The 72,089-nt window shown below is 45.3% G+C and overlaps 1 protein-coding gene across 2 annotated transcripts; it reads right to left on the bottom strand.

Annotated features, from left to right (window-relative positions):
- Positions 1-24,441: 24,441 nt before the first annotated feature.
- Positions 24,442-26,856, bottom strand: LOC123093449 (alcohol dehydrogenase-like 2). Of its 2 annotated transcripts, none has more exons than XM_044515422.1 (10): positions 26,678-26,856; positions 26,426-26,562; positions 26,286-26,341; positions 25,864-26,189; positions 25,692-25,774; positions 25,501-25,576; positions 25,356-25,420; positions 25,185-25,280; positions 24,940-25,101; positions 24,442-24,844 (listed from the first exon to the last, which is right to left on the bottom strand). In XM_044515422.1, exons 1-10 carry the CDS (start codon positions 26,715-26,717, stop codon positions 24,719-24,721), a joined length of 1,167 nt encoding a protein of 388 aa, XP_044371357.1. In that variant the 5' UTR covers positions 26,718-26,856; the 3' UTR covers positions 24,442-24,718. The 2 variants fall into 2 exon arrangements, with proteins under 2 accessions (XP_044371357.1, XP_044371356.1); XM_044515421.1 differs by having other exon boundaries at positions 25,356-25,418; positions 25,498-25,576.
- Between the last annotated feature and the right edge of the window lie 45,233 nt (positions 26,857-72,089).

A 72,089-nucleotide genomic window follows, 5' to 3' on the forward strand; every position in this document is an offset into this window, starting at 1 on the left:
GTTATGTTGTGATGCCATGTTGTACAGCACATACTTGCATGTTATGCGTACGTGTAATGTGTATTGCTATGTGTAGGATCTGACTATCTAGTTGTTTATCCTTAGTAGCCTCTCTTACCGGGAAATGTCTCCTAGTGCTTCCACTAAGCCCTGGTAGCTTGCTACTGCTCTGGAACACTTAGGCTGATCGGCATGTGTCCTTGTTCGTTCCTGTGTCTGTCCCTTCGGGGAAATGTCACGCGGTGTCTACCGGAGTCCTGTTAGCCTGCTACAGCCCGGTTTACCGGAGTCCTGCTAGCCCAGTTGCTACAGCCTGGATTCACTCGTTGATGACCGACATGTTCGTTGCTGGGTCATGTATGCATGTCCCTATAAGTTAGTGCCACTTTGGGTTCACGAATAGCCATGCCAGCCCGGGTTCTTTGTCATATGGATGCTAGCGACACTATCGTATACGTGTGCCAAAAGGCGCAAACGGTCCCAGGCATGGTAAGGCGACACCCGTGGGAATACCATGCGTGAGGCCGCAAAGTGATATGAGGTGTTACATGCTAGATCGGCGTGGCATAGAATCGGGGTCCTGACATGATAAGATTTTCAATGAGTACATACCTTGACAAGATTTTGAAGTAGTTCAAAATGGAACAGTCAAAGAAAGAGTTCTTGCCTGTGATGCAAAGGTGTGAAGTTGAGTAAGACTCAAAACCCAACCATGGAAGAAAATAGAAAGAGAATGAAAAGTCTTTCCCTATGCCTCAGTCATAGGTTCTATAAAGTATGCCATGTTGTGTACCAGATCTATTGTATACCTTGCTTTGAGTTTCACAAAGGAATACAATTTTGATCTAAGAGTAGATCACTGGACATCGGTCAAGAATATCCTTAGTGAGGACTAAGAAGATGTTTCTCGATTATGGAGGTGATAAAAGAGTTCGTCGTAAAGAGTTACATCGATGCAAGCTTTTACACCGATCCAGATGACTCTAAGTCTCAATCTGGATACATATTGAAAGTGGGAGCAATTAGCTAGAGTAGCTCCGTGGAGAGCATTGTAGACATAGAATATTTGCAAAATACATATGGCTCTGAATGTGACAGACCCGTTGACTAAACTTCTCTCATGAGCAAAACATGATCATACCTTAGTACTCTTTGGGTGCTAATCACATAGCGATGTGAACTAGATTATTGATTCTAGTAAACCCTCTGGGTGTTGGTCACATGACGATGTGAACTATGGGTATTAATCACATACATATGTGAATATTGGTGTTAAATCACATGGTGATGTGAACTAGATTATTGACTCTAGTGCAAGTGGGAGACTGAAGGAAATATGCCCTAGAGGCAATAATAAAGTTATTATTTATTTCCTTATTTCATGATAAAATCTTTATTATTCATGCTAGAATTTTATTAACCGGAAACATAATACATGTGTGAATACATAGACAAACATAGTGTCACTAGTATGCCTCTACTTGACTAGCTCGTTTATCAAAGATGGTTATGTTTCCTAGCCATGGACAAAAGAGTTGTCATTTGATTAAACGGGATCACATCATTAGGAGAATGATGTGATTGACTTGACCCATTCCATTAGCTTAGCACTTGATCATTTAGTATGTTGCTATTGCTTTCTTCATGACTTATACATGTTCCTATAACTATGAGATTATGCAACTCCCGTTTACCGGAGGAACACTTTGTGTGCTACCAAACGTCACAACGTAACTGGGTGATTATAAAGGAGCTCTACAGGTGTATCCGAAGGTACATGTTGGGTTGGCGTATTTCGAAATTAGGATTTGTCACTCCGATTGTCGGAGAGGTATCTCTGGGCCCTCTCGGTAATGCACATCACTATAAGCCTTGCAAGCAATGTAGCTAATGAGTTAGTTGCAGAATGATGCATTACGTAACGAGTAAAGAGACTTGCCGGTAACGAGATTGAACTAGGTATTGAGATACCGACGATCGAATCTCGGGCAAGTAACATACCGATGACAAAGGGAACAACGTATGTTGTCATGTGGTTTGACCGATAAAGATCTTCGTAGAATATGTGGGAGCCAATATGAGCATCCAGGTTCCGCTATTGGTTATTGACCAGAAACGTGTTTCAGTCATGTCTACATTGTTCTCGAACCCGTAGGGTCCGCATGCTTAAGGTTTCGATGACAGTTATATTATGAGTTTATGAGTTTCGATGTACCGAAGGAGTTCGGAGTCCCGGATGAGATCGGGGACATGATGAGGAGTCTCGAACTGGTCGAGACGTAAATATCGATATATTGGACGACTATTTTCGGACTTCGGAAAGGTTCCGAGTCATTCGGGTATTTTTCGGAGTACCGGAGAGTTACGGGAATTCGCCAGGGAGTATATGGGCCTTATTGGGCCATACGGGAATAGAGGAGAGAGGACGAAAGGAAGGAGGCGCGCAGCCCCCCTCTGGTCCGAATTGGAAAAGGGGTGCAGCCCCCTTTTCCTTCCTTAGCTCCCCCTCTTTCCCCCCTTCTCCTACTCCAACAAGGAAGGAGGGAGTCCTACTCCCGGTGGGAGTAGGACTCCCCTTGGCGCGCCCCTCCTAGGCCGGCCGCCCCCTCCCCCCTTGCTCCTTTATATACGGGGGCATGGGGGCACCTCTAGGGACAACAACAATTGATCATTGATCTCTTAATCGTGTGCGGTGCCCCCCTCCACCATAGTCCTCCTCGATAATATTTTAGCGGTGCTTAGGCGAAGCCCTGCGACGGTAGAACATCAAGATCATCACCACGCCGTCGTGCTAACGGAAATGTCCCTCGACACTCGGCTAGATCGGAGTTCGAGGAACGTCATCGAGCTGAACGTGTGCTAGAACTCGGAGGTGTCGTAGTTTCGGTGCTTGATCGGTCGGGCCGTGAAGACGTACGACTACATCAACCGCGTTGTCATAACGCTTCCGCTTTCGGTCTACGAGGGTACGTGGACAACACTCTCCCCTCTCATTGCTATGCATCACCATGATCTTGCGTGTGCATAGGAAATTTTTGAAATTACTACGTTCCCCAACAGTGATCCCGTTATCAAATGACAACACATGTCTATGGTTAGGAGTCACACGTGTATTTAAGTTTTCAATCAATACAATTCTAGCATGAATAATAAATCTTTATCATGAACAAGGATATATAAAATAACAATTTTATTATTGCCTCTAGGGCATATTTTTCTTCATTTACATGTAGAATACTTTCACGACCAAATAGAAACCCTACGGGCAACTCTGACGCGGATCACCAAACAGATTACACCAAATGTCTGCACACATGTCTGGACGTGTCCGCGGATGGCAGGCAGGGCACCAACCATCCAATCGGAGTCATGAGATAAAAGTGGACCAATTTTCATTGATTTTTTGGAATTAATTTTACTTAGCAAAAGGACCTAAAAATAACTAAATCCAACTCTATCTCTCCCATCGGAGGTGAGGTCGACAAGCTCCACATGGGACGGTTCAGCCTCGTCGTCCTTGGTGTCTGACATGAATGAGGCAAACTGACAATGGATACCTATTTGGCATCATCGTCGTGCTACTCCGACGCGCCGTCATCCTCCACCGCCAGCCCTTCAAGGAATCAGTTGGCTCCGCCTCGTTGGCACAGAGACGCTGACTCTTGCGACAGATCACAGGGATGCCATGCGAGACTCAGCCACTGTAACGCCCCAGATTCGATGCGCCAGGTGTCTTCCATTTTCACGTCGTTGTTGCCATGTCATTTTCTTGCGTGTTGCATTTTGCCATGTCATCATTTGCATTTCATCTGCATGTTTTTCAAAACTTGCATCCGTTCGGGTTCCCCCGGTTCTCTCTGTTGTCCATTCTGAGTCCAACCACACTCGCACGTGCCCGTCGCCCCTCTCAGACCTTGTTTCGTGAGCGGGATAAAAAACATTCTCGGAATGGACCGAGATTTGCCAAGTGGCCTTCGTATATCACCGATAGACCGCCCGTCAAATTTTGTTCCATTTGGAGGTCGTTTGATGCCCCAACGGTTAACCGCATAGCCCGAAACCCCTCTCTCTTTGCAGCCCAGCCCCTCTTCACCACACCCACGAGCCCATCCAAACCCCCTCCATGCTCTCGGTCATTCGATCACGATCGTGTGTGCGAAAACCGCTCTCCATTTGGAGTCTCCAAACTCTTCCTACCTATAAATATGTGATCCTCCCCAAAATCCGGGTCCCAACCCTAGTTAAACCTCCCCCGCCGCCACCGGACGCGTCCGCGACGGCCGAACGCGTCCGCGACGGCCGGACACGTCCGCCACCGCCGCCCGACGAATCCCAGCGCACCACGTGGCGATCCCCGCCGCCAGCCACCGCCGGCCCGCGAGCCCACGACGGGCCCGCGAGCCCGACTCCGCCGCCCCACGCCCCCTGCGCCTCACCGTGCCGCCCGAGCGTCGTGCCCACCGCCGCTGACGCGCCTCGCCACCTCCTTCCGCCAGCCATCGTCAGAAGCCCCGCTCCACCGCCCGCCATCCCGCTCCTCGTCCGCCGCCGCGCCGGACTCCGGCGATCTCACCGGCCCGGCCACCGCAGCTCCCTGCCGCCGGCCTCCGCCTCCGCACCGCACCCAGCCGTCGCGCCCGTCCTCCGCCTACTCCCGCCGGTCGCCGGCCCCGCGGCCCCGTCCCGCCGGCGGCTCCCCCCGGACCGCTCCGGCCGCCGCGCCGCCCCATCTCCGGCGAGAGTCCGGCCCCGCCTCGAACCGTGCGCCAAATCCAGATCTGAAAACGAGGTTGACTTTTCCCCCCTCGTTTTTCTGCTAAGTCCTGATTTGCTCACATTATGTTGCCCTGTTCATTATATCATATCTCCTTGCATACTAATCCGTTTTGCGCGCATGATATATCAAAATGATCATCATGAGATGGCCTTCATTTGGTTCCATTGTGCCATGCTTGTTTGAGTCCATGCTGATGCCTTTATCATCGTTGCAAGAGTGCTATATGATGTTAACTGTTGTCTGTCAACAGAACTTGCTGATTTGTCTTTTTCGTTGCATTTTGTGTGTGCATCCTATGAGCTTTATGTCTACATGAGTTTTGAGCTAGATCATGCCATATTTACTATGGTGCAATCCATGTATTTTTGTGAGTCTTGTGTTGAGTGCATCAAGCTCGTGAAGTAGGGTACTTGGTGTTGCTGTTTTGCTAGGTTGAATCTGCTATATCATGATGCTATGTAAACCTGCTGCTACAAGTCATTCTATGCGTAACCTGGAGATGTTCACTAAGAATGTTTTGTTATACATGTCATGCGCTATCCATCCATGCGCCTGTTTGCATTTATAGCCTGCCTGTTAACATTAAGTTTAGTGTTGCCATGAGCTTTGCTAGTGATCCATGCACCCTATGAACTTGTTCTTGCCATTCTTAGCTCCATAAACATGTCTTCTTACTGTTGGTTGCCTTGTCATGCCATGTATTGCTCTGTGGTGAGTGGTATAAGCTCACCAACATGCCGACTAATTGTTGTTCCTGCCATGTCTGAATCTGTCATATCATTTGCCATGTTTGCATGGATGCTACCATCTTTTATGTTGATCTTTGGAATTAGTTCAGTAAGGGAGTTTCATTCTTTATCTTTAGTACTAGCATGGCATGCCTTTGTTTGCCATGTTAAGTTCTTGTAGCATGTTATTTGATAGCTCTATACATTGCAACCTGATGTTATTTCTATTAAGCCTGAAACTGTTTATTATTTGCAATCTTGCCATGTCTTTTTGAGCATGTTCTATTGTTTTCTGGAGATAGCTCAATGTTCACGTTTTGTTATGCTTTACATGTACATCATGTCCATGCCTTTTGTTCTTATGTTAAGATGGTATAGCATATTGTTTTGATGCTTGCAAGATGCCTAGTTGCTGTTTTGGACAGTTTGTCCTTTAAACTTGTATAGAGTGTATGTGTTGAACCGTTGCTCCGTTTTGAGTGTGCTCTATATGAAACTTGCTTGATTGTGCATGAAGTTTCATATTATCATGTTGCATCCATGTTTTGGAAGTGTTTTCTTGATGTTTGTATGCATTTTACATCAGTGCCATGTTTAACTTGTTTTGCTCATATCTTCTAGGTCGTAGCTCCGAATCAAACGAACTTTATATGTAACTTGACTGAAATTTTGTGTAGATCATCTTGGTGCATCTTAAATTGCTGGTCAACAACTTAAACATAAGGTTTATTCAGATCTGGACCAATTTCGAAATTTGCATATGAGGACTTATCGGATTTGTTACATGTTGTTTTCGGCCTCATTTAAACTTGCTTTGATGTGTTATTCTTGTATGCATCATCTCTTGCCATGAGTAGCTTCATATAGCTTTGTCATGCATCATACCTGGTTGAGCATCCTGCCATGTCTATCTGTTGTGTGTTTACCTTGTTGTTTGCTTCTTTCTGGTTGTGCTCCTTCTCATTACTTCCTGTTTCGTTGCGATCGTGAGGATTCGCTCGTCTACGCTTGGTTCATCTTCGTGGCTTCTTCTTCTTCATGGATTTGTTCTTATTCCTAGAGGGATTTCAGGCAAGATGACCGTCACCTTGGATCTCACTACTATCATTGCTATGCTAGTTGCTTCGTTCTATCGCTTTGCTGCGCTACCTATCACTTGTTCTTCAAGCCTCTCAAACTGCCATGTCAGCCTCTAACCCTTTTCACCCTTCCTAGCAAACCGTTGCTTGGCTATGTTACCACTTTTGCTCAGCCCTCTTATATCGTTGTTAGTTGCAGGTGAAGTTGAAGATTGCTCCATGGTGGACAGGATTATGTTGGGATATCACAATATCTCTTATTTAATTAATGCATCTATATACTTGGTAAAGGGTGGAAGACTCGGCCTTATGCCTGGTGTTTTGTTCCACTCTTGCCGCCCTAGTTTCCGTCATACCGGTGTTATGTTCCTTGATTTTGCGTTCCTTACGCGGTTGGGTGATTTATGGGACCCCCTTGACAGTTCGCTTTGAATAAAACTCCTCCAGCAAGGCCCAACCTTGGTTTTACCATTTGCCTCACCACCACCTATACCCTTCCCTTGGGTCGGCTAACCCGAGGGTCATCTTTATTTTAGCCCCCCGGGCCAGTGCTTCTCTAAGTGCTGGTCCAAACCGAGCTGCCTGCGGGGCCACCTCGGGGAAACTTGAGGGCTGGTTTTACTCGTAGCTAGTCTTATCCGGTGTTGCCCTGAGAACGAGATATGTGCAGGTCCTATCGGGATTGTCGGCACATCGGGCGGCTTTGCTGGTCTTGTTTTACCATTGTCGAAATGTCTTGTAAACCGGGATTCCCAGACTGGTCGAGTCTTCCTAGGAGAAGGAATATCCTTCATTGACCATGACAGCTTGTGATGGGCTAAGTTGGGACACCCCTGCAGGGTATAAAGTTTCGAGAGCCGTGCCCGCGGTTATGTGGCAGATGGGAATTTGTTAATGTCTGGTTGTAGATAACTTGACACCAGATTCGTATTAAAATGCATCAACCGCGTGTGTAGCCGTGATGGTCTCTTTTCGGTGGAGTCTGGGAAGTGAACATGGTTTTGGGTTATGTTCGACGTAAGTAGGAGTTCAGGATCACTTCTTGATCATTGCTAGCTTCACGACCGTTCCATTTGCTTCTCTTCTCGCTCTTATTTGCGTATGTTAGCCATCATATATGCTTAGTCGCTGCTGCAACCTCACCACTTTACCCCTTCCTTACCCATTAAGCTTTGCTAGTCTTGATACCCATGGTAATGGGATTGCTGAGTCCTCGTGGCTCACAGATTACTACAACAATAGTTGCAGGTACATGTTAGGCGATGATCATGACGCGAGAGCGATGTTACTTGTTTTGGAGTTCTTCTTCTGCTTCTTCTTCGATCAGGGGATAGGTTCCAGGTCGGCAGCCTGGGCTAGCAGGGTGGATGTCGTTTGAGCTTCTGTTTGTGTTTCATCCATAGTCGGATGTTGCTCTCATGTAAGATCAGGTTGTATTCGTGTGGCATTGTATGCCTTTTGTATGTATCCCCATCTATTATGTAATGTTGATATAATGATATCCACCTTGCAAAAGTGTATCAAGATGCGGTTCTATCCTTGGTGGGACCTTAGAGTCTCTTTAGGATAGTATCGCATATTGGGCGTGACAAGTTGGTATCAAAGCCTCGACCGACCATAGGTGCCCCCTTGTTTGATCATGTAGCTTGGCCGGTGTCGTGTCTAGAAAAAAAACTTTTCGGAGTCTAGTTATATCGGAGAGTAGGAATTCTTTTACTCCTCAGCCCCCTTCGTCGCTCTGGTGAGGAATCTTGACGTTGGTGTTTTGTATTACTCCTCTTCCCCTTCAAAATTTTCTTTAGGTTCACACAGTTGGTTTTTCGATCGTTGTTCCTCAGCTCTTTGCATCCGGTGCATTTCTCGTCAAGGTGATTCGACCCTCTCCATTTTTGCAAGTTCAATCCTCAGTTGTTTTCTTTTTTTCCCACCCGGCCACCCTTTTTTCTTCTCGGAGCCGGAGTCCGTAATCGAGTATCCATCCTACTCGTGCGAAGCCTTTGCATTCTTTCAACCGGTGTTTTCCCTTCAAGCTATTCATCGGTTCTACCTTCCAAGTTGCCTTTGTTTTCCCGCCCTCCCACCCTTTTTCTTCTCGGAGCATGAGCCTCTTTCGACCATCAATTTCTTTCGTGTGGAGCCTCTTCAGTCTTCCCTCAATCATTTCAACCGGTGAATTCTCGTCTCGGTGGACATTCTTCATCTATTTTCTTCTCCGGTGGATTCAATTCTAATATTCAGTAGTGATTATATTTTTTCCTCGGCTCAAGTGTTTTCCCTGCTCGTTCGCCTCTCGCCAGTTTATCCTTCCGGAGTGCTCAAGACATCTCAGGAGATTCATCTGTGTTTCAATTAATTCGAGGTTGTCACCTCATTCAAATATTTCAATCATTTCGGTGCATCATCTACCTCTTCAACAACCCTTTCCAGTGGTGTTTTTTTAGTGGGCCCTAACCCACAGGTCTTTTCCCAGGATCTTACCTGACTCTTCTAATTCTCCCTGGGTTATTCTCAAATTCTTTTCAAGTGTGACGTAAGAATGGATTCCATCAGTCACATGCCTTCTCCAAGATCGATTTCAAATCATTTTCATTGTGGCCTCTACCTCTTTGCTTTTCGTTCCCCCGGAGTGCCTTAACAATTTTGGTGGTGTTTTTCCGTTGTCATTTGAAGATCGAAGAAGAATTTTCCTCTAAATCTTGTTTGTTCTCTCAAAGTTTCGTGGTTCTAGCTTCATGTTATCCCGCGAATTATTCCATTTGTCAGATATTCCTTTTCTTACCCTTCCGGAGTATGTCAGAAGTTGTTTCCCGTTTCTTTTCACCGGAGACCATCGTCCCAGAAGAATTCTTCGTCCTCACATTTCAGCTACCGTTATCCAATTATCTCAGTGATTCATTCTCTTTCATCGGTCATTTTCGAATTCTTACGGTGGTTCGTTCAAGATTCTTTTCCTTGATTATCATTTTAATTCATTCATTCTTTTCAATCCTACCGATGATTCATGAAGACCTTCTCAAATTTGCGATATGTCACTTCTCAATCCTTTTCAAGAAGAATAAGTAGTATGAAAAATCCATTGCTTGTCATCAATTTAATTTGATGAAGGATAAGCATACAATAAATCTTATTCTTCTTTCATCCAAGTGAGTAATCCCTTCCTTCGGAGTTTGTTCTTGTTGAATAAATTCTAGTTCCAAGTGTTTTCATCTTTTCTTTTCCGGAGTTCAAATTTCCTCGGCCATTTCGTCGGAACCTCCATCTAAATCAATGCAAGGCTTTAATCTTATTCTTTTCATCCTTCATTCTATCTCATCATCCTTTTTGTCACCGGAGTTCTTCATGGTGGTTCTTCATGATTTAATTCATTCTTCAAGAGTTCAGAAAGATTCTTGTTGGTGGAGTTCAAGTATCTTTTCCTCTTACGTCTTAAAGTGCAATTAATTCTTCGTATTCTTTTGAAGTGGAGTTTTGCATTTTCTTCGTTCCGCTCAGCTATTCAGACTTTTGGTTGTGGTATATTTTCACCTCAAGTTTTGAATTGTTTTTGATAAGTCCGCAACAAGCTTATTCTTTCGTTGTTGATTTTCTCAACAACTCCGTTCAATCCTTCCTTCTAAGTTCTTGTCATTCCATTCTTTCAATTCTTCCGGAGGCATTGTGTTGTTTATCTCATCAAGGGTCATCCCATCTTGTGAAGCTCAGGTCTCTTTTCCTTCCATTTTCAGCCGGAGTGTTGCCTAAATCCTTTCAGTATTATTCGTTTCTTATCTTGTTCTAACCGGAGTGGTTTCATAGTCTATCTGATTCCATGAGCTTTCGATTCTCGTCATTCTCGTTATTCCTCTCTTCTTCTCGAGTGCTCTCGATTCTTTGCTTCTTCTCTTGAGTTCTTGTTTCACCTCATCCCTTTTCCCTTCCGTCTCGGTCCTAAGATCTCGGGACGAGATCTCTTGTTAGTGGAGGAGAGTTGTAACGCCCCGGATTCGATGCGCCATGTGTCTTCCATTTTCTCGTCATTGTTGCCATGTCATTTTCTTGCGTGTTGCATTTTGCCATGTCATCATCTGCATTTCATCTACATGTTTTTCAAAACTTGCATCCGTTCGGGTTCCCCCAGTTCTCTCTGTTGTCCGTTCTGAGTCCAACCACACTCGCACGCGCCCGTCGCCCCTCTCAGACCTTGTTTCGTGAGCGGGATAAAAAACGTTCTCGAAATGGAAGGAGATTTGCTGAGTGGCCTTGGTATATCACCGGTAGACCGCCCGTCAAATTTCGTTCCATTTGGAGGTCGTTTGATGCCCCAACGGTTAACCGTGTAGCCCGAAACCCCTCTCTCTTTGCAGCCAAGCCCCTCTTCACCACAGCCCATGAGCCCATCCAAACCCCCTCCATGCTCTCGGTCGTTCAATCATGATCGTGTGTGCGAAAACCGCTCTCCATTTGGAGTCTCCAAACTCCTCCTACCTATAAATATGTGATCCTCCCCGAAATCCGAGTCCAAACCCTAGTTAAACCTCCCCCGCTGCCACCGGACGCGTCCGCGACGGCCGGACACGTCCGCCGCCGCCGCTCGATGAATCCCAGCGCGCCACGTGGCGATCCCCGCCGCCAGCCACCGCCGGCCCGCGATCCCACGGCGGGCCCACGAGCCCGCTCCGCCGCCCCGCGCCCCCTGCGCCTCACCGCACCGCCCGAGCGTCGCGCCCACCGCCGCGGATGCGCCTCGCCACCTCCTTCCGCCGGCTGTCGCCGGAAGCCCCGCTCCACCGCCCACCGTCCCGCTCCTCGTCCGCCGCCGCGCCGAACTCCAGCGACCTCGCCGGCCCGGCCACCGCAGCTCCCTGCCGCCGGCCTCCGCCTCCGCCTCCACACCGCGCCCAGTCGCCGCGCCCGTCCTCCGCCTCCTCCCGCCGGTCGCTGGCCCCGCGGCCCCATCCCGTCAGCGCCTCCCCCCGTCCCGCTCTGGCCGCCGCACCGCCCCATCTCCGGGAGAGTCCGGCCCCGCCTCAAACCGCGCGCTAGATCCAGATCTAAAAACGACGTTGACTCCCCCCCCCCTCGTTTTTTGCTAAGTCCCGATTTGCTCACATTATGTTGCCCTGTTCAGTACATCATATCTCTTTGCATACTGCTCCGTTTGGTGCGCATGATATATCAAAATGTTCATCATGAGATGCCCTTCCTTTTGCTCCATTGTGCCATGCTTGTTTGAGTCCATACTAATGCCTTTATCATCGTTGCAAGAGTGCTATATGATGTTAACTGCTGTCTGTTAACAGAAATTGCTGATTTGTCTTTTTCGTTGCATTTTGTGTGTGCATCCTATGAGTTTAATGTCTACATGAGTTTTGAGCTACATCATGTCATCTTTACTGTGGTGCAATCCATGTATTTTTTTGAGTCTTGTGGTGAGTGCATCAAGCTCGTGAAGTAGGGTACTTGTTGTTGCTGTTTTGCTAGGCTGAATCTGCTATATCATGATGCTATGTAAACCTGCTACTACAAGTCATTCTATGCATAATCTGGAGATGTTCACTAAGGATGTTTTGTTACACATGTCACGCTCTATCTATCCATGCCCCTGTTTGCATTTATATCCTGCTGTAGCTTATTGTAATCTTGCTCTCAAGTTGCTAAATAATGTTGTTGTCAGCCTGTTCACATTAAGTTCAGTTTTGCCATGAGCTTTGCTAGTGATACATGCACCCTATGAACTTGTTCTTGCCATGCTTAGCTCTATAAACATGTCTTCTTACTGTTGGTTGCCTTGTCATGCCATGTATTGCTCTGTGGTGAGTGGTACAATCTCACCAACATGCCTACTTATTGTTGTTCCTGCCATGTCTGAATCTGTCATATCATTTGCCATGTTTGCATGGATGCTACCATCTTTTCTGTTGATCTTTGGAATTAGTTCAGTAAGAGTGTTTTGTTCTTTGTCTTTAGTAATAGCATTCCATGCCTTTCTTTTCCATGTTAAGTTCCTGTAGCATGTAATTTTATAGCTCTAAACATTGCAACCTGATGTTATTTCTGTTAAGCCTGAAACTGTTATTATTTGCAATCTTGCCATGTCTTTTTGAGCATGTTCTAGTGTTTTCTGGAGATAGCTCAGTGTTCATGTTTTGTTATGCTTTACCTGTACATCATGTCCATGCCTTTTGTTCTTATGTTGAGATGCCGTAGCATATTGTTTTGATGGTCGCAAGATTCCTAGTTGCTGTTTTGGACAGTTTGTCCTTTAAACTTGTATAGAGTGTATGTGTTGAACCGTTGCTCCGTTTTGAGTGTGCTCTATATGAAACTTGCTTGATTGTGCATGAAGTTTCATATTATCATGTTGCATCCATGTTTTGAAAGTGTTTGCTTGATGTTTGTATGCATTTTGCATCAATGTCATGTTTAACTTGTTTTGCTCATATCTTCTAGGCCGTAGCTCCGAATTAAACGAACTTTATATGTAATTTGACTAGAATTTCATGTAGATCATCTTGGTGCATCTTAACTTGCTGGTCAACAACTTGAACATAAGGTTTATTCAGATCTGGACCAATTTCGAAATTTGCATATGAGGACTTACCGGATTTGTTATATGTTGTTTCCGGCCTCATTTAAACTTGCTTTGATGTGTTATTCTTGTATGCATCATCTCTTGCCCTGAGTAGCTTCATATAAATTTGTCATGCATCATACTTGGTTGAGCATCATGCTATTTCTATGTGTTGTGTGTTTACCTTGTTGTTTGCTTCTTTCCGGTTGTGCTCCTTCTCGTTAGTTCCTATTTCGTTGCGATCGTGAGGATTCGTTCGTCTACACTTGGTTCGTCTTCGTGGCTTCTTCTTCTTCATGGATTCGTTCTTCTTCCTAGCGGGATTTCAGGCAAGATGACCGTCACCTTGGGTCTCACTACTATCATTGCTATTCTAGTTGCTTCGTTCTATCGCTTTGCTGCGCTACCTATCACTTGTTCTTCAAGCCTCCCAAACTGCCATGTCAGCCTCTAACCTTTTTCACCCTTCCTAGCAAACCGTTGCTTGGCTATGTTACCGCTTTTGCTTATCCCTCTTATATATTTGTTAGTTGCAGGTGAAGTTGAAGATTGCTCCATGGTGGACAGGATTATGTTGGGATATCACAATATCTTTTATTTAATTAATGCATCTATATACTTGGTAAAGGGTGGAAGACTCGGCCTTATGCTTGGTGTTTTGTTCCACTCTTGCCGCCCTAGTTTCCGTCATACCGGTGTTATGTTCCTTGATTTTGCGTTCCTTACGCGGTTGGGTGATTTATGGGACCCCCTTGACAGTTCGCTTTGAATAAAACTCCTCCAGCAAGGCCCAACCTTGGTTTTACCATTTGCCTCACCACCACCTATACCCTTCCCTTTGGTCGGCCAACCCGAGGATCATCTTTATTTTAGCCCCCCTAGGCCAGTGCTTCTCTAAGTGCTGGTCCGAACCGAGCTGCCTGCGGGGCCACCTCGGGGAAACTTGAGGGATGGTTTTACTCGTAGCTAGTCTCATCCGGTGTTGCCCTGAGAACGAGATATGTGCAGCTCCTATCGGGATTGTCGGCACATCGGGCGGCTTTGCTGGTCTTGTTTTACCATTGTCGAAATGTCTTTTAAACCGGGATTCCGAGACTGATCGGGTCTTCCTAGGAGAAGGAATATCCTTCGTTGACCGTGAGAGCTTGTGATGGGCTAAGTTGGGACACCCCTACAGGGTATAAACTTTCGAGAGCCGTGCCCGCGGTTATGTGGTAGATGGGAATTTGTTAACGTCTGGTTGTAGATAACTTGACACCAGATTCGAATTCAAACGCATCAACCGCGTGTGTAGCCGTGATGGTCTCTTTTCGGCTGAGTCCGGGAAGTGAACACGGTTTTGGGTTATGTTCGACGTAAGTAGGAGTTCAAGATCACTTCTTGATCATTGCTAGCTTCACGATCGTTCCATTTGCTTCTCTTCTCGCTCTTATTTGCGTATGTTAGCCACCATATATGCTTAGTCGTTGCTGCAACCTCACCACTTTACCCCTTCCTTACCCATTAAGATTTGCTAGTCTTGATACCCATGGTAATGGGATTGCTGAGTCCTCGTGGCTCACAAGTTACTACAACAACTGCAGGTACAGGTTATGCAATGATCATGACGCGAGAGCGATGTTACTTGTTTTGGAGTTCTTCTTCTTCTTCTTCTTCGATCAGGGGATAGGTTCCAGGTCGGCAGCCTGGTCTAGTAGGGTGGATGTCGTTTGAGCTTCTGTTTGTGTTTCAACCGTAGTCGGATGTTGCTCTCATGTAAGATGAGGTTGTATTTGTGTGGCATTGTATGCCTTTTGTATGTATCCCCATATATTATGTAATGTTGATGTAATGATATCCACCTTGCAAAAGCGTATCAATATGCGGTTCTATCCTTGGTGGGACCTTCGAGTCTCTTTAGGATAGTATCGCATATTGGGCGTGACAGCCACGACCCAATTGACCTGTGTAAGGGTGATGTAACTTAGTAGTAAGTATTTCCCTTGATTTATAGAACTAAGGTTTATAGAACCCGTAGGAGTCTCCCAGAAAAACAAAGTGAATGGTGTGTGCACATAAAACACAAACAAGCTTGTCCCTAACCTGACAAGAGGGTTGGCAATCACCTTTTCTTGCTAATTAGAAGGTTAAACTTCAAGTGATAGATATAGTTGGTAGCAAAGTAAAACGGTAAAAGCAAAAATAGCAATGGTAACAAATATTTCGGTATAGGAAGATAGACCCAGGGGACCATAGGTTCACTAGTGGCATCGCTCTCAAGCAAACAAGTGTGGTGTGGACGTGTGGTGAACAATTATAGTTCGGCAGCGATTAAATTGCAATATTTATATTTATGACTATAATCATTCATGGTACAATCTCATATAGGAGTTACATCCATGATAAGTAAACCGTTAATCCAACTTCATCTATTACTAATACTTCACTCAAGATCGCTATCCAGCATGAATCTCAGACTATTAAGTTTACAATAAATAGAGCATTGCAATATGCATGATGACATAATGTAGACAACAAAACATCAATCAATATGATGAGTCACCGTCGTTTCATCCTTAGAGCATCTCCAGCTGTTCGGCCCCCCAGCGCACCCGGCGAAGGCCTTTTGGCGTTTGCGCCCGCGGTTTTTTCGGCTTGGGGGTGGTCAAGTTTCCAGCCGCACCCCCTAGGTTTCGCCCCCCAAACGCATCAAAATTCAAAGTTCACTTTCCCGCTACCAAAAAACAACATAGTTCGGCGATCATCATGCCACAGGTCAGCAATCATCATGCCACAGGGTCGACGATCGAACGTAGCCAAAGTCCGGCGATCAAAAGGTAGGAACAGTAGACATGGAGCTTCATCAAAACGGTAGGCTTCTCTACCATAGGGTTGGCCGAGGTCAACACCGACGTCGGCGTGGGCACCGCTTCAGTGCTTGGGCTCGGCGTGGGCACATTTTCAATGCTCGGGCTCGAGGTCGGCGTTGGCGTAGGGGCGATGTTTGCCGCCGGTTCAAGATTAGGCCGTGCTCTGCCAGGTACCATGACTTCACCTGCTCGTCCATCGTCGACACGTCTGCCCCCATCAAGAATGCCAGCTCAGTGTTCCTCTTCTTCACGGCGGCGTTGGTCCTGAGAAGGTCGAGCTTGATGTCCTGCTTCATCATCAACGTCGACCACCTCGCATCGGATTTCTCCTCCCTCTTGGTGGCGTTGCTCTTGGCGTCGGCGATGCACTACTCGATCAACGATTGCAGTAGTTCAGCAGCGGGTGCCGCATCCCTCGCCGTCTTGGCTCTATTGTTGCCATCAGAGCGCCCTTCTACCGCCGCTAGGGCAGGTGTGTCCGGGTTGTAGGCATCCTTTGCCTTGGTGAGAGTGAGCCGACACTCCGTCCATTTCTCGCACGACTCGATCTTGGTGAACACATGAAGGAACTGAAGGAAATATGCCCTAGAGGCAATAATAAAGTTGTTACTTTATATTTCCTTATTCATGATAAAGGTTTATTATTCATGCTAGAGTTGTATTGATCAGAAACCTTAATACATGTGTGAATACATAAACAAACAACGTGTCCCTAGTGAGCCTCTACTAGACTAGCTCGTTGATCAAAGATGGTTAAGGTTTCCTAACCATGGACATGAGTTTTCATTTGATAAACGGGATCACATCATTAGGAGAATGATGTGATGGACAAGACCCATCCGTTAGCTTAACATAATGATTGTTCAGTTTTATTGCTATTGCTTTCTTCATGTCAAATACATATTCATTCGACTATGAGATTATGCAACTCCCGGATACCGGAGGAATGCCTTATGTGCTATCAAACGTCAAAACGTAACTGGGTGATTATAAAGATGCTCTACAGGTATCTCTGAAGGTGTTTGTTGAGTTGGCATAGATCGAGATTAGGATTTTTCACTCCGAGTATCGGAGAGGTATCTCTGGGCCCTCTCGATAATACACATCATAAGCTTGCAAGCAAATGACTAAGGAGTTAGTCATGATGTGATGTATTACGGAATGAGTAAAGAGACTTGCCGGTAACGAGATTTAACTAGGTATGAAGATACCGACGATCGAATCTCGGGCAAGTAACATACCGATGGACAAAGGGAATTACGTATGTTGTAATAAAAGTTCGACCGATAAAGATCTTCATAGAATATGTAGGAGCCAATATGAGCATCTAGGTTCCACTATTTGTCATTTACTGGAGAGGTGTCTCGGTCATGTCTACATAGTTCTCAAACCCGTAGGGTCCGCACGCTTAACGTTCGATGTCGATTTGGTATTATATGAGTTATATGGTTTCGTGACCGAATGTTGTTCGGAGTCCCGGATGAGATCACGGACATGACGAGGAGCTCCGGAATGGTCCGGAGGTAAATATTGATATATAGGACGATGCTATTTGTTCTTCGGAATGGTTTCAGAATGCACCGGAAAGTTATCGGAATACCGAAAGGGGTTTCGGAGGCACCGGGAGAGTATTGGGCCTTATTGGGCCAAGTCGAGGGGAACACACCACCCACATGGGCTAGTGCACCCCCTTATGGCAGCCCCATCCAATTAGATGGAAAGGGGAGGCGCCACCTCCTCTTACCATATCCCGGAGAGGGTAGGAAGGAAAGAAGGGGGCGCCTCCTCCCTTTCCTTCTCCCTTGTGCCTATTTTTGGCAGGGGGGCACCAAAGGGAGGAGCCCTAGGGATGGCGCCGCACCACTTTGGGCGCCCTAGGGGCTGCCTCCTCCCCTCCCACACCTATATATATGTGGGGAGGGGTGCCACACAAGACACAACTTATTCCATGCCGTGTGTCGGTACCCCTCCGCCTCTAATTTACTCCTCCGCTCTAGATCGTCGCAGTGCTTAGGCGAAGCCCTGCAGGATTGTTGCACCACCACCGTCACCATGCCGTTATGCTAACAGAACTTATCTACTACCTCATCTCACTTGCTGGATCAAGATGGCGAGGACGAAATCGAGCTGAACATGTGCAGAAAGCGAAGGTGCCGTGCGTTCGGTAGTTGATCGGGCGGATCACGAAGGTGTACGACTACATCAACCGCTTTGAATAAACGCTTCCTATTACGGTATACGAGGCTACGTAGACACACTCTCCCCCTCATTGCTATGCATCTCCATGGATAGATCATTGCATGTGCGTAGAATATTTTTTGTTTTCCATGCAATGATTCCCAACATGAACTTGAACTCTTGGTCGTTGTTGTCCTGGTGAAACGTGTTGAACATCCGAACCATCGGCACAACCGAAGGACAAGTGTCGCTGAAGTACACGGCAAAGAACTGGGCCGGCGACAGATGACCATACCTGACCCTCGATGTTGGCGCCGCTTTCCGGGCGAGCAACGACCTCCTCTTGAATCCCATGCCACTTATTGCACACCGCCTGGATGGTCGCCCAATGGTTCTCCATGGCCTTCTCGCCGCGATCCATGTGGATGTTGGCGAAGTCGGGGTCAAGCAATTGGCGCTCGTCGAACGCCATCTTGATCCTTCTCCGGTACGTGTTGGCGTTCTGATTCGGTGGACGAAATCGGTGGCTAGGCGAGGGGGCGCATACTTCTTCGGCGGCATGGCAGGCGGATCTGGGGAGAATGGCGGGAGAGGCGGGGGAGAAGGGGGAAGGCATTGGGGAAATGGAGGGAAAGGGGGAAACAACGGAAAATCGGCCGGTGTCGCCGACAACACGGGCCCACACGCCTTTTCGCTTCAACCGGTGCCCCCAGGCGCCCCCGGTGCGTTGGGTTCGGCTTGGGTTCGCAGGTTGTAATTTCGGCCCAAACCAGCAATAAACGAGGATCTGGGGGCGCGGTTGGGCCGTCTTTTCGCCGCCAGCGCTAAAAAATGCGCCCTATGGGGCCTGTTGGGGGGGTGAGTGAGGATTCTCTTAGGGAAATACTCACACATGGTCATGGAGGCAGTAATGTCGATGAAAAAGCCTCCGACAATGGATTCCCCTTCGCCAGAGTACCGGAACAGACCTTCAGATTGGATCTCCATGGAACAGAAGTTTGTGACGGTGGAAAAATCCAGGTAAACAAATCTTAAAGGTTTTCTATATTTTTAGAGGGTTTCTGTATTTATAGGATTTTTTGGCTGTGGAATGGACGAAGGGTGATGCAAGTGGGCCCCGCATGGGAAGGGGGCGCTTCAGGGCCTAGCCCTTTGTGCATCCTCTCGTTGCCCTCTGATGCTTCCTGGAACCTTCGTGCCCAAAAAATCATATTAAAGTTGTAGGGTATTTTGGCCTCCGTAGATATTGATTTTTTTGTAAAAATAAAAAATATGCAGAAAACAACTACTAGCACTGCGTAGTAGATTAATACCTTAGTCCAAAAATAATAATATAAAATGCTATAAATAATTTATACAAAAATGATAATATAATAGCAGGAAATAATAAAAAATACATTTGAGACGTATGATTCCACCTCAATCATGGTCGCAATGGGAGCTTCGGACGCACGCTCCTCCAGCTGGTCCTCTTAAAGGAGCTGGAGATGGTATTGCTGCTCCACCAGCAAGTGCCTGAACATGGACACCAGCATCTCCTCCACTGGTGTAAGCGCTCCTCCTCCTGTTCCTTCTCCACCGGCTTTGCAGCTACATCGGCATGTGCTGCGGCGGCGATGGTGCGAGGCTTCTTGAACAGTATGGCCAATTCCATGGAGGGCTGGAGATGGGCGACGCATGGATGAAAATCTCACTCGACTTCTGTCGGGCCGACGGTGATGGCACCCATGGATGTCATTCCCCTCCTTGGAGGCATTGTCGAGCGTGTCCGTCATTCCTCTCACTCTCATGTAGTTGGTGGATGTCTCCAGGCGAAAGCCTCAATTCAGTGTTTGGATCGGCACAATTGGCTCCTCATTGCTCTCTTTTGGTGTTTGCTGTTGTCCTTTTTGATCCCTCGTGACACTACTGTACGCCCATCGTCGGTGTGTCCAAGATGGTGTCTTCCTGGAATGGACCGAGTCCTGTCGTTCATCTTCCACTTTCTCTCAGACATTCACGGTAGATAGTGCATTGACAAGCGAAGTTCTGTAGAAGTTGATGGTCTTCGGAGGTGTCTGGCGTCCGTCGTGACGCGGTGTTGTGTATCAGCTTAGGATAGACTCTTTTGCGTTGTAGCTTGATTTGATGTGGTGTTTGTTTGAGTGTGGTGCTTGTGCCACGCTCGTTTCTTCTTGTCATTTTTTCAACACTTCCTTTTTTCATCCTACCATTCCATTACATAATTCATTTCTCTTTGAAGATTAAGAAAGATCCGAAATAGCTTGAAATAAACAATAATTGTTTAGTAATAATTGTTCCGAGAGAACCTTGTACTAAGAGTTGGCCATTGATAAATAGGGTAAACACCTTAATGAATTATATGACTTGTTTTACTTATTAAAATAAAAAATCTAATTTTTTGAGGGGTTATAAAAAAACTTAAATTTGGCCTTTCAGTATTCTAAATTCAAAAGTCTAGTAAAGTTAAAAAATGTTTTATGTATCCTAGCAAGTGGTACCTTTCTCGTAACTAAATTTTTGTCTTCTATCTCTACTCCTAATGGAGCAGTTGGTGAATAGTCTCCATGGTTTTTTTTTGCTGGTTTTTTCCGTCCTCCCTCCCACCTCCCAATTTCGATGGTTTTTTTGTTAGTTTTTTACTCGCCCCCCTCCCACCTCCCAATTTCGTCCGGTTTTTTTTCGTCCCACCTCCCACCACCCCCTCGTACTGGTTCTTCTTCTATCCACTCTTTCCTTGCAAACCAGTAATTTCCTAACATACAAAAGATCACGAATCTATCTTTCCTTACCCGAATCAATCGCTCCCTACATCAGTGCATTTCTTTATTATGAAAACTAACACGTAAATCTTAACGCAGGGTAAACAAATCCCGTTATGGACCTAATTAATTTATTGTGGAATCCGTACGTGGTCGCATTGGTTCTTTTTCTCTCCACTCTTTCCTTGCAAACCAGTAATTTCCTAACATACAAAAGATCACGAATCTATCCTTCCTTACCCGAATCAATCGATCCCTACATCAGTGCATTTCTTTATTAAGAACACGTAAATCTTAATGCATTGTAAACAAATCCTGTTATGGACCTAATTAATTTATTATGGAATCTATACGTGGTCGCATCTCTCCCCTCGTGAAAAAATCGCATCCATCTCCGTTAAAAAGGAAAAGAGAACATGAACGATCAATCCCACACCCTGCATCTCAGTAGCAAAAAATCGCCCCCGCCTCTACTACTGCGCCTCGCCGTGTGCCCGTCTCGACCCATGCCTCGCCTGCATGGCTGGACGCCGCCGTCTCCACCGCCACGTACAAGAAAACGGTGGGCAGAACCATCCATTCAAATCGCACACCCCCACCCTCCTCTGCAATCCCTAGCCCCGCATCACCCTATCGCTTTCTCGCCTCTCTTTCCCCTCGATGTAGATGGTGCCGAGCGGCGGCCTCGAGCACTGGCAGTGCCGCCCTCTCTATCTTCGCCGCGTCGAGAGATGGGTCCAGGCTATCGGCGGTTCGCCGCCCACGATTGGGCCGCCTCCGGTTGTCGCGCACCACCGGCTCCGCCTAGCGTGCCCGAACCTCTCCGCTTTCGACCTTCTGGTGACCACATCCCTCCGCGCCTCCATCCATCATCCACAAGGCCACTCCCTGCACCCACTCTCCTAAATTCTCCATACCGGGGGACAATCACCGAAGATCCAAGTTGGCCCGATATCAATTTTTTTACGTGCTTTCTTTATCAGTTGGTGATGGGAATGGGTTTCAATTTCTCTATCTGACTGTGGATTCGCAGGCAAGAAGCGCTTCTACATGCATCCTCCTGTCGGTCCCTAAAGTACCAAGGTAAATGGTTGATACTGCGTTTGTCTAGGATGATATATGTTGGCTCTATTCCAGTTCATCCGAGCAGTTTGGTGACTAATTTATTGATAATTTAATTATATTAATTAAATGAGTCGGGTGTATCGTCGTGCATTTATCTTGCCAGTAATGTTCTGTGATGCTCTGATGCACTTTGAGAATTGTTTATCTTGTCTTCAGTGCAGAACATTTGTTTATTAATGCATTAGAAGAATCCTTGTTACTACCTTAAACCTATTTTATTACTGAAGTAAGTACCCAACCTCTAAATTGCTACATTACCTTGTAGATTGTATACACTCATTCTCTTATGATTTTGTGGTGGTATATACAGTGTTCTGAAAACTTTATTTGCTATATGAAACGCCTGCTTCTGGCAAGATATTAACTTGCATTTCGTGAGATTGATAGTGGATGCATCCGAAAATCAATTGACAACCCGATGCATGGTATTTTTACGATTGAGAGATATTAACTTCAAATTTATGAGATTGATAGTTGGAGTTATGTTCTGATGAGTTCTGAACATGTGATTTTTGGGAATGCTTAACCAGTTCATCTTTGGCCATCGGTTTTATTTGTATTTGAGACAGGAACATAGTTTCTAAGTTACTTCATCAGTGTGCTTCAGTTTTTTGTTTGTGCATGCCTAGGAGCTGGTATGCAAGTGCATGTGCGCCAGGTGACAAGTTTAACATGGCTTTTGTCTTTGTTCCTGTTGGTCTAGATACATATGTTTTCTTGTCCGTAGATAACTAGATATTGATCGTGTGTACAAGGATGCAATAAGCTCTGCAATGCTACGGTATTTAACAGTAATATATCGGCTAAATAGGCTATGCTGATTGGCACTAAAGTTGAGCTAGCACCGCTTGATTATGTTACATATAATCGCCAAGATCTTGTCAACGGCGTCATCTCTTTCATGTGCTTTAATGCATCACATAAGTCGTGTCTCGACAGCAAAATTGTAGGAGTAACCGGTCCTGATTGCACAACCTTTTGAATAAGAGTAGGACCAGGTAGATTAAGAAGTTCGCTGACGGGAAGAGTTGGATTGTGTGATACCACCATTCAATTGCGCCATTCTTTTGTTTTTAGGAGGAAACGACAGGAGAGGCTTCTACTGCATTTAATTAACAAAAGATATTAATGTTACATATTTACAAGAGGGGTGCCACTTGTTTGTTGTTTTGCCTCAGTTGCTCTTAACGCGTTCCTACCTTCTGTCATGCGATGCCAAAGGCGTTCCAGGAGGCGTTGCGCATGATGGAACGTTGGCGAGTCACAGGTGCACCACGTCATCATGGCCTCCAACAGTACCACATGGTACGTTGAGGTTCACGCATCATTAACAAGTTGAAGATGAAGTTGTGTGAGTCATAAATTGGAGTGGCTCGTGATTCTGTATGTTAGCCCTTCCTTGTAGGTGCTTCTCAAGCTGGAGGACAACATATTAGTCAAGACATTAGGGATCCTCATTGATGTTTTATCTCTCGTCTGCACTTATTTTGTTTGCTCCAATTCTATATATTCTCACGAGTAGATGAGGTGTAAGCATGTGCAATGTAGTTCCTTTTTCTACATATGGTGATTGATTTCTTCTTTGGTAACCCAACTAACGGATGGTAATCAATCTTCAAATACCAAAACCAAACATACAAGGCAACAATCAATTCACGTATCACAATCAGATTCTTCTTTAGTACCCAGCTTAAATCACGGATGGTAATCAATCTCCAAACAAAGGAAATAATCGCCGTCGTTTACCTCTCGCCAATGTTACATAAAAATAACGCTGAGAATTTAGATGTATTGTTTGTCATGGAGCTGTGGCTGGCCGATTTACATGAAATTAATTCCCTCAGTTGTGGTGGCAAATATAATACACATAATCCATATTGTTATGCACTAGCGCGTGTGCATGTGAAATAGATAGATTATGGTCCCGTACCCAATAAGATGGATATGTGTGTGTGTTAGAGAGAGAGAGAGAGAGAGAGAGAGAGAGGGAGCGAGAGTGAGGAAAAGGGAGGGAGAGAGTCTGTGTGTGTGAGAATTTGATGGTAAAAAAGGTCGCCAATGTCACTTGATATGTATGAGAATATTAAATGTAATATTAACATAATTGATATTGAACTCTTAAAGTTAATGTGGTCCCGTACCCAATAAGATAGATATGTTTGTGTGTTAGAGAGAGAGGGGGAGAGGGGGGGAGAGAGTGAGGAAGAGGGAGGCGAGAGTGTGTGTGTGAGAATCTGATGGTAAAAAATGTCGTCAATGTCATTTGATATGTATGAGAATATTAAATGTAATATTAACATAATTAATATTGAACTCTTAAAGTTAATGTGGCCCCATTGCAACGCACGGGCGTTCTTCTAGTAAAGATATAGATATGGTACTCCTTTGCGCACTCTCGAAAAAAAAATTGCCCCTTAAATCTTCCACTTTCTCTCAGACATTCACGGTGGACATGGCAACCATGCGCAAACAAGCACACAATTATTCACGAGGGCCAGGGTTAAAACGAACCGGATGGCAAAGCGTCCGGTCACGATAGCCACGTAGCTTCCATGTTCTAGCAACACGGGTGAATAAACACAAGCAACAATTTTATTAGGGAAACAAGCAACAGTTTTATTCGGTCGCTGCATCGGCCATCTCCTGACCAACATTTTCCCCCATGTTTCTTCACGCCTCCAGCTTGTCCATCCAGATGATGCACCTGAGGCTCTTCCCCTGCAGGAGCAGGTCGAAGGCCGTGTTTATCTCCTGCAGGCCCACTTCGTGCGTGATCAGCTTCTCCAGCTCCAGCTCCTGCATCCATCCACACAAAACACATTTTTCAGCTCCTGAACTCGTGTAAACAATGGGCGTCTGCTCAGAACCCACGAGATATCATATCATATGACCTTGTTCAAGCATTTCTCGGCGAGGATGGGGATGTCGGTCTTGGGCTTGATGCCCCCGAAGAGCGACCCCATGACGCACTTGCCGAAGAGGAACTCGATGGACGGCAGGCTGATCGGCTTCCCGTCCTTCTCCAACCCCAGGATCACCGTCTTGCCGTTCCCCTGCCACACACAACACAACACGTTACATGAATGGCCGTGTTTTGATCGCTCGAAAGCGACGCCGGTGGTAGGATCTGGAGGACCTGCTTGGCGCTTCTGAACGCCTCGGTCATGACGGACGCGGCGCCGATGCACTCGAAGCAGTAGTCGGCGCCGCCGCCGGTCATCTCGATGATCACCTGAAGTTAGTTAAGAAGCAGAATGAGAACGACTGAACAAGCATCCGTTGAGCTCAGATGCCAAATCCTTCTTACCTGGCTGAGTGGGCTCTCGCCGAGTTTTGACGGGTTCACGAAATCTGTCACGCCGAATTTTTTGCCTGCAGCAGGAGTAGATAGCATTTGAAAATCAACCAAATGTTTTCTCCGTGTCTCGTTACTCTGAGAAAAGAAGACTTGCCGAGTTCTTCTTTGTCAGGGTTCAGATCAACACCGATGATCTTCTTGGCTCCGCACATCTTCGCACCTTGCGCCACCTGACCGCCCAAAAGTTGTTTATTACAGCAGGTTTCAGCACCAACCAACTGAAATCTAACCGCTTGCTATTTATCAGACGGAGCAGCAGCAGCCTGCGTCACAGCGCCAGCTTACCGACAATCCCACCGCTCCCAGCCCGAAGATGACCACCGACGATCCTGGCTGCACCTTGGCCAACTTCCACGCAGCTCCGACCCCTGCATCAGCAATGCAATGTAAGAGTTCATTTTCTTTACTCCATCATTCTATCAGTGCTAGCTAGATAATCTTTGTGAGGCAGGCTCACCGGTGCCGGCGCCGCAGCCGAGGAGGCAGGCGAGTTTGGGCGGCACCGCGGGGTCGACCTTGACGACCTGGTTGACGTCGACGACGGTGTACTGGCTGAAGCTGGACACGGCGAGGAAGTCGTGCAGCGGCTCCCCCTGGCTGTCCCTGAAGCGGGTGGTGCCGTCGCGGCGCATCCCGGGGCCGACGACGAACGGCAGCGCGGAGCACATGTTGCTCCCCGCCGACGCGCAGCCGCCGCAGGAGTCGCACTGCCCCAGGAACGTCGGCACCACCGTGTCCCCCACCGCGAACCCCTCCACGTGCTCCCCGAGGCTCTCCACCACCCTGCAACGCAGCACCGTCCAATCTTATAACACATTCGCCGTCGTCGTCCCCGGCCGCCTTCACGAGCTCGTCGGCAGCAGGATCTGAGGAGCTTACCCGTACGCCTCGTGGCCTAAGATCCTTGGGAACACGGGCGGGAGCGGGAAGTCTTCCTACCAAATCGGAAGTACGTATCTGAGTTAGCAAATACGTACTGCTTCTGAATCTTTGGACGTGGGCGTGTACTGCGAGCGTACCTTGCCGCGCCAGAAGGTGATGTCGGTGTGGCAGAGGGAGGTGCAGATGACCTTCATGCGGATCTCGTACGCCTTGGGCGGATCCACGACGATGTCCTCGATGACGAGCGGCGCGCCCTTGGCTCTGCTCACCGCCGCTGTTTGCGTTTGGCGTCATCATGGGATAGGTAAACGCATCTTCCTTGCTTCAAGTGAAAAAAAAAAGATGCTAGCTCGAGCAGTGCATGCATGAAGAGTCTCAGAATTAATTACCTTTGCAACGGATGGGGGCGGCGAGGCTCTGATCCGCCATTGAGACCGGAGTCCGGAGAAGATGGCTGGCCACAGGAGCACTACGGAGCAAGGTCTGAGAGTGACGATATTCCCCTACCTAGCTGGTAGCAGCACTATTTATAGGCACGCCGGCCGAGAGTGCGGTGGATCAAAATGGATAGCCGTCGAATTCAGTTATTATTATTCTCTTTTCTGAGGGCTAGTTATTATTACTCTCTGCTGTCAATTGTCAACTCTTTTATTCTTCTCGGCCCAAGGCGGCAAATTGACGAAGACAGCCCATGATCATCCAACAGAAAATGGGAAAAAAGGCCGTCTGAATTCTGCACCACATCGAGACTGCATTAATTCCATTTTTTTTTCAACCTTACCATTAAGCACGAAGGAGGCTGCTGTGTTAATTGCTTGATTGCGAGAACGAACTACATCTCCGCTGTACGAGTGCAGTGCTTGGTGACAAGTCTTATATGGCATCAATGAAAGAAAGAACGGCGACCATGGAAGAAGATAAGATCCATCCATATCTCGGCGGTTTATTTGCTTGATTCCAAAACGGATAATGTCTCCGAGTCGTCCGCGCGCAGGTTAATTGCGAGCACGACCTACACTGCTGAGATGTTTCGCATTAACGGAGGAAGAAGATAAAAGTCAAATGCCGAGGAGCACCGGGCGCTCGTCCTCCCCTCGATGCTATTTTCTTTCCTTTGTTGAAAATTTTCGACCTATTTATCAACTACGATGGCTGTACAGAAAACAATAGAAGTAGCATAAATCACATTCAGGTCCATAGACCATCTAGTGACGACTACAAATGTCGTCTCGCAAACTAAACTCAGGCATACATACAGACACATGCCAAGTATTAGTGCAAATATGTATGTACTCAGATACTCATCTGAATATTGTATACATTGTTATTTACTGGTGTAGATTTGAGCCAATAAAATTCATCATTCGCCGAAAAATTTACTGGCATAGGTGTGCGTTTGTGTGTGGAGACAGTGGAGAGTGGAGTGGAAGAAGCAGTGTTGAACCCACAGCCAGCATATGCAGACAGTGGCAGCTCGTCCGTGTGTGTGTGTTTGTGTGTGCCTTTCATGGTTGATTGCATGTTGTAAAGCGAGCTTAGATCTGAATCGAGCACGTAGGTGTAGGTAGTGCGTGGCTGGAAGCACGCGTCGTGTCATGTTACACGTGGCTATGATGTTCTTCCGGCAGAGCTCTGCTGCCGCTGCCTTCATCTACGGGCCGACAAAACAAAATGGCCGTCGGCTTGGCGCGGAGCGTGGTGGCATGAATGCGGTACAACTGTGGTCTATAGTCTCCGATGCCGCCGCACCGCTGGCGGCTACGCCTGCTCAAGTCCAACCGCCGACTCGCTGGTGCGGTGCTATTCACGGCTGACGGCTGCTATGCCATTGTCGCTTGTGCCAAGCTCAGTATGGAAGGCCGTATGTTCATAAACTAGGTCCACACTGGATTTTTTTTCTTTACAAAAAATAAAACTAACAAACACACGATTCGTTTTTCTTATGGAGCAGCGCTGCTTTATTCAATATCAATGTTTAGAGGGATACACAAATGACTTGGTGGATCAAATAAGCTAGACATGTATACCGTACCATTCCGGACAAAGTGGCCGTTCGAGCCATTCTCCACAATGATGAGTAACATACACTAGTAACATGCACATATCCCTAGACTATATTACTACTTTCATAGTGAGTAGTGATATAAATATGGTACTGCCCCGTCCTGGTTTATAGGTCTTTTTTGTAGTTTGTGCCAAATTTTGATTAAATATTTAACTTACAAAATGTTAATGCATGTCAACAAAAATTATACCGTTGGATTCGTATTTGAACATAGTTTTCGATGATATAATTTTTTGTCACACGCATGAACATTTTGTATTGGGACATGTGATGTTACAGTAAGTCAGTAACTAGCTAAGTTACTATAACTATCTCTCTTCTCATTAACTCATTGTCACATAAGCAAATTTGCTGAGTTGGACTCAATGTTACTGCTGAGCGGCATGCTCCTGCTGCTTCGATGGGCGGTCGGCGCGGATTTGCGGGCAGGTAAGGATGCCGGGGCGGCGGCCCCAGAGCGATGGCTGCATCGGCATGGGCTGCTGCGGCGGCTGGGGACGGTGGATTCCGGGGGATGCCCGCGGATCTGACCCCGGCAAACGCGGCGTCTCTCTGTCGCATGAGGTGCTACAACAGGTCGTCGCGCGGGGGGGGGGGGGGGGGGGGGGGGGGCTTTGGTGGCTGACGACGGGAGGTGCTCTTAGCAGGCTTGGCTCCGGTGGTTTGGGTATCCATCGTGCCCAGATCTGCAGGCTCACTGATAGGAGATGAGGGACTTGGCCGAAAGCCTTTGAAGACATCGGCGCCTGCGGGTGTCGTGACCTTCTTGAAGGCGTCGTCGTAGAGTTCTTCCTCTCCTTCCATGTGTTTGGGCTCTCCGGTGAGAAACTTCAGTATTCTTGAGTGGGCGGCAGCGGCGTTTTACGTCGTAACCTTCTCGGAGGCGTCACTTTGGAGGGTCAGCCTTGGGATGTTGTGCGGGCTCTTTCGTTTTCATGGGCGGTGTATGCCTGGGCGGCGGCTCCGAGATCTTTAGTTGAGAGCCAAGGCGGCGGCCTCGAGCAGCAGTGGCCCTAGGAGGTAGGGCTGTTTGTCAGCATGGCTTGGGTGAGGACCTTGAGCTGCGTGGGCGGCAAGGTTGTCGGCTCGGTCGACGCGTCCCAGCGGGTGCAGTTGGACGGCATGTCGGGGCGGCGGCCCCAGATGTGGTGTGGCGTTCGTGGTCTGCGTGCGGTTGTCCTGATCAGTACGGGCTGCAGACTGCTGTATCGTGCGGCGTTGCTGCTCGAGGTTAAGCGGTGGCATGTCGGGGCGGCGGCCCCGGATGTGATGCAGCGTTCGTGGTCTGCGTGCGGTTGTCCTGAGCTGCGGGCTGCTATATCGTGTGGCGTTGCTGCTCAAGGGTGAGCGGAGGCATGTCGGGGCGGCGGCCCCGGAAGGTGGTGTTGGTTAAGCGCGCAGGGCGCAACGGAGCAGTGGATGTCGAGGCGGCGGCCTCAGGAGATTTGCAACTTCGAGGGCATGGACCTCGTGTCGTGTGAGCGACGTGGTTGTCATCGAAGTTGGTCGTGGGTGGACTTTGCCCTGAGTGTTAGTCTTTGGGATGGGCTTGGTCCTTGTTTCGGTTTTCGTCTAATTTTTTATAATTAATTGAGCAATTTTCTCCTACTTAATTAATAGATGAGGCAATCTTTGCCTCCGTTTAAAAGAAAAGAGCATACAATATGAGCCAAGGAAGAGTGAGCCCCGCTAGTCGTTGGCTCGTTGTGGACAGCCAGATGCAATACGGATTTTGTGCAAATGCATGTCTTCGTCTAGGGCCACTGCTTCCCTACATACGTGAGCTTCGAGGGTCGCTTGATCTGTTACACACACCTTCGAAAACAGCTGCAAATGCCATTTGGAAACGTCCTGCATCATCACAGCAAACCACTTCGACAGCAATCCTGTTTGATTGTTTTGGAACCAATTCGCTAAAAAAGAGAGAGATTGTTTTGCATCCGCACCATATGAGTTTAACTTTCATTCTCCACCGGGGGCGGCGGAGTCCAGTCGGCCTTTGTCCGCACACAAACCTCAGGCCCACTCGGCGCACTGGCCATATGATGGAAATTCCTATTGAACGCTCGTTGCGTCAAAATGTCGGGAGAACGCATAGGGCAGCGATCTGCTGGGCCGGCCCACCTTCCACTGTACGCAGTTTCGGTTTTGGCAACCTTCTAGACGATCCCAGCCGGTTTTTTACGGTTTTGGGAACCTTCTAGAAGGTTCCTGAACCGGATTTCTTTCTTTTCTGTTCTTCCTTTCGTTTTTATTTCTGTTTCTTTTTTCCTTTTCTCTCCTTGTTTCCTGTTTTTGTTTATTTTCTTTACTTATTTCTTTTTTTGTTTCTTTTTTCTCTGATTTTCTTTTCTTTTGTTTTTCTTTTTTCTTTCTCAGATTTCTTTTTCTTTTTCAAAAGTGTTCACATTTTACAAATTTTGTTCATTTTTAAGGAAAATGTTCCTGTTTTCAAATTTTTGTTCGTAACTTGCAAAATTTGTTCGCTTTGTTTCAAAAAATGTTCAGAATTTCATGAAATGTTCCTTTTTATCAATATTTGTTCAAAAATTCAAAATGTTCATGGTTTAAAATAATGTTCAGCATTTCATAATTTGTTCGCAACTTCAAAATAGTTTCATGTTATTCAAAAACATTTTCTGCAGTTTCAAATTTTTTGTCCGCATAGGCAAAAAAATGTTCTTGTCTATGAAAATGTTCAGAAATGCAAAATATGTACGCACTTTTTCAAAACATAGACCATTTTTCTAAATTTTTGAACAAATTTCAGGTTCGAGAACATTTTTTGGAATGTTTCAAAAATTGTTTGAAATTTTCAGAAAATGGTCGATTCGAAATTTTCTTTGGTACGTTTTTCTTTAAAAGAATTACATCTTTAAAAAATTGTTCATCATTCTAAAAAAAATGTTCCTCTGTTCAAAAAAATTCACAAATTAAAAATTGTTCCTGTTCTCAGAATTTGTTCACAAATTAAAAAATCCTCCTCTTTATGAAAAGTGTTCACAAATAAAAAAAATGTTCACATTTTGTCAAAACCAGTTCATGATTGTGAATTTTTGTCCGGTATTTAACAAAATGTTCATGTTTTTCAGGATTTGTTCACAAAATCAAAATATGTTCCTGTTTTTAGTTTTTTTTCAATAATTCAAAATATTGTTCACATTTTCAGAAAACTTGTCTCTTTTTATCAAAACTGATCGTAATTTTAAAAAATGTTCATGTTTTCAATATTTGTGCACAACTTCAAAATTGTTCCTTTTTTTAAATTTGATTACATATTTAAGAAAGTGGAAAAAATAAATAAAACTCATGTGTGTTCGTAAAAATTGTTGCTTTAGAAGTGTGTGATCGTGGGATCGATTCCTCTCTGAAGCTTCGCCTTTTCCTTTCATTTTTTACACCACACGCTGCCTGTGTGGGCCGGCCCAGTCGGGGGGCACCCTATGCGAAGCCCCGACTGGTTGCCGCAATAAGCGGCACATAGGTGCTCCCCCATATGACCACACACCTCCAGCTCTTCATAATATCGACGGATGAAAAAATGTGTTGATAGAGGAGTTTGAAATTATTGCTCATGGATAGCTAGACGGCGTGCCCGCTAGATTGCGCATAACGTTATCAGGATCCCCACAAACCGATGATTCGTTACAGTGTTGCACAAACCGAACAACCAAAGCTTACCATCTGCGGTTTTATCGCCAATCGCCGGTAGCGCAACATCATCATCACGGAGAGCCCAAACGCTCTTCGCCTCGTCCAAGTCCTAAACAAGATATAATCGTCCACAAATAAAAAATGGTTTATATTTGGCGCACTTGGCGCAATCTCGATACCCCTAAATTTGGTATGATGCACTTGCATGACACGATGATCTTTCACCTGCTAGCAAAAGTTGTTTTGCTTAATAATTTTGATTGTCATTACTTGATGCATCTGACGGTTTTGTTTAGGGGAATATGACTTTAGTGGCCCAAAACTTGGGCGAATTTTTTATATATGCTGGGCTGAGCTAATTTTGTTTTCCAATTAAACTGAAATTGGTGTTGGGCTGGGTCAGGTCCGTTTCAAGCGTAAGGAGCCTGTGCTGTGCAGGCCCGGAGATGCATGGCAGTTTGAGAGCTCCTAGTCAGCGCGAGAGCCACACGTCATGTTGGGCGTCATGTGTGGCTAGGGAGAGTTCCTGACAATATTTGGTATCCCAGACATTTTGTGTTTTGAATAAAATCCCTACTAAAAAAAGAAAGTCAGTGCTTGCTGCGCTAGGTAGCGGACGCAGCGCTCGCATGCCACCTTTCATGGACCGGCCTAGCTACACGAGCGAGCAGCTCTCGCTCGACGAACCTGATCGCTTCTTCGTGATTTTCAACTAAAAAGCATTGTCTAAAAAAAGACTAAAAAATATTGTTCGGACCTGTATCGCTTCTTCGTGGTTGACCTTGGTGACCAGTTACCAAAGACCTATTTGACCGTTGACCATTGGTTTTGAAAGAAAAAAAGTGGGTTCATATTTTTTGGAAAAGTTTATGAATTTGAAAATATTTATATAGGTTGAAAAAGTTCACCGATATGAAAATCTATGCGTATTTTTAAAAAGTTCGTTGACTTGAAAAATGTTCACGGATTGAAAAAGATTGCAGATTTGAAAAATGTACGTAAATTGGAAAGATTTCACCAATTTGAAAAATGTTAGTGCTTTTAATTATTTTTACGGATATGTAAAAAATTCGCTGACTTGGAAAATTTTCAAGGCTTGAAGAAAGTTTGCAGATTTGAAAAATGTCATAAATGGCAAATAGTTTAACGAGCGCCTGAAGCACTGAATAGGATTCGCGTGGCAGTTTAGCCCACTCCTCGGTAACGCATGGGCCTGGAAGGCTGTATTGTCACAATTTAGAGTCCATTCGGGGAGCACTGTGGATTTCTCATCGTTTCTCAAGAAAAAAAGGTATGGCGAGTCGCGAGAGCCACACGACATCTCTCTCAATCTGAACGCGTTCGTCCAAGTCGCGTGCGCCAACACATCTGGCTCTTGACAATTGCACGTCAGACCAAAAAGTCAAATCATATTCGTTTTTTGCGCAAATCTTACGGATGTAACGGCTTTCCCCTCGTCCTTCGCGCTAGTATTACGGGTGTACGAAAATCCAGCAGCCTACGGCTATTCGCCACAAGGATAAGAATCAGTCGTCAGTGCCAATAAACGCCCATGGGATCAACATCTCACGTCAAACGAACCCAAAATTGCCGCGACGACAAACACCAGCGGATGGATGCACATGCGCCACCATTCTTTGCGTGCGCTTCGTGTTCGTTTCCGCCTTTAAAACTCCACTAAATTCGAATGGACGCTGCTGCCCTTCTCCCGGTCAAAGACAAGCTTTGGGTCAAGGCAGCAGCTTCCCGTGCGTGCTGTCGTCGCCCTAAATTTTAAAAAGCCCGGAAAGCAACTGGAGTTTATTTTAAACAAAAGCAAAAGAGACGCCCGATTACGTCTCCACATGGCCCGTATCCCTCTCTCCTCCTCGTGTAATCTCTCGGGGGGCTCTCGTCTTTAGGCCTCGCGTCGCCCTTTCTCACAACACATCTTTTTAGTATTTTCTTGCAAAACATAGGATATAGGCCGATGATACGCTACCGGATTGCTTGATGTCCCCTTCTTCTTCGACTGCCTTTTTTGGGTTCCCGTTGCGGTCTGTGGTCCAGCGTCTGCAGCAGATTGTGTGGTCGTACGGGTTTCTTGCCAATGGAACTTATAGGCGGTGTGCAGCTTGCTTTAGATCGACTGTACTTCGTACGTGCTTAATGTGTCCATTGTGGAGTAGAACTTTTGTCCCATTTCCATACAAACGAAATCCTTTTTTTTTGCATTGTTTGTAATTTCTTTTTAAGTTAGCGGGAGAGCTGCTACGATTCCAATGCAGAAGAAGAAGTCGATGGCTGAAACTGCTCGGTTTATTGAAAAAAAAATGACCGAAAACTTGTACAAAGAACACGCCATACAAAAGCACCAAGGAACCAAGCAAACACAATACAAACAGAAGGTACATCGACGATAAAAGCGGCGTCATCGTACATCATCAACCGCGCTCATGGTCCGGCGACTTCGACTTTGTTGCAACATCACACAAGCACACCAAGCTGCCGCATCAATCCTGGCGGCCGCAAGCATATTGAACAGCTTCATCGACAACGGAAAGAGAAGACATATATGATAGAGGAACGAACATGCGCCGCTCCGGTAGCGAGAGGACAACCAACATGGCTTGTTTGGCGCCGTCTGCATGTCAAGAGTGCACCAATGTCCAAACACCGCTGAAAAATAGCCAGCCCTCAACGGACACACACCACCGCAGACCCTATCATCACCCCACCACCGCCAACTCTGGCCTAGACACCTCACCGCAAACAATTTGCTCACACCAAGAGGTCAAATCTCCATAGCGATGCTTCCAACAAAGAAACAACGTCAAGGACGCCATCATCACCGATCCAACAAGGCGGATCTTGGTTTTCACCCACTGACTTCTCGGGGACAAGAGTGGTGCAAGATCTCCTCGGTGAGGCCTTCAACAAGGAAACAACACCCATGGGCGTTGTCATCATCGGCAAAGAACAGGTCTTTCATCCAGAGAAATTGCATAACCATGTCGGGGACAACACCCCGAACGCACCCACTAGTCGATCTGGAGCTACCTCTCCTCACATCGAGACTGGAGCACGATGGAAGCACCAAGATCTGCACCACGCGTCATGGTCTGCTCCACCAGTCGCACCAGCCACGGGCCAGGAAGGGCCCAGATCTGGCCGACCCTTCCTGCAGCTGCCGCCGCACACCCAACGGAGGCACGACAGAGGGGCGTCGCCGCCAACCTGTGATACGTCTCCCACACATCTATAATTTTTTATTGTTTCATTGTTAGAATTAAACTGAGGCGCGTAGTTGATCATCCGAGGACCAAGCAATAACACGAGCACGGCACCGAGATTTGTTAACAAGGTTCACTAAACTCGGATACATCCCCGGGGCATGACCATGAGCACTCCTCCCCGTGACACCGTCACAATACCACACCTAGACCACTCAGGCGCCGACACACGATTTATGGCAATACGATTATTCATTTAACACAGAGAATAATTGTCATTTTGTTTACATGAATAAAACCTTCTATGGTCATACACCCAATTTTAATGGTTTATTAAGTCTCGATCTTAGTGATACACATATTCATAATATTGATGCCAAAAGATGCAAAGTTGATAATGATAGTGCACCATACTTGCGGTACTGGCGGTTAGGTCATATTGGTGTAAAGCGCATGAAGAAACTCCATATGGATGGACTTTTGGAATCACTTGATTATGAATCATTTGATACTTATGAACCATGCCTCATGGACAAGATGACTAAAACTCCGTTATTTGGAACAACGGAGCGAGTTAATAACTTACTGAAAATAATACATCCCGATGTATGCGGTCCGATGAGTGTTGAAGCACGCAGCAGGTATCGTTACTTTCTCACATTCACTGATGATTTAAGTAGATATGGGTATATCTACTTGATGAAACACAAGTCTGAAATATTTGAAAAGTTTAAAGAATTTCAGAGTGAAGTGGAGAATCATCGTAACAAGAAAATAAAGTTTCTACGATCTGATCATAGATGCGGATATTTGAGTTACGAGCTTGACCTTCATTTAAACAATGTGGAATTGTTTCACAACTCACGCCATCTGGAAAACCACAGTGTAATGGTGCGTCCGAACATCGTAACCACACTTTATTAGATATGGTGCGATATATGATGTCTCTTACCGATTTACCACTATCATTTTGGGTTATGCATTAGAGACAACTGCATTCACATTAAATAAGGCACCATCTAAATCCGTTGAGACGACACGGTATGAACTGTGGTTTGGCAACAAACCTAAGTTGTCATTTCTTAAATTTTGGGGTTGCGACACTTATGTCAAAAGGCTTCAGCCTGATAAGATCGAACCCAAATCAGAGAAGTGCGTCTTCATAGGATACCCTAAGGAAAACAATTGGGTACACCTTCCAACACAGATCCAATGGCAAGATCTTTATTGTTCAGAATGTGTCCTTTCTAGAGAAGGAGTTTCTCTCGAAAGAACTGAGCGGGAGGAAAGTAGAACTTGATGAGGTAATTGTAGCTTCTCTCGAAATTGAGAATAGTACATCTCAGAAAACTGTTTCTGAGGTGCCTATATCAACTAGAGAGGAAGCAAATGATAATGATCATGAAACTTCGGATCAAGTTACTACTGAACTTCGTAGGTCAAGCAGAGCACGATCTGCACCAGAGTGGTACGGAATCATGTCCTGGAAGTCATGTTATTAGTACAAGGCAAACCTACAAACTGTTAAGAAGCTATGATGAGCCCAGATTCTGACAGATGGCTTGAGGCCATGAAATCTGAGATATGATCCATGTATGAGAACAAAGTGTGGACTTTGTGGATTTGCCCGATGATCGGCAAGCCATGGAGAATAAATGGATCTTCGAGAACGTATCTCAACTTGTCTACAATGGGACTTCTGGAAAACCTTTTCCGACAAGCCAGAAGTTCAAGGGGTTGACTACAATGGGACTTTCTCAACCGTAGTGCTGCTTAAGTCCGTCCGATTCATATTAGCAATTGCCACATTTTATGAAATCTGGCAAATGGATGTCAAAACTGCATTCCTTAAATGGATATCTCTAAGAAGAGTTGTATATATATGATGCAACCAGAAGGTTTTGTCGATCCTAAAGGTGATAACAAAGTGTGCAAGCTCTAGCGATCCACGTATGGACTGGTGCAAGCATCTCGGAGTTGGAATATATGCTTTGATGAGGTGATCAAAGCATATGGTTTTATACAATCTTACGGTGAAGCCTGTATTTACAAGAAAGTGAGTGGGAGCTCTGTAGCATTTCTGACATTATATGTGGCTGACATATTATTGATTGGAAATGATATAGAATTTCTGAACAGCATAAAAGTATACTTGAATAATAATTTTCAACAAAAGACCTCGGTAATAAAGCTACTTATGTATTGGACATCAAGATCTATAGAGATAGATCGAGACGCTTAATAGGACTTTCACAAAGCACACACCTTGACAAGATTTTGAAGGAGTTCAAAATGGATCAGTCAAAGAAGAAGTTTTAGCCTATATTGTAACGCGTGAAGTTGAGTAAGACTCAAAAGCCCGACCACGGCAGAAGATCACTACAAAAAAATACACTTCCATGATGATACTTGTTTGTCACTATAGGTCGCGTTTTTTGTCATGCATGTACATCCATGACGATTTTATGACAGAATCAAGATAGTCATACCTGTGCTGTCGTAGAAGTGTTCCATGACATTACCAAAATTATCATAACGGAAGTGTCCACTTCCATGACGATAAATCGCGCGTCACAGAAGTGCTTTCGTCAAGGGTGACCGACACGTGGCATCCACCATAACAGAATGCCGTTAAGCTATCAGGCTCGGCTTTGGATCCGATAACCCGTTAACAGCCCCGACCAATGTGGATTTTCCACGTGTAAAATCATCATTGGACGGAGGAAACACGTGTCGGCTCACCGTTGGGACATATGTCATCCACTCATTGGACACAAGGCGTCTATGATACATCGACATGTGGCACGACCCAATAGAGGCCCATTCCTGTGAAAAGGCCGACCCTTTTGACTTGGTAAAAAGGCGGCGAGCCGGCCCACGGAAAGCCTGTTAACGACATGTTCGCATATAGCCCATTTACAGCCCGCTAACTCATGACCCGTTACGGCCTAACGGTATTAGGCCCAGTAGCGTCATCTGGGCCATCCAATATGATTCCAGACCGTTGTAAACTTCCGGCCCATGTATGACCCATGACGTCTTTCAGCCCATATGAGTCCCTTTGTAACTCTTGGCCCATTAACGGCCCGTGGTGAAACCGGCCCGTAATGAACAGTGTACCGCTTTATACCCATTAGCGCCCATTATTCCATTGGGTCATTTCCAGCCAGTGTTACCTTTCGGCCTTCTTGGGGCCCATTTATTCTTGGGCTCATTTCCAGCATTCGGTTACTTACGGCCCGACTGGCCTTTTCTGCTTGTGGGCCAAATTTAGCCCGTGGATATAGTCAGCCCATTTGTGGCCCGTTAATCTGTTGGGCCATTCTCATAGCGTCATCAAATACGGCCTCTTAACGGCCCGTTATGGTCAGCTTGTTGGAATATGCCCTAGAGGCAATAATAAAATGATTGTTATTATATTTCCTTGTTCATGATAATTGTCTATTATTCATGCTATAATTGTACTAACCGGAAACAGTGATACATGTGTGAATTCATAGACCACAACATGTCCCTAGTGAGCCTCTAGTTGACTAGCTCGTTGATCAACAGATAGTCATAGTTTCCTGACTATGGACATTGGATGTCCTTGATAACGGGATCACATCATTAGGAGAATGATGTGATGGACAAGACCCAATCCTAAGCATAGCACAAGATCATGTAGTTCGTTTGCTAAAGCTTTTCTAATGTCAAGTATCAGTTCCTTAGACCATGAGATTGTGTAACTCCCGGATACCGTAGGAGTGCTTTGCGTGTACCAAACGTCACAACGTAACTGGGTGACTATAAAGGTGCTCTATAGGTATCTCCGAAAGTGTGTGTTGGGTTGGCATGAATCGAGACTGGGATTTGTCACTCCGTATGACGGAGAGGTATCTCTGGGCCCACTCGGTAATGCATCATCATAATGAGCTCAATGTGACCAAGTGGTTGGTCACGGGATCATGCATTACGGAACGAGTAAAATGACTTGCCGAAAAGGAGATTGAACGAGGTATTGGGATACCGACGATCGAATCTCGGGCAAGTAACGTACCGTGTGACAAAGGGAATTGTATACGGGATTACTTGAATCCTCGACATCGTGGTTCATCCAATGAGATCATGGTGGAACATGTGGGAGCCAACATGGGTATCCAGATCCCGCTATTGGTTATTGGCCGGAGAGCTGTGTCGGTCATGTCTGCGTGATTCCCAAACCTATAGGGTCTACACACTTAAGGTTTGGTGACGCTAGGGTTATTAGGAAGACTTGTATGTGATTACTGAATGTTGTTCGGAGTCCCGGATGAGATCCCGGACATCACTAGGAGTTCTGGAATGGTCCGGAGGTGAAGATTTATATATGGGAAGTTGTAATACGGTCACCGGAAAAGTTCGGGGGCATACCGGTATTGTACCGGGGCCACCTGAAGGGTTCCGGGGGTCCACCGGGAGGGGCCACCTCTCCCGGAGGGCCTCGTGGGCCGTAGAGGGAAGGGAACCAGACCTTAGAGGGCTGGGCTCATCCCCCCCTTGGGCCCATGCGCCTAGGGTTGGGGGGGAAACCCTAAGGGGGGCGCCCCCCTTGCTTGGGGGGAAAGTCCCCCCCTTGGCCGCCCCCCCTCTAGATCTCATCTAGAGGGGGCTGGCCCCCTTCCTCCCCCCTATAAATAGAGGGACGAGGGGAGGGCTGCATGTTGGGGAACGCAGCAGAAATTCAAAATTTTCTACGCATCACCAAGATCAATCTATGGAGAGACTAGCAACTTGAGAGAGGGGAGTGCATCTTCATACCCTTGAAGATCGCGATGCAGAAGCATTACAAGAACGCGGTCGGTGGAGTCATTCACGAAGTGATTCAGAACCTGCACAAATCCGATCTAAGCACCGAACAACGGCGCCTCCGCGTTCAACACACATGCAGCCCAATGACGTCTCCCGTGCCTTGATCCAGCAAGGGGAGAGGGAGAGGTTGGGGAAGACTCCGTCCAGCAGCAGCACGACGGCATGGTGGTGGTGGAGGAGCGTGGCACTCCAGCAGGGCTTCACCAAGCACCGCAAGAGACGAGGAGGGAGAGGGGTAGGGCTGCACCAGGAGAGATGAAAACTCATGTGTTGGGCAGCCCCAAAACCCCCACTATATATAGGGGAAGGGGAGAGGGGGCCGACCCCCTCCAGATCCCATCTAGAGGGGAGGGGCGGCGGCCAGGAGGGGGAGACTTGCCCCCCAAGCAAGGTGGAGGTGCCCCCTCCCCTAGGGTTTTCAACCCTAGGCGCCTTGGGCCCTTGGGGAGGGGAGCACCAGCCCACTAGGGGCTGGTTCCCTCCCATATTCAGCCCATTAAGCCCCCTGGGACAGGTGGCCCCACCCGGTGGACCCCCGGACACCTTTCGGTGGTCCCGGTACAATACCGATAACCCCCGAAACTATTCCGGTAACTGAAACTGGACTTCCCATATAAATATTTACCTCTGACCATTCCGGAACTCCTCGTGACATCCGGGATCTCATCCAGGACTCCGAACAACATTCGGTAACCACATACAAACTTCCTTTATAACCCTAGCTTCATCGAACCTTAAGTGTGTAGACTCTACGGGTTCGGGAATCATGCAGACATGACCGAGACACCTCTCCGGCCAATAACCAACAGCGGGATCTGGATACCCATGTTGGCTCCCACATGTTCCACGATGATCTCATCGGATGAACCGCGATGTCAAGGATTCAAGCAATCCCGTATACAATTCCCTTTGTCAATCGGTACGTTACTTGCCCGAAATTCGATCGTCGGTATCCCAATACCTCGTTCAATCTCGTTACCGGCAAGTCACTTTACTCGTCCTGTAATGCATGATCCCGTGACCAACCACTTGGTCACATTGAGCTCATTATGATGATGCATTACCGAGTGGGCCCAGAGATACCTCTCCGTCATACGGAGTGACAAATCCCAGTCTCGATTCGTGCCAACCCAACAGACACTTTCGGAGATACCTGTAGTGTACCTTTATAGTCACCCAGTTATGTTGTGACGTTTGGTATACCCAAAGCACTCCTATGGTATCAGGGAGTTACACAATCTCATGGTCTAAGGCAATGATACTTGACATTAGAAAAGCTTTAGCAAACGAACTACACGATCTTGTGCTATGCTTAGGATTGGGTCTTGTCCATCACATCATTCTCCTAATGATGTGATCCTGTTATCAATGACATCTAATGTCCATGGTCAGGAAACCATAACCATCTATTTATCAACAAGCTAGTCAACTAGAGGCTCACTAGGGACATGTTGTGGTCTATGTATTCACACATGTATTACGGTTTCCAGTTAATACAATTATAGCATGAACAATAGACACCTATCATAAACAAGGAAATACAATAATAACCATTTTATTATTGCCTCTAGGGCATATTTCCAACAGTCTCCCACTTGTACTAGAGTCAATAATCTAGTTCACATCACTATGTGATTGTAATGAATTCAACACCCATGGGGTTTGATCATATCTCGCTTGTGAGAGAGGTTATTAGTCAACGGGTTTGAACCTTTCAGATCCCTATGTGTTTTACAAATCTCTATGTCATCTTGTAGATGCAGCTACCATGCGCTATTTGGAACTATTCCAAATAACTGTTCTACTATATGAATCTGGTTTACTACTCATAGTCATCCACATTAGTATCAAAGTTTGCATCGACGTAACCCTTTACGTCGAACTCTTTTACCACCTCCATAATCGAGAAAATTCCTTAGTCCACTAGTTACTAAGGATAAGTTTTACCATTGTCCTATGATCCATTCCTGGATCACTCTTGTACCCCTTTACTGACTCATGGCAAGGCACACTTCAGGTGCGGTACACAGCATAGCATACTGTAGAGCCTATATCTGAAGCATAGGGGACGACCTTCGTCCTTTCTTCTCTTCTGCCGTGGTCATGTCTTGAGTCTTACCCAATACTCACACCTTATAACACAGCCAAGAAGTCCTTCTTTGCCGATCTATTTTGAACTCCTTCAAAATCTTGTCACGGTATGTGTTCATTTGAAAGTACTATTAAGCGTTGTTGATCTATCCTTATAGATCTTGATGCTCAATGTTCAAGTAGCTTAATCCAGGTTTTCCATTGAAAAACACTTTTCAAATAACCCTTTATGCTTTCCAGAAATTCTACATCATTTCCATCAACAATATGTCAACAACATATACTCATTAGAAATGCTATAGTGCTCCCACTCACTTCTTTGGAAATACAAGTTTCTCATAAACTTTGTATAAACCCAAAATCTTTGATTATCTCATCAAAGTGTATATTCCAACTCCGAGATGCTTACTCTAGTCCTTAGAAGGATTGCTGGAGCTTTGCATACTTGTTAGCATCTTTTAGGATTGACAAAACCTTTTGGTTGTATCACATACAACCTTTCCTCAAGAATATCGTCGAGGAAACAATGTTTTGACATCCTATCTGCAAGATTTCATAAATCATGCAGTAACTGCTAATATAATTCCAACAGACTCTTTAGCATCGCTACGCGTGAGAAAGTCTCATCGTAGTCAACTCCTTGAACTTGTCGGAAAACATATTAACGACAAGTCGGGCTTTCTTAATGGTTACACTTACCATCATTGTCCGTCTTCCTTTTAAAATCCATCTATATCCAACAACCCTACGACCATCAAGTAGTTCTTCCAAAGTCTACACTTTGCTTTCATACATGGATCCTCTCTCGGATTTTATGGCCTCGAGCGGAATTCGGACCCACCATTTCTTCTCCATAGCTCGTAGGTTCATTGTTGTCTAGCAACATGACCTCCAAGACAGGAGTACGTACCACTCTGAAGTAGTACGCATCCTTGTCGACCTACGAGGTTTGGTAGTGACTTGATCTGAAGTTTCATGATCACTATCATAAGCTTCCACTTCAATAGGTGTAGGTGCCACAGTAACAACTTCCTGTGCCCTACTACACTAGTTGAAGTGACGGTTCAATAACCTTAGCAAGTCTCCACCATCCTCCCACTCAATTCTTTCGAGAGAAACTATTCCTCGAGAAAGGACCCGTTTCTAGAAACAATCACTTTTGCTTCCGGGTCTGAATTAGGAGGTATACCCAACTGTTTTGGGTGTCCTATGAAGATGTATTTATCCGCTTTGGGTTCGAGCTTATCAGGATGAAATTTTTTCACATAAGCGTCGCAGCCCCAAACTTTCAAGAAACGACAGCTTAGGTTTCTCTAAACCATAGTTCATATGGTGTCATCTCAATGGAATTACGTGGTGCCCTATTTAAAGTGAATGTGGTTGTCTCTAATGCCTAACCCATGAACGATAGTGGTAATTCGATAAGAGACATCATGGTATGCACCATATCCAATAGGGTGCAGTTATGATGTTCGGACACACCATCACACTATGGTGTTCCAGGTGGTAATAGTTGTGAAACAATTTCCACAATGTCTTAATTGTGTACCAAACTCATAACTCAGATATTCGTCTCTATGATCATATCATAGACATTTTATCCTCTTGTCACGATGATCTTCAACTTCACTCTGAAATTACTTGAACCTTTCAATAATTCAGACTTGTGTTTCATCAAGTAAATATACTCAGCATCTACTCAAATCATCTGTGAAGTAAGAACATGACGACATCCACTGCGTGCCTCCGCACTCATTGGACTGCACACATCAAAATGTATTACTTCTAACAAGTTGCTTTCTTGTTCCATTTCACTGAAAACAAGGCCTTTCAGTCATCTTGCCCATGTGGTATGATTTGCATTACTCAAGTGATTCAAAATCAAGTGAGTCCAAACGATCCATCTGCATGGAGTTTCTTCATGCGTATATACCAATAGACATGGTTCGCATGTCTCAATCTTTTCAAAAATGAGTGAGTCCAAAGATCCATCAACATGGAGCTTCTTCATGCATTTTATACCAATATGACTCAAATGGCAGTGCCACAAGCACGTGGTATTATCATTACTATCTTATATCTTTTGGCATGAACATGTGTATCACTACGATCGAGATTCAATAAACCATTCATTTTAGGTGCAAGACCATTGAAGGTATTATTCAAATAAACAGAGTAACCATTATTCTCCTTAAATGAATAACCGCATTGCGATAGACATAATCCAATCATGTCTATGCTCAACGCAAACACCAAATAAAAATTATTTAGGTTTAACACCCATCTCGATGGTAGAGGGAGCAGGCGATGCTTGATCACATCAACCTTGGAAACACTTCCAACACACATCGTCATCTCACCTTTATCTAGTCTCCGTTTATTCCGTAGCTCCTTTTATTTCGAGTTACTAACACTTAGCAACTGAACCGGTATCTTAATACCCTAGTGCTACTAGGAGTACTAGTAAAGTACACATTTAATACAATGTATATCCAATATACTTCTGTCAACCTTGCCAGCCTTCTCATCTACCAAGTATCTAGGGTAGTTCTGCTTTAGTGACCGTTCCCTCATTACAGAAGCACTTAGTCTCGGGTTTGGGTTCAACCCCGGGTTTCTTCAATTGGAGCAACAACTGATTTGCCGTTTCATGCAGTACCCCCTCTTGCCCTTGCCCTTCTTGAAACTAGTGGTTTCACTAACCATCAACAATTGATGCTCCTTCTTGATTTCTACTTTCACGGTGTCAAACATCGCGAATATTTCAAGGATCATCATATCTATCCCTGATATGTTATAGTTCATCACGAAGCTCTAGTAGCTTGGTGGCAATGTCTTTGGAGAAACATCACTATCTCATCTGGTAGATTAACTCCCACTCGATTCAAGTGATTGTTGTACCCAGACAATCTGAGTACAAGCTCAACGATTGAGCTTTTCTCCCTTAGTTTGTAGGCTAAGAAGCTCGTCGGAGGTCTTATACCTCTTGACGTGGGCACGAGCCTGAAATCCCAATTTTAGCCCTTGGAACATCTCATATGTTCCATGATGTTTCTAAAATGTCTTTAGCGCCTCAATTCTAAACCGTGTAACATTACTGAACTATCACGTAGTCATCAAAACGTGTATATCAGATGTTCGCAACATCCGCAGACGACGTTCGAGGTTCAGCACACCAAGCGGTGCATTAAGGACATAAGCCTTCTACGCAGCAATGAGGACAATCCTCAATTTATGGACCCAGTCCGCATAATTTCTACTATCAACTTTCAACTAAATTTTCTCTAGGAACATATCTAAAATAGTAGAACTAAAACGCGAGCTACGACATAATTTGCAAAGACCTTTTGACTATGTTTAGGATAATTAAGTTCATCTAATGAACTCCCACTCAGATAGACATCCCTCTAGTCATCTAAGTGATACATGATCTGAGTCAACTAGGCCGTGTCTGATCATCACGTGAGACAGACTAGTCATCATCGGTGAACATCTTCATGTTGATCGTATCTACTATGCGACTCATGTCTGACCTTTCGGTCTCTCGTGCTCCGAGGCCATGTCTGTACATGCTAGGCTCGTCAGGTCAACCTAAGTGTTTTGCATGTGTAAATCTGTCTTACACCCGTTGTATGTGAACGTTAGAATCTATCACACCCGATCATCACGTGGTGCTTCGAAACAACGAACTTTCGCAACGGTGCACAGTTAGGGGGAACACTTTCTTGAAATTATTATGAGGGATCATCTTATTTACTACTGTCATTCTAAGCAAATAAGATGCATAAACATGATAAACATCACATGCAATCAAATAGTGACATGATATGGCCAATATCATTTTGCTCCTTTTGATCTCCATCTTCGGGGCTCCATGATCATCATCGTCACCGGCATGACACCATGATCTCCATCATCGTGTCTCCATGTAGTTGTCTCGCCAACTATTACTTCTACTACTATGGCTAATGGTTTAGCAAAGAAGTAAAGTAATTACATGGTGTTATTCATTGACATGCAGGTCATACAATAAATAAAGACAACTCCTATGGCTCCTGCCGGTTGTCATACTCATCGACATGCAAGTCGTGATTCCTATTACAAGAATATGATCAATCACATACATCACATATATTTCATTCATCACATCCTTCTTGGCCATTTCACATCACATAGCATACCCTGCAAAAACAAGTTAGACGTCCTCTAATTGTTGTTTGCATGTTTTACGTGGCTGTTATGGGTTTCTAGCAAGAACGTTTCTTACCTAAGCAAAAGCCACAACGTGATATGCCAATTGCTATTTACCCTTCATAAGGACCCTTTTCATCGAATCCGATCCGACTAAGGTGGGAGAGACTGGCACCCGCTAGCCACCTTATGCAACAAGTGCATGTCAGTCGGTAGAACCTGTCTCACGTAATTGTACGTGTAAGGTCGGTTCGGGCCTCTTCATCCCACAATACCGTAAAAACAAGATAGGACTAGTAACGGTAAGCATATTGAACAAAATCAACGCCCACAACAACTTGTGTTCTACTCATGCATAGAATCTACGCAACAGACCTAGCTCATAATGCCACTGTTGGGGAACGTAGCAGAAGTTCAAAATTTTGTACGCATCACCAAGATCAATCTATGGAGAGACTAGCAACGAGAGAGAGGGGAGTGCATCATCATACCCTTGAAGATCGCGATGCGGAAGCGTTACAAGAACGCGGTCGGTGGAGTCGTTCACAAAGTGATTCAGATCGCGGCCGAATCCGATCTAAGCACCGAACAACGACGCCTCTGCGTTCAACACACGTGCAGCCCGATGACATCTCCCGTGCCTTGATCTAGCAAGGGGAGAGGGAGAGGTTGGGGAAGACTCTGTCCAGCAGCAGCACGACAGCGTGGTGGTGGTGGAGGAGCGTGGCACTCCAGCAGGGCTTCGCCAAGCACCGTAAGAGACGAGGAGGGAGAGGGGTAGGGCAGCGCATGGAGAGATGAAAACTCATGTGTTGGGCAGCCCCAAAACCCCCACTATATATAGGGCAAGGGGAGAGGGGGCCGGCCCCCTCCAGATCCCATCTAGAGGAGAGGGGCGGCGGCTAGGAGGGGGAGACTTGCCCCCCAAGCAAGGTGGAGGCGCCCCCTCCCCTAGGGTTTTCAACCCTTGGCGCATTGGGCCCTTGGGGAGGGGCACACCAGCCCACTAGGGGCTGGTTCCCTCTCATATTCAGCGCATTAAGCCCCCCGGGACAGGTGGCCCTTGGTGGTCCTGGTACAATACCGATAACCCCCAAAACTATTCCGATGACTGAAACTGGACTTCCCATATATAAATCTTTACCTCCGGACCATTCCGGAACTCCTCGTGACGTCCGGGATCTCATCCGGGACTCCGAACAACATTCGGTAACCACATACAAACTTCCTTTATAACCCTAGCGTCATTGAACCTTAAGTGTGTAGACCCTACGGGTTCGGGAATCATGCAGACATGACCGAGACACCTCTCCGGCCAATAACCGACAGCGGGATCTGGATACCCATGTTGGCTCCCACATGTTCCACGATGATCTCATCGTATGGACCACGATGTCAAGGATTCAAGCAACCCCGTATACAATTCCCTTTGTCAATCGGTACGTTACTTGCCCGAGATTCGATCGTCGGTATCCCAATACCTTGTTCAATCTCATTACCGGTAAGTCACTTTACTCGTTCCGTAATGGATGATCCCGTGACCAACCACTTGGTCACATTGAGCTCATTGTGATGATGCATTACCGAGTGGGACCAGAGATACCTCTCCGTCATACGGAGTGACAAATCCCAGTCTTGATTCGTGCCAACCCAACAGACACTTTCAGAGATACCTGTAGTGTACCTTTATAGTCACCCAGTTACGTTGTGACATTTGGTATACCCAAAGCACTCCTACGGTATCAGGGAGTTATACAATCTCATGGTCTAAGGAAATGATACTTGACATTAGAAAAGCTTTAGCAAACGAACTACCCGATCTTGTGCTATGCTTAGGATTGGGTCTTGTCCATCACATCATTGTCCTAATGATGTGATCCCGTTATCAATGACATCTAATGTCCATGGTCAGGAAAGCATAACCATCTATTGATCAACGAGCTAGTTAACTAGAGGCTCACTAGGGACATGTTATGGTCTATGTATTCACACATGTATTACGGTTTCCAGTTAATACAATTATAGCATGAACAATAGACAATTATCATGAAAAAGGAAATACAATAATAACCATTTTATTATTGCCTCTAGGGCATATTTCCAACACTACACACACACCTCCAAGGCGCAGCCCCTCCCCTCCCCAACACCTCTCCTCCTCCGCAGAAGCTTGGCGAAGCCCTGCCGGAGTACTGCCTCTCCATCACCATCACGCCGTCGTGCTGCTGTTGGAGATCATTTCCTCAACCTCTCCCTCTTCCTTGTTGGATCAAGGCGCGGGAGACGTCTCTGCTCCGTACGTGTGTTGAACGCGAAGGTGCCGTCCGTTCGGCGCTAGGATCTTCGATGATTTGGATCACAACGAGTATGACTCCATCAACCCTATTCTCTTGAACGGTTCCGCTCGCGATCTACAAGGGTATGTAGACACATCTCTCTCTCTCTATCGTTGCTAGATGACTCCATAGATTGATCTTGGTGATGCGTAGAAATTTTTTATTTTCTGCAACGATCTCCAACAATGGCATCATAGCTAGGTCTATGCGTAGTTTCTATGCACGAGTAGAACACAACTTTGTTGTGGGCATAGATTTTGTAAATTTACTTGCCACTACTAGTCTTATCTTGTTTCGGCGGCATCGTGGGATGAAGCGGCCCAGACCGACCTTACACGTACGCTTACCTGAGACAGGTTCCACCAACTGACATGCACTAGTTGCATAAGGTGGCTAGCGGGTGTCTGTCTCTCCCACTTTAGTCGGATCGGATTCGATGAAAAGGGTCCTTATGAAGGTTAAATAGAAATTGGCATATCATGTTGTGGTTTTTGGCGTAGGTAAGAAACGTTCTTGCTAGAACCCTATAGCAGCCACGTAAAAACTTGCAACAACAATTAGAGGACGTCTAACTTGTTTTTTCAGCATATGCCTTGTGATGTGATATGGCCAAAAGGATGTGATGAATGAAATATATGTGATGTATGAGATTGATCATGTTCTTGTAATAGGAATCACGACTTGCATGTCGATGAGTATGACAACCGCCAGGAGCCATAGGAGTTGTCTTTATTTATTGTATGACCTGCGTGTCAATGAATAACACCATGTAATTACTTTACTTCTTTGCTAAACCGTTAGCCATAGTAGTAGAAGTAATAGTTGGTGAGACAACTACATGGAGACACAATGATCGAGATCATGGTGTCATGCCGGTGACGATGATGATCATGGCACCCCGAAGATGGAGATCAAAGGAGCAAAATGATATTGGCTATCATGTCACTATTTGATTGCATGTGATGTTTATCATGTTTTTGCATCTTTTTTTTATTTGCTTAGAATGACGATAGTAAATAAGATGATCCCTCATAACAATTTCAAGAAAGTGTTTTCCCTTACTATGCGCCGTTGCAAAAGTTCGTTGTTTCAAAGCACCACGTGATGATCGGGTGTGATAGATCCTAACGTTCACATACAACGGGTGTAAGCCAGATTTACACGTGCAAAACACTTAGGTTGACTTGACGATCCTAGCATGTACATACATGGCCTCGGAACACAAGAGACCGAAAGGTCGAACATGAGTCGTATAGAAGATACGATCAACATGGAGATGTTAACCGATGATGACTAGTTTGTCTCACGTGATGATCGGACACGGTCTAGTTGACTCGGATCATGTATCACTTAGATGACTAGAGGGATGTCTATCTGAGTGGGAGTTCATTAAATAATTTGATTAGATGAACTTAATTATCATGAACTTAGTCTAAAACCTTTGCAAAATGTCTTGTAGATCAAATGGCCCACGCTCATGTCAACCTCAACTTCAACGCGTTCCTAGAGAAAACCAAACTGAAAGATGATGCCAGCAACTATACGGACTGGGTCCAGAACCTGAGGATAATCCTCATAGCTGCCAAGAAAGCATATCTCCTAGAAGCACCGCTAGGTGAAGCGCCCGTCCCAGCGAACCAAGACGTTATGAACGCTTGGCAGTCGCGTGTTAATGATTACTCCCTCATTCAGTGCGACATGCTTTACAGCTTAGAACCGAGGCTCCAAAAGCGTTTTGAGCAGCACGGAGCATATGAGATGTTCCAAGAGCTAAAAATGGTTTTCCAAGCTCATGCCCGGGTCGAGAGATATGAAGTCTCCGACAAGTTCTACAGTTGCAAGATGGAGGAAAATAGTTCTATCAGCGAACACATACTAAAAATGTCTGGGTTGCACAACCGCTTGTCCCAGCTAGACATTAACCTCCCGGATGAGGCGGTCATTGACAGAATCCTTCAGTCGCTCACACCTAGCTACAAGAGCTTTGTGATGAACTACAATATGCAGGGGATGGTGAAAACTATTCCTGAGGTATTTTCAATGCTGAAATCAGCAGAGGTAGAAATCAAAAAGGAACATCAAGTGTTGATGGTCAATAAAACCACTAGTTTCAAGAAAGGCAAGGGTAAGAAGAACTTAAAGAAGGACGACAAGGGATTTACCGCGCCCGGTAAGCCAGTTGCCGGGAAGAGGCCAAAGCACGGACCCAAACCTGAGACTGAGTGCTTTTATTGCAAGGGGAACGGTCAGTGGAAGCGGAACTGCCCCAAGTACTTAGCGGATAAGAAGTCCGGTAACATCAAAGGTATATGTGATATACATGTTATTGATGTGTACCTTACCAGTACTCGTAGTAGCTCCTGGGTACTTGATACCGGTACGGTTGCTCATATTTGTAACTCAAAACAGAAGCTGCGGAATAAGAGGAGACTGGCGATGGACGAGGTGACGATGCGCGTCGGGAATGGTTCCAAGGTCGATGTGATCACCATCGGCATGCTACCTCTACATTTACCTACGAGATTAGTTTTAAACCTCAATAAGTGTTATTTAGTGCCAGCTTTGAGCATGAACATTGTATCTGGATCTCATTTAATACGAGATGGCTACTCATTTAAATCCGAGAATAATTGTTGTTCTATTTATATGAGAGATATGTTTTATGGTCATGGCCCGCTGGTCAATGGTTTATTCTTAATGAATCTCGAACGTGATGTTACACATATTCATAGTGTGAATACAAAAAGATGTAAGATTGATAATGATAGTCCCATATATCTGTGGCACTGCCGCCTTGGTCACATTGGTGTCAAACGCATGAAGAAGCTCCATACAGATGGACTTTTGGAGTCTCTTGATTTCTAATCATTTGACACATGTGAACCATGCCTCATGGGTAAAATGACCAAGACTCTATTCTCTGGAACAATGGAGCGAGCAACCAACTTATTGGAAATTATACATACTGATGTGTGCGGTCCAATGAGCGTTGAGGCTCGTAGTGGCTATCGTTATGTTCTCACCCTCACATATGACTTAAGTAGATATGGGTATGTCTACTTGATGAAACACAAGTCTGAGACCTTTGAAAAGTTCAAGGAATTTCAGAATGAGGTAGAGAATCAACGTGACAGAAAAATAAAGTTCTTACGATCAGATCGTGGAGGAGAATATTTAAGTCGCGAGTTTGGTACGCACTTAAGGAAATGTGGAATTGTTTCACAGCTCACGCCGCCTAGAACACCTCAGCGTAACGGTGTGTCCGAACGTCGTAATCGCACTCTATTGGATATGGTGCGGTCTATGATGTCTCTTACCGATTTACCACTATCATTTTGGGGATACACTTTAGAGACAGCTACATTCACTTTAAATAGGGCACCGTCTAAATCCGTTGAGATGACACCGTATGAATTATGGTTTGGAAAGAAACCTAAGCTGTCATTTCTAAAAGTTTGGGGATGCGATGCTTATGTCAAGAAACTTCAACCTGAAAAGCTCGAACCCAAGTCAGAAAAATGCGTCTTCATAGGATACCCTAAGGAAACCATTGGGTATACCTTCTACCTCAGATCCGAAGGCAAGATTTTCGTTGCCAAGAACGGGTCCTTTCTGGAGAAAGAGTTTCTCTCGAAAGAAGTAAGTGGGAGGAAAGTGGAACTTGATGAAGTACTACCTCTTGAACCGGTAAGTAGCGCAGCTCAGGAAGATGTTCCTGTGGTGCCTGCACCGAATAGAGAGGAAGTTAATGTTGATGATCAAGGTACTTCGGATCAAGTTACTACTGAACTTCGTAGGTCCACAAGGACACGTTCCACAACAGAGTGGTATGGCAACCCTGTCTTGGAAATCATGTTGTTAGACAACGGTGAACCTTCGAACTATGAAGAAGCGATGGCGGGCCCAGATTCCAACAAATGGCTTGAAGCCATGAAATCCGAGATAGGATCCATGTATGAAAACAAAGTATGGACTTTGACAGACTTGCCCGATGATCGGCAGGCGATAGAAAATAAATGGATCTTTAAGAAGAAGACGAACGTGGATGGTAATGTTACCATCTATAAAGCTCGACTTGTCGCTAAGGGTTATCGATAAGTTCAAGGGGTTGACTACGATGAGACTTTCTCCCCCGTAGCAAAGCTGAAGTCCATCCGAATCATGCTAGCAATTGCCGCATACTATGATTATGAGATATGGCAAATGGACGTCAAAACGACATTCCTTAACGGCTATCTTAAGGAAGAACTGTATATGATGCAGCCGGAAGGTTTTGTCGATCCTAAGAATGCTAACAAGGTATGCAAGCTCCAGCGATCCATTTATGGGCTGGTGCAAGCATCTCGGAGTAGGAACATTCGCTTTGATGAGATGATCAAGGCGTTTGGGTTTATGAAGACTTATGGAGAAGCCTGCGTTTACAAGAAAGTGAGTGGGAGCTCTGTAGCATTTCTCATATTATATGTGGACGACATACTTTTGATGGGAAATGATATAGAACTTTTGGACAGCATAAAGGCCTAATTGAATAAGTGTTTTTCAATGAAGGACCTTGGAGAAGCTGCTTATATATTAGGCATCAAGATCTATAGAGATAGATCGAGACGCCTCATAGGTCTTTCACAAAGCACATACCTTGACAAGATATTGAAGAAGTTCAACATGGATCAGTCCAAGAAGGGGTTCTTGCCTGTGTTGCAAGGTGTGAAATTGAGCTCGGCTCAATCCCCGACCACGGCAGAAGATAAATAAAAGATGAGTGTCATCCCCTATGCCTCGGCCATAGGGTCTATTATGTATGCCATGCTGTGTACCAGACCTGATGTAAACCTCGCCGTAAGTTTGGTTGCAAGACACCAAAGTAATCCCAGCATGGAACACTGGACAGCGGTCAAGAATATCCTGAAGTACCTGAAAAGGACTAAGGATATGTTTCTCATTTATGGAGGTGATGAAGAGCTCGTCGTAAAGGGTTACGTCGATGCTAGCTTCAACACAGATCTGGATGACTCCAAGTCACAAACCGGATATGTATATATTTTGAATGGTGGGGTAGTAAGCTGGTGCAGCAGCAAGCAGAGCGTCGTGGTGGGATCTACATGTGAAGCGGAGTACATGGCAGCCTCGGAGGCAGCGCATGAAGCAATCTGGATGAAGGAGTTCATTACCGACCTAGGAGTTATTCCCAATGCGCCAGGGCCGATCACTCTCTTCTGTGATAACACTGGAGCTATTGCCCTTGCCAAGGAGCCCAGGTTTCACAAGAAGACTAGGCACATCAAGCGTCGCTTCAACACCATTCGTGAAAATGTTCAATATGGAGACATAGATATTTGCAAAGTGCATACGGATCTGAATGTCGCAGATCCATTGACTAAACCTCTTCCGCGAGCAAAACATGATCAACACCAGAACTCTATGGGTGTTCGATTCATCACAGTGTAACTAGATTATTGACTCTAGTGCAAGTGGGAGACTGTTGGAAATATGCCCTAGAGGCAATAATAAAATGATTATTATTATATTTCCTTGTTCATGATAATTGTCTATTATTCATGCTATAATTGTATTAACCGGAAACAGTGATACATGTGTGAATTCATAGACCACAACATGTCCCTAGTGAGCCTCTAGTTGACTAGCTCGTTGATCAACAGATAGTCATGGTTTCCTGACTATGGACATTGGATGTCATTGATAACGGGATCACATCATTAGGAGACTGATGTGATGGACAAGACCCAATCCTAAGCATAGTACAAGATCGTGTAGTTCGCTTGCTAAAGCTTTTCTAATGTCAAGTATCAGTTCCTTAGACCATGAGATTGTGTAACTCCCAGATACCGTAGGAGTGCTTTGGGTGTACCAAACGTCACAATGTAACTGGGTGACTATAAAGGTGCTCTACAGGTATCTCCGAAAGTGTTTGTTGGGTTGGCACGAATCGAGACTGGGATTTGTCACTCCGTATGACAGAGAGGTATCTTTGGGCCCACTCAGTAATGCATCATCATAATGAGCTCAATGTGACCAAGTGGTTGGTCACGAGATCATGCATCGGAACGAGTAAAGTGACTTGCCGGAAACGAGATTGAACGAGGTATTGGGATACCGGCGATCGAATCTCGGGCAAGTAACATACTATGTGAGAAAGGGAATTGTATACGGGATTACTTGAATCCTCGACATCGTGGTTCATCCGATGAGATCATCGTGGAACATGTGGGAGCCAACATGGGTATCCAGATCCCGCTGTTGGTTATTAGCCAGAGAGATGTCTCAGTCATGTCTGCGTGATTCCCGAACCCGTAGGGTCTACACACTTAAGGTTCGGTGACGCTAGGGTTATTAGGAAGACTTGTATGTGATTACCGAATGTTGTTCGGAGTCCCGGATGAGATCCCGGATGTCAAAGGAGTTCCGGAATGGTTCGGAGGTGAAGATTTATATATGGGAAGTTGTAATACGGTCACCGGAAAAGTTTGGGGGCATACCGGTATTGTACCGGGGCCACCGAAAGGGTTCCAGTGGTCCACCGGGAGGGGCCACCTCTCCCGGAGGGCCTCGTGGGCCGTAGAGGGAAGGGAACCAGCCCTTAGAGGGCTGGGCTCATCTCCCCCTTGGTCCCATGCGCCTAGGGTTGGGGGGGGGGGAACCCTAAGGGGGGCGCCCCCCTTGCTTGGGGGGCAAGTCCCCCCCTTGGCCGCCGCCCCCCCTCTAGATTCAAATAGAGGTGGGCCGGGCCCCTTCCTTCTCCCCCTATAAATAGAGGGGCGAGGGGAGGGCTGCACACACACCTCCAAGGCGCAACCCCTCCCCTCCCCAACACCTCTCCTCCTCCGCAGAAGCTTGGCGAAGACCTGCGGGAGTACTGCCTCTCCATCACCACCACGCCGTCGTGCTGCTGCTGGAGATCTCTTCCTCAACCTCTCCCTCCTCCTTGCTGGATCAAGGCGCGGAGACGTCTCTGCTCCGTACGTGTGTTGAATGCGAAGGTGCCGTCTGTTCGTCTTTAGGATCTTCGGTGATTTGGATCACGACGAGTACGACTCCATCAACCCTGTTCTCTTGAACGCTTCCGCTCGCGATCTACAAGGGTATGTAGACGCATCTCTCTCTCTCGTTGCTAGATGACTCCATAGATTGATCTCGGTGATGCGTAGAATTTTTTTATTTTCTGCAACGATCTCCAACACAGCCCATAAAACGTACGATTTCCCCTCTAGCACGTTTATGGCCCATTGTACGGCCCATTATACGGCCCGTACAAGGCCCATATATGAGACGGCCCGTAGAAGGCCCATGGATCCTACGGGATGTAGCAAGCCCATTGATCTGACGGCCCATTGAAGGCCCATTGATCCAACGGCCCATAGAAGTCCCATGGATCCGACAGCCCATAGAAGGCCATGGATCGTCCGTCCATAGATGGCCCTGTTGGGGAACGTAGAAATTTCAAAAAAAATCCTACGCACACACAAGATCATGGTGATACATAGCAACGAGAGGGGAGAGTGTTGTCCACATACCCTCGTAGACCGTAAGCGGAAGCGTTAGCACAACGCGGTTGATGTAGTCGTACGTCTTCATGATCCGACCGATCAAGTACCGAACGTACGGCACCTCCGAGTTCAGCACACGTTCAGCTCGATGACGTCCCATGAACTCTGATCCAGCAGAGCTTTGCAGGAGAGTTCCGTCAGCACGATGGAGTGATGACGGTGTTGATGATGCTACCAACGTAGGGCTTCGCCTAAGCACCGCTACGATATTACCAAGGTGGAATATGGTGGAGGGGGCACCGGACACGGCTAAGAGATCAAGAGATCAATTGTTGTGTCTAGAGGTGCCCCCCTGCCCCCATATATAAAGGATCAAGGGGGAGGGGGTGGCCGGCCAGGGGAGGGCGCGCCAGGGAGGAGTCCTACTCCCACCGGGAGTAGGACTCCCTCTTTTCCTAGTTGGAGTAGGAGGGGGAAGGAAGGAAGAGAGGAGAGGAAGGAAAGGGGGGCGCCGCCCCCCTCCTTGTCCTATTCGGACAAGAGGGGGAGGGGGCGCGCGGCCTGCCCTGGCCGTCCCTCCTCTTCTCCACTAGGGCCCATTAGGCCCACTAAACCCCCCCGGGGATTCCGGTAACCCCCTGGTACTTCGGTATATGTCCGAAACCTCCCGAAACACTTCCGGTGTCCGAACATAGTCGTCCAATATATTGATATTTACATCTCGACCATTTCAAGACTCCTCGTCATGTCCGTGATCATATCTGGGATTTTGAACTACCTTCGGTACATCAAAACACAAAAACTCATAATACCAATCGTCACCGAACTTTAAGTGTGCGGACCCTACGAGTTCGAGAACTATGTGGACATGACCGAGACACGTCTCCGGTCAATAACCAATAGAGGAACCTGGATGCTCATATTGGCTCCTACATATTCTACGAAGATCTTTATCGGTCAAACCGCATAACAACACACGTTGTTCCCTTTGTCATCGGTATGTTACTTGCTCGAGATTCGATCGTCGGTATCTCAATACCTAGTTCAATATCATTACCATCAAGTCTCTTTACTCATTACGTAGTGCATCATCCCATAACTAGCTACATTTCTTGCAAGGCTTTTAGTGATGTGCATTCCCGAGAGGGCCCAGAGATACCTCTTCGACAACCAGAGTGAGAAATCCTAATCTCGAAAAACGCCAACTCAACATGTACCTTCGGAGACACCTGTAGAGCTCCTTTATAATCACCCAGTTACGTTGTGACGTTTGGTAGCACACAAAGTGTTCCTTCGGTAAACGGGAGTTGCATAATCTCATAGTCATAGGAACATGTATAAGTCATGAAGAAAGCAATAGCAACATACTAAACGATCAAGTGCTAAGCTAACGGAATGGGTCAAGTCAATCACATTATTCTCCTAATGATGTGATCCCATTAATCAAATGACAACTCATGTCTATGGCTAGGAAACACAACCATCTTTGATTAATGAGCTAGTCAAGTAGAGGCATACTAGTGACACTATGTTTGTCTATGTATTCACACATGTATTATGTTTCCGGTTAATACAATTCTAGCATGAATAATAAACATTTATCATGATATGAGGAAATAAATAATAACTTTATTATTGCCTCTAGGGCATATTTCCTTCAGTCTCCCACTTGCACTAGAGTTAATAATCTAGATTACACGGTAATGATTCTAACACCCATGGAGCCTTGGTGTTGATCATGTTTTGCTCATGGAAGAGGCTTAGTCAATGGGTCTGCAACATTCAGATCCGTATGTATCTTGCAAATCTCTATGTCTCCCACCTGGACTTGGTCCCTGATGGAATTGAAGCGTCTCTTGATGTGCTTGTTTCTCTTGTGAAATTTGGATTCCTTTGCCAAGGCAATTGCACCAGTATTGTCACAAAAGATTTTCATTGGACCCGATGCACTAGGTATGACACATAGATTGGATATGAACTCCTTCATCAAGACTCCTTCATTTGCAGCTTCCGAAGCAGCTATGTACTCCGCTTCACATGTAGATCCCGCCATGACGCTTTGTTTAGAACTGCACCAACTGACAACTCCACCGTTTAATATAAACACGTATCCGGTTTGCGATTTAGAATCGTCCGGATCAGTGTCAAAGCTTGCATCGACGTAACCATTTACGACTAGCTCTTTGTCACCTCCATAAACAAGAAACATATCCTTAGTCCTTTTCAGGTATTTCGGGATATTCTTGACCGCTGTCCAGTGATCCACTCATGGATTACTTTGGTACCTCCCTGCTAAGCTAATATCTAGGCACACATCAGGTCTGGTACACAACATTGCATACGTGATAGAGCCTATGGCTGAATCATAGGGAACATCTTTCATTTTCTCTCTATCTTCTCCAGTGGTCGGGCATTGAGTCTAACTCAACTTCACACCTTGTAATACAGGCAAGAACCCTTTCTTTGCTTGATCCATTTTGAACTTTTTCAAAACTTTATCAAGGTATGTGCTTTGTGAAAGTCCAATTAAGCGTCTTGATCTATCTCTATAGATCTTGATGCCCAATATATAAGCAGCTTCACCGAGGTCTTTCATTGAAAACTTTTATTCAAGTATCCTTTTATGCTATCTAGAAATTATATATCATTTCCAATCAACAATATGTCATCTACATATAATATCAGAAATGCTACAGAGCTCCCACTCACTTTCTTGTAAATACAGGCTTCTCCAAAAGTCTGTATAAAACCACATGCTTTGATCACACTATCAAAGCGTTTATTCCAACTCCGAGAGGCTTGCACCAGTCGATAAATAGATCGCTGGAGCTTGCACACTTTGTTAGCACCTTTTGGATCGACAACACCTTCTGGTTGCATCATATACAACTCTTCTTCTAGAAATCCATTCAGGAATGCAGTTTTGACATCCATTTGCCATATTTCATAATCATAAAATGCGGCAATTGCTAACATGATTCAGACAGACTTAAGCATCGCTACGGGTGAGAAAGTCTCATCGTAGTCAACCCCTTGAACTTGTCGAAAACATTTCGCAACAAGTCGGGCTTTGTAGACTGTAATATTACCATAAGCGTCAGTCTTCTTCTTGAAGATCCATTAATTCTCGATGGCTTGCCGATCATCGGGCAAGTCAACCAAAGTCCATACTTTGTTCTCATACAAGGATCCCATCTCAGATTTCATGGCCTCAAGCCATTTTGCGGAATTTGGGCTCATCATCGCTCCCTCATAGTTTGTAGGTTCGCCATGGTCAAGTAACATGACCTCCAGAATAGGATTACCATACCACTCTGGTGCGGATCTTACTCTGGTTGACCTACGAGGTTTGATAGTAACTTGATCTAAAGTTTCAAGATCAATATCATTAGCTTCCTCACTAATTGGTGTAGGCGTCACAGGAACTGGTTTCTGTGATGAACTACTTTCCAATAAGGGAGCGGGTACAGTTACCTCATCAAGTTCTAATTTCCTCCCACTCACTTCTTTCGAGAGAAACTCCTTCTCTAGAAAGGATCCAAATTTAGCAACAAAAGTCTTGCCTTCGGATCTGTGATAGAAGGTGTACCCAATATTCTCCTTTGGGTATCCTATGAAGACACATTTCTCCGATTTGGGTTCGAGCTTATCAGATTGAAGTTTTTTCACATAAGCATCGCAACCCCAAACTTTAAGAAACGACAACTTTGGTTTCTTGGCAAACCATAGTTCATAAGGCGTCATCTCAACGGATCTTGATGGTGCCCTATTTAACGTGAATGCAGCCGTCTCTAAAGCATAACCCCAAAATGATAGCGGTAAATCAGTAAGAGACATCATAGATCGCACCATATCTAGTAAAGTACGATGACGACGTTCGGACACACCATTACGTTGTGGTGTTCCGGGTGGCGTGAGTTGCAGAACTATTCCGCATTGTTTCAAATGTAGACCAAACTCATAACTCAAATATTCTCCTCCACGATCAGATCGTAGAAATTTTATTTTCTTGTTATGATGATTTTCCACTTCACTCTGAAATTCTTTGAACTTTTCAAATGTTTCAGACTTATGTTTCATTAAGTAGATATACTCATATCTGCTCAAATCATCAGTGAAGGTGAGAAAATAATGATACCCGCCGCGAGCCTCAATGTTCATTGGACCACATACATCAGTATGTATGATTTCCAATAAATCTGTTGCTCGCTCCATAGTTCCAAAGAATGGCGTTTTAGTCATATTGCCCATGAGGCATGGTTTGCAAGTACCAAGTGATTCGTAATCAAGTGATTTCCAAAGTCCATCAGTATGGAGTTTCTTCATGCGCTTTACACCAATATGACCCAAATGGCAGTGCCACAAATAAGTTGCACTATCATTATCAACTCTGCATCTTTTGGCTTCAACATTATGAATATGTGTATCACTACTATCGAGATTCAATAAAAATAGACCACTCTTCAAGGGTGCATGACCATAAAAGATATTACTCATATAAATAGAACAACCATTATTCTCTGATTTAAATGAATAACCATCTCGCATCAAACAAGATCCAGATATAATGTTCATGCTTAACACTGGCACCAAATAACAATTATTCAGGTCTAAAACTAATCCCGAAGGTAGATGTAGAGGTAGCGTGCCGACCACGATCACATCGACTTTGGAACCATTTCCCACACGCATCGTCACCTCGTCCTTAGCCAATCTTCGATTAATTCGTAGTCCCTGTTTCGAGTTGCAAATATTAGCAACAGAACCAGTATCAAATACCTAGTTGCTACTGCGAGCATTAGTAAGGTACATATCAATAAAATGTATATCACATATACCTTTGTTCACCTTGCCATCCTTCTTATCCGCCAAATACTTGGGGTAGTTCCGCTTCCAGTGACTAGTCTGCTTGCAGTAGAAGCACTCAGTCTCAGGCTTAGGTCCAGACTTTGGTTTCTTCTCTTGAGCAGCAACTTGTTTGCCGTTATTCTTGAAGTTCCCCTTCTTCTTCCCTTTACCCTTTTTTCTTGAAACTGGTGGTCTTGTTGACCATCAACACTTGATGCTCCTTTTTGATTTCTACCTTCGCAACTTTTAGCATTGCGAAGAGCTCTGGAATAGTCTTGTTCATCCCTTGCATATTATAGTCCATCACGAAGCTCTTGTAGCTTGGTGGCAGTGATTGAAGAATTCTGTCAATGACACTATCATCAGGAAGATTAACTCCCAGTTGAATCAAGTGATTATTATACCCAGACATTTTGAGTATATGTTCACTGACAGAACTATTCTCTTCCATCTTGCATCTATAGAACTTATTGGAGACTTCATATCTCTCAATCTAGGCATTTGCTTGAAATATTAAGTTCAACTCCTCAAACATCTCATATGCTCCATGACATTCAAAATGTCATTGAGTCCCGGTTCTAAGCCGTAAAGCATGGCACACTGAACTATTGAGTAGTCATCAGCTTTGCTCTGCTAGATGTTCTTAACGTCGTCAGTTGCATCTGCAGAAGGCCTGGCACCCAGCGGTGCTTCCAGGACGTAATTATTCCGTGCAGCAATGAGGATAATCCTCAAGTTATGGACCCAGTCCGTGTAATTGCTACCATCATCTTTCAACTTAGCTTTCTCAAGGAACGCATTAAAATTCAACGAAACAACAACACGAGCCATCTATCTACAATAACATAGACAAGCAAAAATACTATCAGGTACTAAGTTCATGATAAATTAAAGTTCAATTAATCATATTACTTAAGAACTCCCACTTAGATAGACATCCCTCTAATCATCTAAGTGATCACGTGACCCAAATCAACTAAACCATGTCCGATCATCACGTGAGATGGAGTAGTTTTCAATGGTGAACATCATTATGTTGATCATATCTACTATATGATTCACGCTCGACCTTTCGGTCTCAGTGTTCCAAGGCCATATCTGTATATGCTAGGCTCGTCAAGTTTAACCTGAGTATTCCGCGTGTGCAACTGTTTTGCACCTATTGTATTTGAACGTAGAGCCTATCACACCCGATCATCACGTGGTGTCTCAGCATGAAGAACTTTCGCAACGGTGCACACTCAGGGAGAACACTTATACCTTGAAATTTAGTGAGAGATCATCTTATAATGCTACCGTCAATCAAAGAAAAATAAGATGCATAAAGGATAAACATCACACGCAATCAATATAAGTGATATGATATGGCCATCATCATCTTGTGCTTGTGATCACCATCTTCGAAGCACCATCATGATCACCATCGTCACCGGTGTGACACCTTGATCTTCATCGTAGCATCGTTGTCATTTCGCTACCTATTGCTTCTACGACTATCTCTACCGCTTAGTGATAAAGTAAAGCAATTACAGGGCGATTGCATTGCATACAATAAAGCGACAACCATATGGCTCCTTCCAGTTGCCGATAACTTTGTTACAAAACATGATCATCTCATACAATAAATTTAGCATCATGTCTTGACCATATCACATCACAACATGCCCTGCAAAAACAAGTTAGACGTCCTCTACTTTGTTGTTGCAAGTTTTACGTGGCTACTACGGGCTGAGCAAGAACCGTTCTTACCTACGCATCAAAACCACAATGATAGTTCATCAAGTTAGTGTTGTTTTAACCTTCTCAAGGACCGGGCGTAGCCCCACTTGGTTCAACTAAAGTTGGAGAAACTGACACCCGCCAGCCACCTATGTGCAAAGCACGTCGGTAGAACCAGTCTCGCGTAAGCGTACGCATAATGTCGGTCCGGGCCGCTTCATCCAACAATACCGCTGAACCAAAGTATGACATGCTGGTAAGCAGTATGACTTGTATCGCCCACAACTCACTTGTGTTCTACTCGTGCATATAACATCTATGCATAAAACCAGGCTCGGATGCCACTGTTGGGGAACGTAGTAGTTTCAAAAAAAATCCTACACACACGCAAGATCATGGTGACGCATAGCAACGAGAGGGGACAATGTTGTCCACATACCCTCGTAGACCATAAGCGGAAGAGTTAGCACAACACGGTTGATGTAGTCATACGTCTTCATGATCTGACCGATCAAGTACCAAACGTACAACACCTCCGAGTTCAGCACACGTTCAGCTCGATGACGTCCCATGAACTCCGATCCAGCAAAGCTTTGCGGGAGAATTCCGTCAGCACGATGGCGTGATGACGGTGTTGATGATGCTACCGACGCAAGGCTTCGCCTAAGCACCGCTACGATATTACCGAGGTGGAATATGGTGGAGGGGGGCACCGCACACAGCTAAGAGATCAAGAGATCAATTGTTGTGTCTAGAGGTGCCCCCCTGCCCCTGTATATAAAGGATCAAGGGGGAGGGGGCGGGCGGCCAGAGGAGAGGAGTCCTACTCTCACCGGGAGTAGGACTCCCTCTTTTCCTAGTTGGAGTAGGAGGGGGAAGGAAGGAAGAGAGGAGAGGAAGGAAGGGGGGGGGGGCGCCGCCCCCCTCCTTGTCCTATTCGGACTAGAGGGGGAGGGGGGCGGCTTGCCCTGGCCGCCCCTCCTCTTCTCCACTAGGGCCCATTAGGCCCACTAAACCCCCCGGGGGCTTCCGGTAACCCTCGGTACTCCGGTATATGTCTGAAACCTCCCGAAACACTTCCGGCATCCGAACATAGTCATCCAATATATCGATCTTTACATCTCGACCATTTCGAGACTCCTCGTAATGTCCGTGATCATATTCGGGACTCCGAACTACCTTCGGTACATCAAAAAACAAAAACTCATAATACCGATTATCATCAAACTTTAAGCGTGCGGACCCTATGGGTTCGAGAACTATGTAGACATGACCGAGACACGTCTCCGGTCAATAACCAGTAGCGGAACCTGGATGCTCATATTGGCTCCTACATATTCTACGAAGATCTTTATCGGTCAAACCGCATAACAATATACATTATTCTCTTTGTCATCGGTATGTTACTTGCCCGAGATTCGATCATCGGTATCTCAATACCTAGTTCAATCTCGTTATCGGCAAGTCTCTTTACTTGTTACGTAATGCATCATCCCGTAACTAACTCATTAGCTACATTGCTTGCAAGGCTTATAGTGATGTGCATTACCGAGAGGGCCCAGAGATACCTCTCCGACAATCGGAGTGAGAAATCCTAATCTCGAAATACGCCAACTCAACATGTACCTTCGGACACACCTATAGAGCTCCTTTATGATCACCCAGATACGTTGTGACGTTTGGTAGCACACAAAGTGTTCCTCCGGTAAACGGGAGTTGCATAATCTCATAGTCATAGGAACATGTATAAGTCATGAAGAAAGCAATAGCAACATACTAAACGATCAAGTGCTAAGCTAACGGAATGGGTCAAGCCAATCACATCATTTTCCTAATGATGTGATCCCGTTAATCAAATGACAACTCATGTCTATGGCTAAGAAACACAACCATCTTTGATTAACGAGCTAGTCAAGTAGAGGCATACTAGTGACACTATGTTTGTCTATGTATTCACACATGTATTATGTTTCCGGTTAATACAATTCTAGCATCAATAATAAACATTTATCATGATATGAGGAAATAAATAATAACTTTATTATTGCCTATAGGGCATATTTCCTTCAGGCCCATGGATCATACGGCCCGTGGTGGGCCATGGTCACTACAACGTTTGGGCGAGTTGGCCCCCATTTGAAAGATATAGCATATTCAAAGAATTATCCTACTCCATACTATCACCTCTAAAAAACATACAATATACAACAAAGAGACCAAGGCATAGAAACGTAGAATAATCCTACACTACACAATAAAGAAATTACAACCGATTATACCCACTGGGCATTATGGTTCGGCACCGGTGATAATAAAGCATACACAAACAACAAATTACATACATTGGGCAAATACAACTCACACATCATGGACGCACATCAACTTAACTCCATTTGAACTATAATCTCTTCAGAAAATAGGATTGACCGGATTCAAATAGCACAAATTTTAGTCCGCAAAATCTCCAATTCCTTCATGGTTACCTCAGTGTCTTGTTTCATTTTTTGACTCCAGCATCTAATACCCGCATTTCCAGTCTCAACTTGTTGACTGCATGTTGAGAATCATGTACACATTGTCTTGCCACCTCTAGTTGATGCTCGAGAACATCAGCACATTCCAATTCCAATCCATAATCATTCGGTAATGGCTATGCCGCACTGCTCGCAGATCTTTGTGTTGATGTCACTTCATCCTGAAATGTTTCTGTAAGTACACATGACTATGGCAAAAATATAGTTACAACAGTGAAGCGAGCAAGACAGACTATTTTGTACTCCCTCTGTCCCAAAATAAGTGTCTCAAGGTTAGTACAACTTTGTACTAGAGCTAGTACAAAGTTAAGACACTTATTTTGTGACGGAGGGAGTACATGGCAAAACATGACTAACAATAATGTTACACGTCATGAAGCATAAGCAGGTGATATTTTAAAAATTATAAAAAAGGTAGTCTGTGCAGCCTGCATACAGAAATCTTTCTTAGCTCACCAGAGGAGCATGATGTTGGGGCCCAATCCAAAACATAGACAAGTTACAAATTTAGACAGCACGTTGCGTATAAGTAAGCACGCAGTTGGCCATTCTGTATCTCAATTAAAGTCTTAGGGAGCATAATGAACAGCAAAGGGTTTCATACAAACATAGTACAACAAGCAAAATTATGCAATCATTAGCCTAGTATAAACTAGATTATGAGCCTCATGCAATAAGAGTTGGTTAATAGACTTCAAAGCTTGAGGCACACTTCAACACAGTAATTAAAAGGTAAGGCCTTTAATTATGTCAACTAATAGTTATACAAGTACCCAACATCAGGCATCATTCTTTGGGCATCTCATTAACTAAGGATAAATAAAGCAATTGAAAAGAGCAAATTAACTATGCCTGAAACAAACAAGGAATTGAACTATTGAGTTGGATATAGTGACTTACCTTAACAGGTTGAAGAGGCTCAACGCAGCTCCTACTTCTCTTGCAAGGCTCCTTCCTAACATCTTGTACATGGTAATCCTCAATCTTATCTTCATTGCACCCCCTCTGCAAGGTGACACAAACTAGTTACTCGTCTCCTTGGAAGATAAATATGCATACTTTCTAGTCTGTGAACACAAAAGGATGAGATTATAACAAAACAACACCACATAATGAAACATGGCGCATCTCTTGCACTTGCACACAATGAATGAGCATTTACTATGTCTACACTATGTAAAAACTAGGCATACCTTCGAACTGGATCTCCAGGTACTCTTGGAGAGCCTACTTTAGTGTACAACCAAACCTTTATGTCACCTATGAGTTAGACAAGGCCCCACTACAGCAACCCTTAGTGTTTAAATCATTGACAAGCTCTATTAGAGTGTTAGGTCAAGAAAAACAAGTAATCAAAGCAAATAGTCCCAGTATGGCTGGCTGATGCAAACAAGCAATTGAACAGATGTGTGAGCAAATCTTATATATCAAGAGAAAAGCAAAGAAGGAGGCTTAAAGACCATCACTTGACTTACCAGATTTAATGGACATTTAAACATCATGTGCAACGTAAAAACTAACATAAACATTGCATATTCCAGATTCTACAATGGAATGCACATGTATTAGGTTATGCCATGTATGACGATGCCTAAATGTACACTATAGCAGGCAGGAGTGATTCATCATTGCACGCACAATTGAATTGCAGGTTAAGGGCCAGTTCGATTCCGCCTTTTCAGGGCTTATTGTCAAAATAAGCCATAAAAGATGTAAAGAAGTCATTTTTGAGTTATGGGCTTGGGCTTAACTAATTTCGCTTTGGAGGGGGGTGTTTCGAGTAGAACCTCACTAAAAATTGAAGGGAAGGGGAATAGTGAAATGACTCCGTTGTCTGCCTATATTACACTCAAAATGCAACTGCTGATGCCCGTGTCACACGTGACCCTCAAGTAAAAACAAGCACGCAAACGTTCATTACCCTGCCTGCTTGCATCTCCTCTCCCCTTCCCCTCTACCTCGATCCCCTGCCTGCAGCACTAGGGTTCCTCCAGCGAGCCATCGCCACTGGTCCCATCTGGCCTGGTCCTCGACGATGCTCTGTCCAGCTAGGCTACGTGGCCTGTGGGTAGGGGCAAATCTCCCTGGCTGCCCCTCCCTCTGGTGCCGCCCCTCATTCTCATGGTCTCCAGCAGGTGCTCCACTGTGGTTTGTCCAACGCACTACTCCGTCGGGCACTGCACAACTATGGCTGATGCCACACTGTAGCAGAAGGCACCTTATTCCCCCTCCCCTCCTCCCAGGCGGTGGCCTTGAGGTGCTGTTGAAGGATGAGCTCATCCAACAAGGTGAGGATCTCCTCTGATTTTTTGCCAAATTTTCATTCTGATCCACTATACGATGAATTGCTATGAGCTGCTTCTACTGCTGCTATATGATGCATTGCTATGAGCTGCTCCTGCTGCTACTATAGGATGAATTGCTATGAGCTGCTACTGCTATATGATGAATTGCTATGAGCTACTGCTGCTGCTATATGATGAATTGCTATGAGCTACTGCTATATGATGAATTGCTATGAGCTGCTGCTGCTACTGCTATATGATGAGTTGCTATAAGCTACTCCTGCTGATGCTATATGATGAATTGCTATGAGCTGCTCCTGCTGCTGCTATATGATGAATTGCTATGAGCTGCTCCTACTGCTACTATATGATGAATTGCAATGAGCTGCTCCTGCTGCTGCTATATGATGAATTGCTATGAGCTGCTACTGGTATATGATGAATTGCACACTGCTTCTATTGTATGATGAGTTGTTATGAGCTGCTGCTACCGCTATATGATGCTTTCAGGTGGTGCTGCTATATGATAATAACCTACCACTTGGACCATTGAATTTCAATAAATAATTTTTCTTCATTTAAATGTGGGTCATGCGTTCTTCGTTTAAATTAGGCAATGGGATCTCTATGGAAAACATTGACCAAAGTAGATTGTACCAAGTAGATGGTATCTTTGTATTTGAATTTTGAGCAAATAGTGATGGTCTATTTTCCTATCATATTAATTACTGCACTGGGTTCAATTTGTGATGTTTGCAAGTAAAATTAATTTTCATATGGGCAGCAAAATGAAAAAATATAAAGCAATCTAGACTTTTCATTGATCATACCAAAGATAAGCTGAAAACGCAATGAAAAGAACTGGTTGGCTCATTACATGGAGCTTATATTCACAGGTGCTTATTTTCTTAGGATAACTCGTAATAACTGTCCCTAAGAAACTTGGCCAATAGAATTGACATACAAATAACATGTCACGATGATTGCAATGGAGGAGTGACGTACCATAGCACATTGTATAGGCTCACTGCTGCCTCTCCTTTTTTTGCGATGTTCCATGAAATTGCCACATACATCTTGTACTTTTTCATTGTGTAACCCTATCTGCAAGTTGACACGGCTAATTTTAGACATCTCTACATGATAATACATTGCATATCCCTTGCACATATTTAAACCACCAATTAATGATTGTGTGCGTAGCATAAACTAGCCATGACTCTGTGTGCTGGACTAGCAGACACTCTAAGGGAGCCTAATGTAGTGCACTGGAATTCCTACATGCCACCTACGATTTTGTGTAATGTACTACCTTTGTTCATAAATAATGTCTTTGTAGAGATTCCAGTATGGACCATATACATATGTATATAGATGCATTTTCGAGTGTAGATTCACTCACTTTGCTCCGTATATAGCCTATAGCGAAATCTCTAGAAGGACTTATATTTGGGAATGGAGGTACAAGGTAGTATCATGTATGAAATCTACATATCTAATTTAGTAGCCAATAGTAGAAATCATTGTCTGCACAAAGGGATTACTGGTCAAAAATCCTAGCAAAGCACGCTGGCAGGCACAGAACAATACAAGAGAGAGAGACACACACTTACAAGGTCATAGCAATGCCTCAGTCCAGGGTCTTGGTTGGACAAGCTGTTAGATCCAAAAGAAACATCGTCCTTGTAGTTTTTGCCAGCTGCATAATAGGTAACATCGACATGTTAGTATATTTGAAGTACATCGGGCAGGTGATGCTGGACGGGTTTAAAGGTGAAAAGTACCTAGGCCGTGGCGGGTGCTTGGCATCTAGCCAGATGGTGGGAATCAGGTTAGAAACGTCAAGGGTGATGATGCTGCACTGGCTGTCGGGGTCCGGTAAGGAGATCTAGAACCGTCGAGTAGGGTGTTTGTCGAGCGGCTCCGGTAGGGTGGACTACGGTGTGGGTGAAGCGGATCTGTGGCCGTGGACGAGGGCGTAGGTGAAGATGCTTTGGTGGTTGGGTTAAGGATGGTGTCGACGATGTGGATCTGCGGCCGTGGACGGGGCGTCAGAAGCTGCTCCGGTGGTTGGGTTAACACTACAAAAAAAATACACTTCCGTGATGATACGTGTTTGTCACAGTAGGTCGCGTTTTTTGTCATGCATGTACATCCATGACAAATTTATGACAGAATCAAGATAGTCATACATGTGCTGTCGTAGAAGTGTTCCATGACATTACCAAAATTATCACCACGGAAGTGTCCACTTCCATGACGATAAATCGTGTGTCATAGAAGTGCTTTCGTCAAGGGTGACCGACACGTGGCATCCACCATAACGGAACGCCGTTAAGCTATCGAGTCGGGTTTTGGACCCGATAACCCGTTAACAGCCCCGACCAATGGGAAATTTCCACGTGTAAAATTCTTATTGGCCGGACGAAACATGTGTCAGCTCGTCAGTGGGTCAGATAGGCGCCTATGATATGTCGACACGTGCCAAGGCCCACCACTGGCCCATTTAGCTTACAAAGCCGGCCTGTTTGACTCGGTCAAAAGTTAACGGGCTGGCCCATGAAAAGCCTGTTAACGGTCTCTTCGCAAATAGCCCATTTTACAGCCCGTTAGGCACTAAAGGAAATCGGCCCAACAACGTCATGTGGCCCATCGAATATAACACCAGCCCATTTCACTTTCGGCCCATGTATAGCCCACGACGTCTTTCGGCCCATATGAGGCCTTCGTATCTTTCGGCCCTTTACAGGCCCACGGTGACTCTAGCCCATAATGAACAGTAATTTTCTTTGTACCCGTTAATGGCCCGTGATTTACATGGGCCGTTTCCAGCCCGTGTTAGCTTTCGTCCTATTGACGGCCCATGCGTTCTTGGGCTCCTTTTCGGCCCTCGATTACTTCCGGCCCGTTACTGGCATGTTCCCCTAATGGGCCAAATTCGGCCCATGGCAAGAGTCAGCCCGTTACTGGCATGTTCCCCAAATGGGCCAAATTCGGCCCATGGCAAGAGATGGCCCGTTACTGGCCTGTTACCCTAATGGGCCAAAATCGGCCCATGGCAAGAGTCGGCCCGTTTCTGGCCAGCCCGTCCTATATTCTGGCCCATTAACGACCCGTTATGCCTGTGACAGAATTAAGCTTTTGCCGTCCTACGGCCTGTTAATGGCCCGTTACCGTGCTGGGCCGATACCAATTACGCCCGATTACGGCCCATGTAGACCCATTTATCCGACGGCCCAAGGCCCATTTATCGACGACCCGAGGCCCACCGATTACAGGCCCATTTATCGACGGCCCGTAGGAGACCCATGGATCCTATGGCCTGTATATGGCCCATGGGTAGTTGCGGCAACTAGCAAACCAGGGAAAAAGAAGACTAGGAAATAAATAAGGCCCAAACTAACGCTAGGCTATTAAGGCGATGGCACAGATTACATCCACTCAGCATCAAAGATCGCCACCAGTGCAAATATAGGGAACACCCTACACTATACAAAAATGGCTTGATGTTTTCTTCAGCCGGTGGCTGCACGTTAAGAATAAATTTTGTATCACACCAAAACAAATTACAACTATATAACAAAAGGAAGGTTGGCATAAAACTTAACAGTCTAGCAGATAAATGCACCACCAGAAGTTCAGAAGCTCGGTTCATTTGACCTGACTGTTATGTTCTCATGTTGTATTGTCCGATGGAGCACCATAACCCTCACCTTCAGTTCCCCTAGGCTCCTGAACAACATAGCAAATGTCTGATAGTCTGGTTTCAAAACCATGCATATCTTGATGACATTGAGCAATGTTTCTCCTTGTTTCACAAAGGGCCTCTGTTAGGGAATGAACTTGTGTCTGGAGCGCAGATACAACATTGCTTTGAGCTTGCATATCTTGATCATGAGGCAGTTTGGACGATATTGCCTTAACAACCAACCCAGTATTACGCAGGAACGTGCTTTTGGCACTGTTAGTGGACAGGTACTAACCCACTGCAGCAAGAGCAGACATTGCGGTTATAGTTGCCTCGCCACCTTCAGAAGGTGGCGGTTCCACCATTTTTTCCATAGCTCGCTGAAAAGTTGAGGTTTTACATTAGTAGTACCAGAATAGAAGATATTAAGGAGGCAGCAAAACCAAACAAAATAGCTTTGGTCTATATACAGAACTTATTCTGGTGAACCCATGTAAAATATTAGTTGTACTTTATTGCAAAGTACATAATAAAACCAGGTTCCAAACATATGACCATGTACCATCGCTAATGTATTGTCTATTTCTTCACATTGTATTGAGGGCTAAGGATAAAGAGACAAAGTTTATAATACGGTAAGCATAATATGACATCATTCATATCACAAAACAACTGAGAACAAACAAACATGCAATTGTAACATTGTGTGGGAAAGTCCAGCATGGAACTAGATTATGGGTCAAGATCAAAGGAACATCACTCCTCCCTTTTAAACCTTGTAAGGTGCAATGATACGCTAAGACAATTGTGTATAAAATTGAAAAGAGTAATAGACATTGGCTGCAA

Source organism: Triticum aestivum, chromosome 4B, assembly GCF_018294505.1.
Source record: "Triticum aestivum cultivar Chinese Spring chromosome 4B, IWGSC CS RefSeq v2.1, whole genome shotgun sequence".
Taxonomy (NCBI): domain Eukaryota; kingdom Viridiplantae; phylum Streptophyta; class Magnoliopsida; order Poales; family Poaceae; genus Triticum; species Triticum aestivum.

Excerpts from the sequence above, each read along its gene's own strand:
- LOC123093449 (XM_044515421.1), bottom strand. The coding sequence starts at position 26,717 with ATGGCGGATCAGAGCCTCGCCGCCCCCATCCGTTGCAAAG. Across the intron at positions 26,342-26,425 it reads TCACCTTCTGGCGCGGCAAG|GAAGACTTCCCGCTCCCGCC; the intron begins GTACGCTCGCAG and ends CCGATTTGGTAG. Across the intron at positions 26,190-26,285 it reads TTAGGCCACGAGGCGTACGG|GGTGGTGGAGAGCCTCGGGG; the intron begins GTAAGCTCCTCA and ends GCTGCGTTGCAG.